Here is a 72,089-nt window from a genome sequence, read left to right on the forward strand (position 1 = left end):
CCGGTCCCTCGGAGTCGGTCACATAGAACATGCAGTTGATGTTTCTGCTTTTGTGTGTTCCTTTTATATAGGTTGTTCCGAGTTGTCTGATCTCGCTCCCCCCATACGCTGTCAGCGTGATGTTGTTTGCTTTTAAACATCCTCTTTTCGGGTATCTATCTTCGCCCAAGTTTTCGGGGAAGATCCTCTGGTATAGCCTCAGTGGAAGGATGTTGCTCTGAGCTCCTGTGTCCAACTTTACTTTTAGATTGACGGTTGTGGGCTGTCCTTCGATCCTCTTTTTAATCTGGATGATAGTGTGCCATTCTTTCTTTGGGGTGCTTTCCGCTCTGAATGTTTCGTGTAAGAGAACCTTTATGCTTTCAATGTTCAGAGCTTTTTCGTACCCGCAGTCTTCATCATCTTGCTCACCCATGGTATAGATTTTGTTTTTCTTTTGTTGGTTCTGCTGTCCACCTCTGCTTTTGGTGTGTAGCCCCTCTCATTTAGCTCTGCACATCTTTTGCCAGTGGTTTGCTTTACCACACGTGTTGCAGCTTGTTCCATACGCTGGGCATTTTCTTCTGTCTATGTAGTCGTGTTGTCTTCCGCATTTTCTACACGTATTCGTCCCACTGTCATATACTTGTTTTTGTGTGCTGTGCTTTTTGCGCACTGCATCTACTCTGTGATCCGGTTCGGGAGTTGTCCGCACGTCAGCCATATGAGTATTCAGTGTTTTCATCTGTTGTTTTGTGGCTTTGTGAGCCCTCGCTGTATCTATGGCTTCTGATATTCTGAGCTTTTCTTTTCCTATTAGTTCTTTTTGCACTTCTGTATGTGCTGATCCCCATATTAGTTGGTCTACCAGCCTTTCTTCTAGTTCCGTAAACTTGCATTTGCTGGCTTCGTTTTTTAATCTCGTCAGGAAATTGTCAGCCGTTTCACCAGGTTCCTGTCTTAAGCTTTGGAATTTATACCTGTGTATGCGGTGGTTTGATATAGGCTCGAGATGGTTACTGAACTTTTCATAAATCTCCGTAGGGTTCGTTTTATCCTCTTCGGATAAACTCCAGCTGTTATAGAGATCTAAGCCTTTTTCTCCCGCCCACAGTAGAATGTAGCTGACTTTTTCCTCATCGGAGGAGCCTTTCAGGAAACTTTTAAATGTAAGCTCGCATTTTTGCTTAAATTTCCAGAAAGCTTCCACAATATCGTCGGCTTCCCAGTTCATGATGGGGAGCATATTCGCGGTCAGTGCATTGGACGTCGCCATTTTAGCTGCCCGTACGATTCGCAGTTAATACGCTGCAGAGTTTAATTTTAAATTCCTTTCTTCAATCTGATATCGTTTTTATTTGCATAAGTTTTACTCACTTATACCACTGCCACCATGTTATGTCTTCTAGTGCTCATAGTGCTTTGTAAAAACACCTCTGGACTCGGTAGTTTGCAATTATAAACTACCATTTTATTTGAGTTGTAATGCTGCCTGCCGCATGGTGCGGGGTGATATTTCCGAGTGCCCTGTGCGGCGCCTGCGCACTACTTTCCCAGCATCGTAGTGCTGCTACACTTGAATTGAGTGTTAGTACACTTGTATAATGTAGTCCCAACATAACTATGTAACTATGTAACACTACCGCTCCCCCCTTCACATCCCTTTCTTTTATCTTTCAGGGGCCTTCACGCATACACTAAGTGTCACAGAACATCCATGAGGATGATTCTTCAGAGGACCTCATTCCTTCTGAGGGGGCACAGTCACAAGACATAGGCCTAGAAATTCAGTTAGGCCTCGCCAGCAGGCTAACGCCCAAAAGTTAGTGCTGCGAGCGGAGCCCATTGCGACCGCCAGAAATTCACTTTTAGCGCCCCAATTCGGAACCGGGCGCTGTTCCAGGGTGTGCCCGCCTCCGCTTGGGGCGCTGAAAGTGAATTTCAGCGCTCCAGCTGCCGCTGCGCCACCCGATGCGGTGCGGCAGGCTGGGGTACTGCAGGCCTCCTCCTTCTCTTAAGGAGGAGCTGCCGGCAGCCGTGAGATCGCCGCTGGATTCTGGCAGCAAATGAGCCCAGCACCACGGAGAAGTGCCGGACTCACGGGAATCAGCCACCAATGCCGCGGGGGGATGGTGGAGGAGGCCGGGGAGGGAGGTGCGGGCAGGCAGCCGCCGAAAAAGTGGCCGGCCGCACCTCCACCTTAAAGCGCCCCAGTAGCGCAGCAGTACGGCCCCGTTTCACGAACGTTGTTTGTGGCCGCTGCAGAAGAGGCGGCCGCAACTAAATATGGGGTTTGGGCCGGAAGCGGGGCGGTACCGGGGCACTGCACACACCGATGACGTCATCGGTGTCGGCGCAGCGCTACCGGCTACCGCCGCCATTACCGCAGCACTGAATATCAGCGCAACCTCTTACACTGGCGCAGAAACCCTTTTTAGGCGCCAACTGGGCGCAAAGCTTGCAGCGCCCAACTGAATTTCTAGGCCATAGTGCCTGTAATAATTTGCAATAATTTACAGTTCTGAAGATTAATTTTTTTGATTAAAGAACCCCTGGACATTGTGCTTTTAAATTTCCAGGGATAAAAATGGCTGTCACCACATGGCCGAAGACAAAGGACAATGCTTTGTTTACAAAGCAATTGAATGCTATTAGCATTTGTTTGTATATCGAGTGGATACATCTAAACTGCAGAAGAGGCTTTTGGATCTTGAATGGGAACCGTTTAAGAACTGAATGGGCTTAAATCACCTCGCATTCTGGACAATAGAGCAGTTGTATTTCACTTTTGTTTCAGCCCAGGGAGCTCTGGAAGACACATTAACCCAGTCCAACCACTCTGAGTTAGCCAATCACAGCTTTCTCTTGTGTATTGGGCCCTTTGGGCGGGAATTTTGCACACAGCCCTGGCAGGGCAGAACAGCAGGACCTGACCATGTATATAAGATAGCTGCTGAGAAGCTATCACTCTTTTTACTTCATTGGACCACAGGTGAGCAGGGTGTTCTGACTCCTCAACAAGGCAACCTAGCAGGAGTTTGGGGTGGTGATTTAAGGGAATTGCTAAGATTGTTTAAAATAACATTGGAGTCATTTTATCCCTCGTTTTCGCCGTCTGCAATCCCCTGTTATATAGTTTTACTGTAATTACTGTGTTCGTGTGGTATAGTTTATTCTTTTGATTGTAGTTTATTTAGGTAATAATACTTGATTTTTCTTTCATCCAAACCACTTGCCTGTTTTAATATCATTAATTATAAGTTCCTCCACTCAGAACTGAAGGAGGGGTAACGATTCGAAACCGCTGTTTGTAAATTGGTTTAGAGTGCAGCAGCAAAAGGCTGCTGACCAGGTGAATTACCGTAAACCAGGTAAAAGGTTGGAATTGGTCAGAGCTCAGAGGCAAAGGCTGCTGGCCAGGTAAATTACCATACACCAGTTAAAAAGATGCCCCCCTTACAGTGCCATGCACCAGCACAGATACTCTTACTTCAGTGGGTCCACTTAGACAGATAGTTGGGCTTTTACCTGGTAATTCACACCTCACAAGTGAGCACGAGCAAACACTGATGGTCCAGACAGCTAGGGAGAGTCCATGTCAGGGAGTGCAATCCTCTCCAAGCTCTGCTCAGCTGGACACAGGTACTGAAGCCTATCATTGAGAAGGAGAATGCTGGAGGTGCATCAGCCAATTCACCAGGTACTGACAGATGTGCCGTGCACACTCTAACGCGGAGAGGATGGAGGAGTCCAATTTGATGGCTAGTGGATTGGTGGCGCAGGGAATTTTTAAAAATTGTTCATGAGATGTGGGCGTCGCTGGCAAGGCCAGCATTTATTGCCCATCCCTAATTGCCCTTGAGAAGGTGGTGGTGAGCCGCCTTCTTGAACCGCTGCAGTCCGCGTGGTGAAGGTACTCCCACAGTGGTGTTAGGTAGGGAGTTCCAGGATTTTGACCTAGCGACTATGAAGGAACGGCGATATACTTCTAAGTCAGGATGGTGTGTGACTTGGAGGGGAAATTAGGTGGTGGTGTTGCCATGCTCTTGTCCTTCTAGGTGGAAGAGGTCGCAGGTTTGGGAGGGGCTGCAGAAGAAGCCTTGGTGAGTTGCTGCAGTGCATCTTGTTGATAGTACACACTGCAGCCACGGTACGCCGGTGGTGGAGGGGGTGAATGTTTAAGGTAATGGATGGGGTGCCAATCAAGCAGGCTGCTTTGTCCTGGATGGTGTCGAGCTTCTTGAGTGTTGTTGGCGCTGGCCCAGGAGAGGGATGATGGTGAAATTGTACATGGAAGTGGGAACTGCACTAAAGCGCTCCTACTTCTGAACTATTGCCCCCCTCAGCCAATATCCGCCAAGCTGCTTTGTCTCCTGATGGCCGAGTATGCCCCTGCACAGGGCCAGGTGGAGCAGTCTTTGGCAGAGCTCTCATGGTCTCCAAAGCCCATAGGCCAAAAGCATCAAAGCAGTCAGGGCAGGGATCTGAGCAGCCTGTTTCTACAAGGGATGCACCACGTTGAAGTGGTAGGAAGCACAAGTTCAAGAAATTGTAATTCACAAAGGGTATGTACATGAGTGTTTGACAACAGTTTATGTTGTCAAGTTTCCTTTTTTTATAATGCCACATGAAATTTATTGATTAGTATCACTTCCACATCTTGCCCATTATTGCACCCCGAGTGCCAACTCGCCCTTTCACTTGTTTTGTGATGAATGTCAATACATGACGGAACCCATTGGGCGGATGTGCAATTGGTGGATGAGCGGTTGAAGGACTGTTTAGTGCAAATGGAGAGGAGGTGGGGATGGTCATGGTGGTGGGAATGGACTGCGTGATTTCATTTGTTATGTTTCACACTCGGTGAACCATCAGGCTTAAAGCATCCCTGGCAGCAATGCAAGTAGCTGGTCTGGTGATGGGTGCTCCATTTTCATCCTTCTTTTCCTCCTCCTCTAAAGAGGAGTGATGAGCCCCTTCGTCCAACTCCACCAGCAATCCTCTCTGCTGCGCAATGGTGTGCAGGATGTAGCTACTATCATTCTGGACACCCTGGCTGGCAAATACTGAAAGGCGCCTCCAAACCTATCTAGGCACCTGAAGCGCATCTTCAACATTCCGATGGATTGCTCCATGACACACCTGGTGGTCATATGGCTCTTGTTGTAGCACTCCTGCGCCTCATTGGTGGGGTTCCTCACAGGTGCCATGAGCCAAGTTTGAGGTGGGTATCCCTTGTCTCCTATGAGCCAGCCCTCAAGTCTGCTTCCTGGAACAAAAGCTCTGGAGTGTTGGACTGCTGCAGTATGAAAGCATCATGACAGTCTCAGGGAATCCTAGGGCCCCTCTCTCCTGTGCACCTCCCTCCTGTGCACGTGCTGATCCCACCAAAGCACATCGTTGCTGCCGTGGATGGTGATGATCTTCCTCTTCTGGTGTGCTGTCAAGCACATCCAAGTTGCCTCTAATCCTGATCTTGTCAATTTGAATTCTTCAAAAAGGTTGAAAGAAGCTGTATCCACTCAAGCTCTCTGTCAAACATTTGCCAGAGGGAACAGAGACAGCAGCTGCAATAAGTGAGCTTCTATTCAGATGGGACAATGACAAGTTTAAATACCCACCTGACCTCCTACTCAAATTCACCTCCTTTTCCAAGCCCTGGAAAACCCACGCTGCTCAAGTAAAATTTGGAGCCAAGTTAAAAACAATTAAAAATACAAAAGCAAAATACTGCAGATGCTGGAAACCTGAAATAAAAACAGAAAATGCTGGAAATACTTAGCAGGTCAGGAAGCATCTGTGGAGAGAGAAACAGAGTTAACCTTTCAGGTCGATGACCCTTCGTCAGAACTGGAAAAAGTTGGAGATGGAACAGGTAAAAGGGAAGGTCTGTGATAGGGTGGAAGGCAGGAGAGATTAAGAAACTAAAGGGATGATGATGCAAGGGAAAAGGAGATGGTAATGGGACAAGTTAAGAAACAAAAGATGACTCTAGATGAAGTGTAAATGACAGCTGCCATGTGAGAGACAAAATAATGAAAAAAAGATGTGGCAGAGGTTATGGTCTGAAATTGTTGAACTCAATGTTGAGACTAGAAGGCTGTAAAGTGCCTAATCGAAAGATGAGGTGCTGTTCCTCGAGCCTAAGTTGAGCTTCATTGGAACAGTGTAAGAGGCTGAGGACAGAGAGGTCAGAGCGGGAGTGGAGCGGAGAATTAAAGTGGCAGGCGATCGGAAGCTTAAGGTCACCCTTACGATTGAATGGAGGTGTTCTGCAAAGCGTTCACCCAATCTGCGTTTGGTCTCCCCTATGTAGAGGAGACTGCATTGTGAGCCGCGAATACAGTATACTAATTTGCAAGAAGTACAAGTAAATCACTGTTTCACCTGGAAGGAGTGTTTGGGGCCCTGGACAGTGGGAAGGGAGGAGGTAAAAGGGCATGTGTTGCATCTCCTGCGCTTGCACGTAAAGGTGCCGGGCGAAGGGGAAGGGGTGTTGGGGGTGTTGAGGAGTGGAACAGGGTGTTGCGGAGGGAACAGTCCCTTCAGAATGCTGAAAGGGGAGGGGAGGGGAAGATGTGTTTGGTGGTGGGATCACGCTGGAGGTGGCGGGGAATGATCCGTTGAATGTGAAGGCTGGTGGGGTGAAAGGTGAGGACAAGGGGAATCCTTTTGTGGTTCCGGGAGGGAGGGGAAGGGGTGAGAGCAGAAGTGCGGGAAATAGAACAGACACAGTCAAGGGCCGTGTCAACCACAGTAGAGGAGAATCCTCGGTTGAGGAGAAAGGAAGACGTGTCGGAAACACTAGTATGGAAGGTGGCATCATCAGAGCAGATGCGGCGGAGACAGAGAAGCTGGGGGAATGGAATAGAGTCCTTACAGGAAGAGGGGTGGGAGGAAGTGTAGTCCAGGTAGCTGTGGGAGCCAGTGGGCTTATAGTGAATGTTTGTCGATAGCCTACCCCAGAGATGGAGACAGAAGTCGAGGAAGGGAAGGAAAGAATCGGAGACGGACCATGTGAGGGTGAGGGAAGGGTGGAAATTTGAAGCAAAGTGAATGAAATTTTCTAGTTCAGGGAGAGAGCAGGAAACGGCACCAATACAGTTATCAATGTAACAATTTAAAATACCTCATTAATGTCTCCCAAGGACATTGGCCCAGTAATTCCATCCCAAACGCGTGAGTACGGTCGGGGCACTCACGCGTCTGGCCGGAGGAAATGCCGGTTTTCAGCATGCACAGCGCATGCGGGGAAAACCGGCATTTCCTGTCCTCTGAACGAAGGGGTTCAGAGGCACAGCGCGTGCGACTGCACAGGCAGCGCGTGCGCAGTAAAATTCACCGGTTTCATTCATGCTTTCAGTGAGGTTAAGTCTTTACAACTTACACATGAAAAAAGCATGCGTACAGTTGCTCCAGAGGCTGCGGAGGAAGATATATTTTATCGTGGAGCTTCTGAAAGGCAATATTTTTGTTTGGGAAAGGGAGGAAAGTTATTTTAAGAAATGCTGAGGTAAGTTTTAAAGTTAAATTTTTTTTTTTTAAACTGGTTTTCAGTACTGTAGGTAAAAGGAGCAATTGTGGCTGTGTGAATTGAATTTGCTGTGTTTATTAAATGTGAAAATGACTGTTCTAAAATGAATAATGTAACATTTCCAACATTTTAAGAAAGAAGCTTTTCATCAATAATATATTCTTTTAAGTAATTATGTATGTATATCCGTATATATTCCTTTACGTATATGTATGTATGTATATATTCCTTTACTTATGTGTATGAATGTATGTATTTAATTATGATTTTCCAATAAGTTACTTTCTCTGAAAGTCAGAATTAAATACATACATTCATACACATAAGTAAAGGAATATATACAAACATACATATACGCAAAGGAATATATACAGACATACATACATAATTACTTAAAAGAATATATTACTGATGAAAAGTTTCTTTCTTAAAAATGTTGGAAATGTTACATTATTCATTTTAGAACAGTCATTTTCACATTTAATAAACACAGCAAATTCAATTCACACAGCCACAATTGCTCCTTCTACCTACAGTACTGAAAACCCGTTTAAAAAAAAAAATTAAACTTTAAAACTTACCTCAGCATTTCTTAAAATAACTTTCCTCCCTTTCCCAAACAAAAATATTGCCTTTCAGAAGCTCCACGATAAAATATATCTTCCTCCGCAGCCTCTGGAGCAACTGTACGCATGCTTTTTTCATGTGTAAGTTGTAAGGACTTAGCCTCACTGAAAGCATGAATGAAACCGGCGAATTTTACTGCGCACGCGCTGCCTGTGCAGTCGCACACGCTGTGCCTCTGAACCCCTTCGTTCAGAGGACAGGAAATGCCGGTTTTCCCCGCATGCGCTGTGCATGCTGAAAACCGGCATTTCCTCCAGCCAGACGCGTGAGTACCCCGACCGTACTCACGCGTTTGGAACAGAATTATTGGGCCATTGGAAAATCATCTCGGGCTGTGAAATTGATCAGGCGGGTATGATGTATTACCAAGATGATAACGCGTTTCTCCTGCCATAGGCCGGGGTGATTTTCTAGCCAGTCACTTCATTAAAATTACTTTAACGACTCTTTCCATTTCTTCCTTGCAAGGACGTCTGTGTAAGCAGGAGGCCTGTGAGCGAGAAAAATGCCCGGGAACTGCTAGTAGCCAACACCTTCACGAGCTAGTGGCGCCTTGTACCTCCCCCTCCCCCCGCAAGGCAAAGAAAGGAGCAGACACAATTTAAAGTGAAGCAGTGAACTTTTATTGCATCATAAAACAGTTTTCAGGGTCAGTTTTGATGTAGATAGTTTATAACTTTAAAATGTTAACTAGCTATTTCCTGCTTTTCAAACATTTGTAAACATGAATAGTTCAGAAAAAATGTGTTAACATGTTAAAGTGACTTTTTCTGTTTTCTTAGTGCAATAAACACATTCAAGGTGGAAACTAGCTATGTTCTAATTTTCAAATAGTTGTTGTAAAAATACTTTGGCTCCAATAAAAGTTGCTAATTTTTTTCAAACTGACTACAGGCTGCACTGTTTAAAGGAAAAGGTTACATATCCTTTCAGTCACAAATAAACATTTCAATGAAAACAGCAAACACAACATTTTGCATGTCAATAAAATGAAAAATTTAACAATTGCACGATTTGCCCCCTCGCATCTGCGACTGAGGGTCCAAGGAGGTGCATTGCGCAAGAGGTCATCGTCGTACGTATCCTCACACTGTTCCCTTTCGGGAACTGTATGAAGTGGTGGAAGAATTTCTGGCCACGTTAACGCTCCTTCCGTGACCATAACCATCTTCATACCAGCCGTTAGGGTGGTTAGTCCTATGGCACGACGGTTTTACGGGCTCCCACAACCCATCCGAGAGGGGGGGGCCACCCACACCCGCGGACGCAAGTATTCCGCTGGATGTCCACCCAGAATTTATAGTTGGAGCTCCGACTCCACTTGCCGGGACTGTCTGGAGCGGGGTTCGAAACCCTACTCCTTCTGGCCCAGCGGCGGGGATGCTTACCGCTACGCAAAAGGCCCACTCCGCGCAAAAGGTGACACCCATACGTTTCCTGCGCCTTTTCCCTCCCCGTGACTGGAGCCCTATGCTGCCACTTGAAAGACCAAGCTATCATCTGTCCTTTTTGTGGCGCGTTGGACTTCTCATTACCAATGATGAGCAGGCGCTGCGCCTCCACCTCGTTGAGGAGATTGCTGAGGTCATCATCAGTTCAATTGTGAGTTCTTTTAATGCCGTGAATTGTGCTCATTCCAGCCATTTGACGTTGCTAATCGGAGTGGGCCTTTGGCATAGCGGGAGCATCCCCACCGCTGGGCCAGACGGGGTAGGGTTTCGAACCCCACTCCAGACAGTCCCGGCAAGTGGAGTTGGAGCTCCGGCTCGAAATTCTGGGTTGACATCCAGTGGGATATTTGCGTCCGTGGGTGTGGGTGACCCCCCCCCCCCTCGTATAGGTTGTGGGAGCCCGTAAAACCCTCCCGCCATAGGACTAACCACCCTAATGGCTGGTTCAAAGATGGTTACGGTCACGGAATGAGCGTTAATCATGGCCATAAATCCTTCCACCACTTCATACAGTTCCCCAAAGGGAACAGTGTGAAGACACATACGACAACGACATTGCTAATTAAATAAATGGAATGAAAAAAATGCTTTCAGGGCTTTTAAAAGTCTTTAAATTGCTTTAATTCTGTTTAAAACTACTTCAGATTCTTCAAAATAATGTAAAAGTTTATAAAAGTTACCAAAAGCTTCATAAAAATACCAAAAACCTATTTGAAATGCTGCTCTGCATGTAAAAATGCTTTGCAGCTTGTGAGAAACATTGGGGGCGTGTCCTATTAAACTGAGACCTCAGGGGGCGTGTCTCACTTGCACTGCGCGCTCCAGGCTTCGCGCTGGCTGCACGCCTGGGCGGCGTGACGTCAGACGCTGCCCGGGAGTCATCATTTTAAAACAGGAATTCCAGGCGTCCCTGAAGCTCAACGGCCGGCGCATCGGGTAAGTGCACATTGGGGGCTTGCACGCGCGGCAAGCCCCCGATCCTAATTTCTGCCCCATTAATTACACCAATAAGTACCCGCCTGCATCCTATTAGGAAATCCCCATCTTCAGAGCGTAGGTTTCTCGCCGGCAATTAAATGTGCCTCCATTAAACACATAAGTGGGTGCGTTGGAGCCGGGTTGCGTACCCAGTCTGGAAAAAAATCAGCAAGTGTTACCCCCCCCACCCGCTCCCAACCCATCTGTTCTTGGGGATTGAAATTCCCCCCCGCAGCATCTGAACCCGGAAATGTAAGTTAGAGTAATTAATTCAATGCCAAATCAGGTATAGAAAGCAAAATAAGAGAGAAAGAAAGATGGGATTGAGAGAGATAAGAGACAGAAAGTAAAAAAAAAAATTAAAATTAAAAAAAATCTCCAACAATAATAAAAATCTGAAGAAATGAGACTCCATGCTTGTAAAAGTTAATTTTCAGTGCCGGAGAGGTTGTTTTGGCAGTAATTAAGACTTATCACGCCATTAAAAATGTACTTACACTGGAATGGACAAGCCCTAACTTTTTCTGGTGAATTTAATGGATATTTATCATGCAAGTACTGCAACTTCATGCCATTCCATGTATTTGAATGCAACATCTCTTGGTGAGACATGAGATAGCAAAGCTTGTGGAGGAACAGCACAACTGACAGTGACGTCCTGATTTCCACGTTTAACTGCGCATGTGCGGTCGCCGTAAGGTGCTGTCCGATTTACTCTTTAATAATGGTGAGCACTGATAGTCTTAGTGTTATTTTAACGCAAAATCCAGGCCAATATCTTTTGATTGGTTCCTGGAAAAAATGTAACTACTACTGTCTTTACCAGCAGAAGGTAGATAAATAAAGAAATGAGGGCCCTCACATACCACATGTAGATAATAAAATCTCTACTTATAATATGAGGGAGCAGCTCTTTACTTTTGATGCCCAGATGTCAGCCCTGATCCCCCATACACCCTTGCTGAGCAAGATTTTGGCCCTCACCTGCCCCAAATAAGATTTGAACCCTCTCCTGTTCCAGCTAGCTGGAATTCCCATCCCAGCCTAACCAAAAAGACCGGGAAATCCCATATCCTGGATGTGTACCTGCTGTATGATGTTGAGTGTCCATTTATAAAGGCACATAGCAGTGATGTCATAATACTGTATTATCACAAATCAGCAAGGTATGTGGAGCTAGGAAGCCTCATTTCCATTTCCATGAAATTAGCACCTGTACTCAGAATTAGCCTTTTGCTCCACCAAGCTGGGAAATTCAGATCTGTGCATTCACAGCACATTTTAAGCGCACAGCCTCTGATCACCATTCCCTCCACACATAGTGTGGTGTATGTAACCTGTTCCACCTTAAGAGAACTACCTTAAGAGATGTACTACTTTCTCTTGGCTGCTGTATACTGTAATACCGGTGGTGACCACACCGGTATATAAACGTTGTGTAGTGATTTGCTGGGCAGTTCAGCCCTGACCTCCAAATAGTAAAGACCTGTTAAAGTTATTCTTGTTGTCTGCGTCCAGTGATTTATAATAAACATAACTGGGACACACAGACTCAACAGTGGCGACGAGTCCGATCTTACCCTGCGGCAGTTTTACATCCAAGGCAGCTTCGTCCTCAGAACGGGCGTCAAGAAGAGGCATCCGCCCTCATCATCCTGCTGAGCACCACATCGCACGGGAGGCATCGAGAACCCGGGTTAAAAAGAAAAATTCTGACCACGAAGCCCTCCATCAGCGACAGGCAGTGATCATCCCTTCTACCACGGTGGTGGGTAAGCCGATCAGCGACACGAGCAGAAAGTCGGCCACGTTGGCTGTGGAGTAGGGGAGGGAAAACGGAGGAAAAAGGGCGGCGAACTCGACCGCAGCCGGTGAAAAGTGCCGGGCTGCAATCAGGGCCGAGAGGCGCAGCGACTGGGGCAGCGTTAAGGCAACGAGAACCGTGGAGAACTCAACCGCAGCCGGTGTAAAGGACCGGCCTGCAAGTGGGGCTGAGAGGCGCAGCAGCAGGGGAAGCGTGAATGCCCACGGGAACCGCGGGGGAGCAAAAAGCAGCGTCGGGGAATTGAGAACCGCTGGGGAGGCGAGAACGGCAGCAGCACAGCAATCGCCATTGCAGCCAGCGGGGGAAGAAGGCAAACGCGGGAAGCCGCCATTGTAGTCGGCGGGGGAAGAAGACGAGCGCGGGAAAAACCGCCAAGCGCGGGAAGCCGCCATTTTAGTAGGCGGGGGAAGAAGACAAGCGCGGGAAGCCGCCATTATGGGAAAAAGAAAATTTAAAGAAACTTGCAAGGATGCCTAAACATGGTAACATCAATGCTTTTGATAGCGATGTCGAAGATTGGGCCACGTATGTAGAACGCATGGAAGTTTATTGTAAAGCAAATGAGGTACCAGATGATAAGAAAGCACTAACCTTATTAAACTCAATGGGTGCGAAGACGTACGGGCTATTGAAGCACCTTGTATCACCAGATAAACCGGCGGATCAGACTTTCGCGAATATTGTTACTGTCCTGAAAAATCATTTAAACCCCACGCCGCTGCTGATAGCGGAACAATTTAAATTTTACAGAAGAACGCAGCTGAAAGAAGAAAGCAATGCTGAATTCTTAATTGAACTGCGTAAGCTATCAAAGTACTGTCAGTTTGGAACAGGACTAGCAGATGCGCTGAGAGATAAATTTGTGTGTGGATTGTTAAAAGAAGGAACACAAAAGCGACTGCTAGAAGAGAATGATCTTACGCTTGATAAAGCTGTCACTATTGCAGCATCGCACGAAGCCGCAGCGAGAGGCACTGTGGAAATGCAGCTAAGGTCATCGGAACTCAGCACCAATCAAATGGCCTTGGGTGCAGTAAAGTATTATCGTTGTGGAAAGACAACGCACGATCAGAACCAGTGCTGGTTCAAAAATCAGGAATGCAGAAAATGTGGCAGGCTTGGTCACATAGCTAAAGTATGCCGGTCAGGAAAGAAGACCAGCAACAAAAAGTCACCGCAGGAAAAGTGCAGAAAGGTACACAAGGTGACAGAGAACAGTTCGGATGAACAGAAGTCAGATTCAGACTCCAGCAGTAAGGAACTGGGTTGTCTAAGAGTACACAATGTGGGTAATGAAGCAGATCTCCAAACTATCTGGGTCACACTTCAGATAGCAGGAGTCCAAGTGAAGATGGAATTGGACACTGGATCGGCATTGACGGTCATGAATAAGCAAGATTACAAAAGGTTATTCCCACATATTCCCCTACGGGATACGGAGATTGTATTGAAAACATACACGGGGCAAAGAGTATACCCCATCGGAAAGATAAAGGTAAAGGTGGTCCACAAGGGCAAAGAAAGCCGAGGAATGGACTTATATGTGCTACCTGAAGGAGGTCCACCACTACTGGGACGGGAGTGGATCAGGAGAATAAATATGGACTGGCATTCCTTAAAAGCACTAACGGTAGATTCCGGTAAAAAAGATGTCAAACCTAAACGATTGTCCAGAATATTGGACGATGCTAAAGAGGTGTTCCAACAGGGACTGGGAACACTGAGAGGAATTACGGCAACCATCAAGGTTGAAGAACATGCAAACCCGAAATTTTTCAAAGCCAGACCGGTACCTTATGCGATACGACCTGCTGTGGAAGCTGAGCTGGAAGGGCTAGAACGTTCAGGAGTACTGTCTAAGGTGGACTGGAGTGAGTGGGCCACGCCCATTGTTCCCGTCATGACGCGTTCATCGAGCAACAAGCTGGGGGAACCGGGGAAGGTTCGCATCTGTGGAGATTTCAAGATCACTGTTAATCCGGTGATTCACACGGTGCAATATTCGCTTCCGCGGATTGAGGATATCTTCGCTTCGTTGTCTGGCGGGAAACACTTCACCAAGATAGACCTGGCGCAGGCGTACTTACAGATGGAAGTTGAGGAAGAGTCACGCCAGTATCTCACGATCAACACGCATAGAGGCTTGTATCGGTATAATAGACTGGTTTTTGGAGTGGCATCGGCTCCAGCAATTTGGCAGAGGGCCATGGAGCAGGTATTACAGGGAATTCCAGGCACACAATGTTACCTGGACGATATTATGATTACAGGAGATGATGATGAGGAACATCTTGCAAATTTGGAACTGGTGCTCACCAGATTGAAAGAATATGGACTTCGAGTTAATCGCCAGAAATGTGAGTTCTTTCAGAAGCGGATCTCGTACTGTGGTCATGTCATTGACCAGGAGGGGCATCATAAGTCTCCTGACAAGATCGAAGCTGTTGTGAAGGCTCCCGCTCCGGATAATGTATCCCAGTTGAGGTCGTTCCTAGGGTTGATTAACTATTAACATAAGTTTCTGCCAAATTTATCCACAGTGCTGCACCCGCTGAACGCTCTTTTGCAGAAGGGAGTACCATGGAAGTGGAGCGAGGATTGTAAGAGGGCCTTTCGCAAAAGCAAGGCATTGATCACCTCAGAGGAAGTGTTGGCTCACTTCAACCCAATGCTGCCTATTCGTTTGGCTTGTGATGCTTCTCCATATGGTATTGGGGCAGTACTCTCACACAAGTTGCCAAATGGCTTGGAGAGGCCAGTCGCGTTCACATCCAGATCATTGACCTCCGCTGAGCGCAACTATGCTCAGATAGATAGGGAGGCTCTCAGCCTTGTGTGGGGAGTAAAGAAGTTTAATCATTACCTGCAGGGCCAAAGTTTACGCTTCTGACAGACCACCAGCCATTGGTATCCATTTTTAACCCTAAGAAGAGTGTTTAGGTGATGACAGCACAGAGACTCCAGAGATGGTCCCTTTTCCTAGGGGCACATCAATATCAGATCGAATTCAAAGGCACAAAGCAGCATGGTAATGCTGATGGGCTGTCGCGCCTGCCACTACCTACAGAGGAGGAGGCACCGACGGTTGACCCTGTTGAGTTATTTCACTCGACCATCATCGAATGTTTACCAGTCACCAATGCAAGTATTGAAAGAGAAACCAGGAACGACCCGACACTGTCCCGGGTCTACGAAGTGACAGTGAAGGGATGGCCAGCACATGGTGATCCACTGTTACCGGCATTCTCAGCAAGACGAGAACAGCTGTCCGTCTGTCAAGGAACATTGATGTATGGAACAAGGGTGATTATTCCTCCTAAGTTAAGAGAGAGAGTTCTAAAGGAACTGCATGAAGGTCATCTGGGGGGAGTCAAGATGAAAAGCCTTGCTAGGGCTTATGTGTGGTGGCCGGGTATCGACCAACAGATAGAGGATCTGACGAAAAGCTGCTCAGGGTGCCAAAAAGTTCAAAATGCACCTCCGATTGCACCGCTGCATCCATGGGAATGGCCTTCAACCCCATGGCAACGTGTACATATTGACTTTGCTGGTCCATTCATGGACTCCATGTTTTTAATTGCGGTGGACGCACATTCTAAATGGCCAGAAGCGATTAAGATGACTACCGCTACCTCGGAAAAGACGATCGCGGTGCTAAGAATGATATTTGCAAGAAATGGATTGCCAGAACAAATATGTTCAGACAACGGACCGCAGTTCGTGTCAGAAGAATTCCAGAAATTCATGAAGAAGAATGGGGTGAAACATTATACCTCTGCCCCATATCATCCGGCTACAAACGGGTTGGCCGAGAGATTTGTACAAACGTTCAAAAAAGCAATAAAGGCCATGAGCGAAGATCAGATTCCACTACAACACAAGGTGGACAATTTCCTACTGGCATATCGAAACGCCACTCATGCAGTGACAAACCAAAGTCCTGCCGTGATGTTCTATAACAGGAGGTTGCGGTCCAGGTTGGACTTGTTAAAACCAAATGTGTGGAGGGAAGTCGAAAACAAACAGTTCCAGCATATAAATAACAAGACCACTCGGAGTTTCGAAATAGGACAACCAGTGTTAGCCCGGGACTATAAAAATGAGAAATGGCAATCTGGAACAATTCGGGCCAGACAAGGACCCCTGATGTACACGGTAGATATTGGTGAAAATGTAATACGACGTCATGCTGACCAATTGGTAGAATCGAGAACAAGGGTCGAACCCAGGGTTACGGCAGAGACAACCGTGGAAGAAGTTAGTGAACCTGAAGCATCTACCTCAGAAGTGAATGTACCTGATGATGATGTCCAATCCATAAGAGATCAACTAGATGAGTCACCCCAGCAACGAGAATCAGAGACCCCTGAAAGGCGTTATCCAACTCGGATCAGGAGGCCTCCTCAGAGACTGAATCTTTGAACTGTTTTGCATGAAGTTGTATATATATATATATATATATATTATTATGTTATGTTAAATGGGGATATACACTGTTAAGCTAAAAAGGGAGGATTGTGGTGTATGTAACCTGTTCCACCTTAAGAGAACTACCTTAAGAGATGTACTACTTTCTCTTGGCTGCTGTATACTGTAATACCGGTGGTGACCACACCGGTATATAAACATTGTGTAGTGATTTGCTGGGCAGTTCAGCCCTGACCTCCGAATAGTAAAGACCTGTTAAAGTTATTCTTGTTGTCTGTGCCCAGTGATTTATAATAAACATAACTGGGACACACAGACTCAACACATAGCTTTGCCACTGGCACACAAGAGTGGAAATGACCTCATAGATGTATGGTTAGATTGTTCTCAAGTACTATCGCAATAGCCATAACAGTACAGTTTTATTTCTGTACTTATAGCAAAATGGAGGCTACAAAGTAGAAGAAAATGAAAAGAGAGAATGCTGGAGAAGAGATAATAAAGTAAAACTTTGCCACCGCAGGGTGTGGGATAATTAAGGATGATGAGGAATAATGTGTTCTGTTCATAATTAGTAATTTGTATCATTCATCAAACAGTCATGGGCTAACAGACTAACACAACTGAATGCTAGATTGAAATTTGCAATTTGCTGTCTAGCTGTGCAATGCTGCTGGCATCAGTGATTGCATAGATATTACCAGTTTTGCTTATTGGTATAATGATTACAAAGTAGTTTTGTCTAGAAGTGATCTAGCCATTCTGAACAGATGAAAGGGTAGAAATTATTTTGGGCCTGTTTTCAGGCCTAGACTTGGCAAAGAATGGACAACGCACGCCAGAACAGAGAGGCTGGCTTAAAATTAAGCCTTCGGGCCTCATCTAAATATTCTTGGCAAGTTGTCAGCACTTGTCACACCTCCACAGTCAGCTTGCCCTTCAGGAGGATTGAATTTTGGATCACTTGCCTCGCTGGCAGTGACTACAGGTAAATCGGGGGTGGGTGCGGGGTAGGGCGAGATCGCGACGTTCAGCCCTGTAAAATTGTTGATTTTTGCGAGTCTTCCGCCTGGAAAATGGATGCAACGATGCCCAATTTCTACGCCAAACTATTTGCTGCAAAGATTCTCTGTACTATGGAGGAGCTTATCAGATTGCCAATGCAATATGTGATTTCTGATATGAAATAGTTATGCCTTGAAATTGTGCCATAATAATACTAAACATGTCCATATGGATTTCCTTCGTGATTTTAATTGGGTTAATATTTTAAAAATTAGAGAGGACTGAGGAAATCATACAGCACAATTTTAAGGTATTATTTCCTGCCAATGTTCTCTCCTCTCATGAAGACACTGCCTCCTTGCTGGAGTGTGGTTTTACAGGTGCCGGTTGTCCTCAGGTAACCATTCTGCACCTGTGAGCCTTGAATTTCAGCAACCTCTGACTGCAGTGGGAGTCTGATTCTGTCCTTACCCAACACCCAACACCCACACACACAAACTTCCAGCAGGGGTCTTTGGATAGAGATCAGGAGTAGGAAACCTGGCTGATTTGCCGTCCCTAATCCAATGTCACTAAAGCCCATCGTAGCATCTCTATCATTGTGCTGGCAAACAGCCAACTCAGTATAGACCAGGGATCAAATCTGAATTTTTCTTTACTTGCTTGGCTTAGCTACTCACAGGATAAACTCTCTCAACCATTGGGGAAACCCAAGACATCTTCTTACACAAAATATCTGCTATGTATGTTGTTGGATAATTCCTTCCTTATCCTTTAAATAGATTTCGAACAACTGGAGACTGTAATGGGCCTGCATTTGTAGTCGGAGGCTTCCTAATGGCAAAAAATCTATGAACGTACTTGATGGTCCTGGATCCAGGGAGACTCGCGATCCTGGGCTTCTATGCATAGACATGCGTAGAGACCCACGTATCCCAGGAGTCCAGGCGGTTCGCAATCACCCCGGGATCACATGGGCCGGCCCAACCAATGAAAGAAGGAGGATCCCCATTCATACTTATGGGATTCAGCATAAATGTGGATCACATAAAAAACACATTTACATAATAAATACATTAAAAAATTACATTTAAAATTAATTAAAATACAATTTAATTAAACATTAAACAAACATTTAATAAAATGTATTTATATATTCATTTCAACTCTTACGCTGGCATTCGCTGGGCAGTAGTTGGGCAAATAGCCCAACTCTCCGCCCGCAGACGCCCTTTTCCCGGGGATGCGGATGATCTGTCAAGAAGATTGACAGATCTCAAGTTCCGGGTTTTCGCGCATGTGCTTCATGTGCAAAAGCCCGGAACTTGCGGGGCTCTTACGGGTGCATACACACCACTAATATGTTTGATAATTCACTTAATTTCGTATTGACAAAACATTCATCTTAACTACCCTAAGCAAACAAAGAGTTGTACCTGCATCCAAAATCTTACTGTGTGTAGATTTAATGATAAATGGTGAAGATGGCTCCTCCAAACCTGGTCACAGCCCCAGGCAGCGTTCTCTCCTTCTTTCGAACTGCGTGATACATGGCATCTGTCTTATAACCTTTCGGTTTATGATTCTCTTCCTGCCAAATGCAAAACCTGCCTCATGTTTTACAATCACCCATTTGTTTCAAATGTGAAGGAATAGCCATGATTCAGAGAAATACACGATACCATGAACAGATTTCTAATATTATTAATAAAGTACACACTGGGTTTAAAAGACACAAGTCTCAGCAGACAAGGCTGTGAACAGAAATACAGGCTTCTGAGATAAAGGTCAGTTGATAACAAAGTTGTAAACAAGCTTTGAAATGGGAATTACTTAAATATACTAAACAATGAAAGATTGAAGCAAACCATTGGTGCTTCCAAAAGGTCTATGGTTTGCAACGAACACAATGAGAAGGCCCAGTTTAAAGTGTGAAGAGCCAACACGTAAAACAGAAATACAAACCTTAAAAGAGGCATGTGCCTTTGAAACATGATATCAAGTAAAGAAACACCTGCTAGACAAATAGTTTTATGTTAAACTTGGAAAACAGGAACCATAAGATTAAATATGCAACCAACTGAGATAGCTAGAAAACAAGTAAACACACAGTTAAAGTGGTTTTGATTTACATAATGGGCCAGAAATTCGTGAACGGGGCTTGCCGCGCGTGCAAGGTCCCGGTTTGCACTTACCCGACGCGCCTGCCGATCACCTCCAGGGACGCCTGGAATTCGTGTTTCAAAAAGAAGAATCCCGGGCAGCGTATGACGTCACGCCGCCCAGGAGTGCAGCCAGCGCGAAGCCTGTAGCGCGCTGTGCAACTGAGACACGCCCCTTGAGGTCTCAGTTTCACAGGACACGCCCCCAATGTTTCTGCCAAGCTGCTAAGCATTTTTACATGCAAAGCAGCAGTTTAAATAGGTTTTTGGAAGTTTTTTGAAGATTTTGGTAACTTTTATAAACTTTTAAAAATGTTTACATTATTTTGAAGAATCTGAAGTAGTTTTAAACAGAATTAAAGCAATTTAAAGACTTTTAAAAGCCCTGAAAGCATTTTTTTAATTCCATTTATTTATTTAGCAATGTCGTCGTCATATGTGTCTTCACACTGTTCCCTTTGGGGAACTGTATGAAGTGGTGGAAGGATTTATGGCCATGATTAACGCTCATTCCGTGACCGTAACCATCTTTGAGCCAGCCATTAGGGCGGTTAGTCCTATGGCGGGAGGGTTTTACGGGCTCCCACAAGCTATACAAGGAGGGGGGGCCACCCACACCCACGGACGCAAATATCCCACTGGATGTCAACCCAGAATTTAGAGCCGGAGCTCCGACTCCACTTGCCGGGACTGTCTGGAGCGGGGTTCGAAACCCTACCCTGATCTGGCCCAGCGGCGGGGATCCTACCGCTATGCCAAAGGCCCAATCCGATTAGCAACGTGAAATGGCTGGAATGAGCACAATTCATGGCATTAAAAGAACTCACAATTGAACTGATGATGACCTCAGCAATCTCCTCAAGGAGGTGGAGGCGCAGCGCCTGCTCATCATTGGTAATGAGAAGTCAAAGGCGCCGCAAAAAGGGCAGATGATAGCTTGGTCTTTCAAGTGGCAGCATAGGGCTCCAGTCATGGGGAGGGAAAAGGCGCAGGAAATGTATGGGTGTCACCTTTTGTGCGGAGTGGGCCTTTTGCGTAGCAGTAAGCATCCCCGCTGCTGGGCCAGAAGGAGTAGGGTTTCGAACCCCACTCCAGACAGTCCCGGCAAGTGGAGTCGGAGCTCCAACTATAAATTCTGGGTGGACATCCAGCGGGATACTTGCGTCCGCGGGTGTGGGTGGCACCCCCCCTCAGATGGGTTGTGGGAGCCCGTAAAACCCTCACGCCATAGGACTAACCACCCTAATGGCTGGTTCAAAGATGGTTACGGTCACGGAATGAGCGTTAATCACGGCCATAAATTCTTCCACCACTTCATACAGTTCCCGAAAGGGAACAGTGTGAGGATATGTACGACGATGACCTCTTGCGCAATGCACCTCCTTGGACACTCAGTCGCAGATGCGAGGGGGCAAATCGTGCAATTGTTAAATTTTTCATTTTATTGACATGTAAAATGTTGGCCCAGTAATTCCCTTCCAAATGCGCGAGTACGGTCGGGGTACTTACGCGTCTAGCCGGAGGAAATGCCGGTTTTCAGCATGCACAGCGCATGCGGGGAAAACCGGCATTTCCTGTCCTCTGAACAAAGGGGTTCAGAGGCAGAACGCGTGCGCAGTAAAATTCGCCGCTTTCATTTATGCTTTCAGTGAGGTCAAGTCCTTACAACTTACACATGAAAAAAGCACGGGTACAGTTGCTCCAGAGGCTGCGGAGGAAGATATTTCTTATCGTGGAGCTTCTGAAAGTATGTATGTCTGTATATATTCCTTTGCGTGTTATGTATATATTCCTTTACTTATGTGTATGAATGTATTATTTAATTATGACTTTCAGAGAAAGTAACTTATTGGAAAATCATAATTAAAAACATACATTCATACACATAAGTAAAGGAATATAAAACATACATACATATACGTAAAGGAATATATGCGGACATACATACATAATTACTTATTACTGATGAAAAGTTTCTTTCTTAAAAGTGCTGGAAATGTTACATTACTCATTTTAGAACACTCATTTTCACATTCCATTCACACAGCCACAATTGCTCCTTCTACCTACCGTTCTGAAAACCCGTTTAAAAAAAAAAATTTAAACTTTAAAACTTACTTAAAATTTCTTAAAATAACTTCCCTCCCTTTCCCAAACAAAAATATTGCCTTTCAGAAGCTCCACGATAAAATATATCTTCCTCCGCAGCCTTGGAACAACTTTACACCTGCTTTTTTCAAGTGTAACTTGTAAGGACTTACCCTCACTGAATCCATGAATGAAATCTACGAAGTTCACTGCGCAAGCGCTGCCTGTGCAGTCGCACGCGCTGTGCCTATGAACCCCTTCGTTCCGAGGACTGGAAATGCCGGCGTTCCCCGCATGCGCTGTGCATGCTGAACGCTGGCATTTCCAATGGCCAGATGCGTGAGTACCCCGACCGTACTCACGCATTTGGTCACGAATTTCTGGCCCATTGTAAATATAATACCAACAAGAAGGCTTTGAAAATATGACTTCAATAGAGGCAACAAGCAATTGCATTGTGTTTGTATTAAACTTGGATCACCATGGAAAATGTCTGATAAAAACCAATAAAACCAATATTAAGAATTGAATGAAAGCATTTTGTAAGAATGGCATCAAACAGAAATCATTGCTGTCATTGTTTTTATGATGGTTTTTGGAACACCTAAAGGTAAAGGAATAATTATGCCTGCAATCGTTGAATTGATAGTAAGATAGAAAGCATTCGAAAGAGGTATCAATAAAAACAATTAGCTGACATCAGCAGAGAACATCAAAGGAGAAACAACTGCCAAAAGGGTATAAAAATAAGACCTTTTAACAGAAAGTCAGAACTCACTGAACGGGCAAAGCGTTTCTCAACTCTTCAGAGGCATCTCTGTAAGTCTTTAACTATAAGTCTCGGGAATTCAAAGTGATTGATTTCGGTGGATGTTCTGGATCTAGAAATAAGTGAGAAATAAGAAATGTAAGCGAATTGTATTTTGAATTGTTAATGTTGCGACTGATTCAACAGATGTTAACTGAATGTCAGCTCTTAAATAAAACTATATATTTTTAGAATTGTCTCAAAGAATAATTCTGTATAGACTCGCGAACCCACATTTCTGTACATTCAGGAATTGCAGAATTCTGGGGGGGTATTCCGGACCCTCATAATATCTGGAAGGTTACAGTCTGGTTCAACTTATTAAAAGTACTATCTGGAGGACGGTAACATCTTTAGTCGTTCCTTTCCTTTAGGGAGAGATAGCCTGAACCTTTAGACCCATTTAAGCATCTTATGGAATTCAGCTATCTCCAGCTTAAGTTGAGGGTGAACGGCTGGGGAATACGCCTGATCTGGTATAGCCCAAAAGGGCTAGGACTGTAATTATCCCTTCACAAATTATTTGCCAAGTAAAGATAAGAGGCCTCATACCCTTTTCACGTCAGACTGTTACTTCCTATTTACTGCTCCCCTAAACCATCCTCTGATGTATGCACTCATGGCAGCCCCTGCTGTGATAAAAGCTGGTGTTTCAAAAGCATTTCTTATCAGCAGCTTTGAGAAGGGTTTTGAGAACATGACAGGGAAAAGACAAGGGCCCCAACATTAACTTGCTGACGCGCTGGGAGCGGGGGAGCTTCGATGTCACGTGGGAAAACCGGACGTATGTTAAGCGCATCTGTCAGTGACTTTTTAACCCTGCAACTTCATTATCATTTTACTTCCGGGTTTCCCGTCCAATCAGCGACAGCGGGTGTGATGATGACACACATGATGTGATCTCAACTGCAGTATTTAAAAGGGACAATACAAAATTGCAATTTGAAGGTGTTTGGAGTTCTGGGGAAGTAAGGAGGAAGGAGAAAAATGGAAAGGAGACGTGCAAAGGTTGCACCCCGGTTAAAAAAAAAATGATGCCTCCCTGAATGTGTTGCTGGGGGCGGTGAGGAATAGGAGGGACATACTATTCCCCCGCAATGGGAGGAGAAAACCTGCTTCATAAACCAAGAAAGAAAGACTTGCATTTATAGTCCCAAAGTGCTTTACAGCCAATTAAGTACTTTTTGAAGTGTAATCGCTGTTGTACTGTAGGAAACGTGGCAGCCAATTTGTACACAGCAAGCTCCCACAAAAAGCAATGTGATAATAACCAGATAATCTACTTTAGTGATGTTGATTGAGGGATAAATATTGGCCAGGACACCATGGATAACGCCCCTGCTCTTCTTCAGAATAGTGTTATGGGATCTTTTACGTCCATCTGAGAGCAGATGGGGCCTCTGTTTAATGTCACATTCGAAAGTCAGCACCTCCAACAGTGCAGCACTTCCTTAGTACTGCACTGGGATGTCAGCCTAGATTTTTGTGCTCAAGTGTCTAGAGTGGGACTTGAACTCACAACCTTCTGACTCAGAGTCGAGAGTGCTACCCAGAGGCACGGCTGACACTGAAGGCGTAGTTGGAGGTGGCAGAGGAGGTGAGCAGCAGGAGCATAGTGCAGTGCAGGAAGTGGTTTAATGACCCAAGCAGGTCAGGAAAGGTGAATGCAGTTGCACATTCACCTACATCCTACATCACCCCAATCCCCTCACTCCGCCTTCTCAAGTCTACCCTAGCATGTCACTCCTCACACCAACCTACCTTGCAGGTGCACCCATCCCACACTGCCTGTGCTTCCTCACATCCCCATCTATCAATTCATCACTGACATTCACCCTCATCCTTATGCAACTGAATGCCTCTCCAACATAGTCACCCTTACCAAATGCACTCCAACCATCGGTTGGCCACATGCCGTTACGCTCACTCATAGATCTGTCCTTTCCCTCCTTGCAGTAGAAGAAATCACAGAACACCAGGAAGAGGCACAGAACCAGCAATGGCCCTCCACAGATCTCACAACTCACAAATGCAGAGGAGGAGGCAATGGAGATCAGTAGAGTCTCGATATGCCTGGCTGTTGGAGATGGGGAGATGGGGGGCTCCCAGCTACCTGGTGATTGAATTAAATATCAGACAGCCACATGGCATACAACACTCACTCATGGTGACTTGATGGCAACAGCGAATGAAATGTGATCATGTTCATAATGATAACTTCTAACATTCTTACCTTGACAGTGCTCATTAATATATTTTATCTTCCACAGGGCCCTTGCTTGTGAAGCAGGAGTTGGTGGAGATTACCGATGATTCTTCAGAGGGTGCACCATCATAGGCCTCATGCAGACTATGCACAAGCTCAGATACTCACACTTCAGTGGGACCATTTAGGGATAGTTGGGTTTTCACCTGGTTCATACTTCACAAGTGAGCAAGAGCAGATGGTAGAGTCAGGGGCAGCTGTGGAGTCCGGGACAGCTGTGGAGTCCACATCAGAGGGCGCAGGCCTCTCCAAGCTCTGCTCAACTGGACACAGATGCTCTATCCTGGGGGTCATTGATGCAGCAGATAATCATTGACCAGCAGCAGAGAATGTGAGATGTACTGACAGGCATTCCAAGCACACTGTCCACGATTGCAGAGAGATTGGAGGAGTCCATCTCAAGCATGAGTGGGTTCTTGTCGCAGGCCATTGTGATGATGTCTTCTTCCATGGCTGGAGTGGCCAACTGCATGGAGCATCAAACACGGCAATCAAATGAGCCTTGAACAAGGGCTTGCATTCTCTGAATACTACTTTAAATGGGATGAATGATGCCCTAGCCTTGGCCTTGCAGAGCCGCACTGATCTGTATCCAGCACAGTGGTAGCAGTGAAATGCGGCTGGACCATGAGAGGGATGAAAGCATAATGGAGGACATGGTGTGGCGATAAGTGGCTTTTGCATGTGGTTGTTAGATGGGTGCACTGGTAGAATCTTAATGAACCTCGCAATAATCAGGGCATCCCTGGCATCCCGTGCAGCAACATGAGCCGCTGGTGGTGCATTGCCCTCATCACCTTCCTCCTCCTCGTCTTCCTCTGGGGAGGCTTAGAGCCTTAGTCCCCCTGCTAGTCCAAAACTCATTGCTGGGCAATGTTGTACAGAGTTCAGCACACCATGACCATTCTGGAGACCTTGGCTGTGGGTACTGAAGGGCACCTCCAGATCTGTCCAGGCACCTGAAGCGCATCCTTCAGCATTCCGATAGCTTGTTTGATGACACATCTGGTGGTCGTACGGCATTAATTGCAGCATTCTTGGGCCTCATTCTTTGGGTTTCTGAGAGGTGTCATCAGCCACATTTTCAGTGGGTATCCCTTGTCTCCCAGCAGCCAGCTGGTAACTCTGCTTCCAGGTGCGAAGAAATCAGGGACTGCTGCAGGACGAAAGCTGCCCAGGAATCTTGCACACACCTACACAAAGATTTTTTTGTGGTTGCACACCATCTGCACATAGATGGAGTGGAAACCCCTGGCTGATCTGTGGGTGCCCTAATTGCCACATGCGTGCAGTCGATAACACCCTGCACCTGTGGGAAGCCAACCAGAGCCGCAAACCTGAGTGCCCGCTCATTCTGACTGGCAGTATCGCAGTCAAGGTTGACATAATTGGCAACCCTGGCGAACAAGCCAGCAGTCACCTGTCTTATGCATTTGTGGGGAGCCAACTGGGAGATCCTGCTGGGAGATCCTGCAAATGTCTCTGGCAGAGCCCTGGAAGGAGACAGAAGCAATATTGTTGAGGGTGGTGGTGACTTTGGCAGCTGCTGGTAAAGCATGACCACCAGGTCCAGCTGGCAGCAGATCTTGTTCCAGCAGACTGCAAATGCTTGCTACCACCTGACATGTCACCCTGAGCCTCCTAACACACTGCTGTTCAGACATATCAAGGAAGCTTATCCTTTGCCTTTACACCCTGTGTGCCGGGTATGGCCTTGTGTGAGGTGCATCTCTCTGCTGATCCCTTCTCTCTTGTGGAGTTACAGGTCTGTGACCAGCAGATTGTTGCTTGTGCTGCTGCTGGTCATCTTGGTCCTCATCTGAGGCCCAACCTAAGGCAACATAAGTGGCACCCATCCTGATCTGGTAGATTAGACCTCCAAAGTGTAGAAAGTAACCTCAGCAAAAGTACAGGTACACTATCCCTTATCCGAAAGCCTTGGGACCAGCTGAGTTTCGGTTTTCGGAATTTTTCGGATTTCAGAAGGTATTATTATAAGACTGGGAAATTTGTATTTAATATAAATTTTAAAAGTTCAGGCTAACTCTTGCGACTGTTCCGTGTCTCATTCCCCTTCCTGCTTCTCTGGAAAGCCGGATATCAGCTGACTCCACTTAAGCTGGCCCGCAAATCAGGTCGGGGGTCGGGGGTCGGGGGTCAGGGTCGGGTCAGGTCAGGTGGGGGGGAGAAAAGAATATCGGATGGGCCGCGGTTCAGGTCGTGGGGGGTCAGGTCGGGTCGGGGGGGGGGAGAAAAGAATATCGGACGGGCCGTGGTTCGGGTCGGGGGTCGGGTCGGGGAGAAAAGAATATTGGACGGGCCGCGGTTCGGGTCGGGTCGGCGGGGGGAGAAAAGAATATCGGACGGGCCGCGGTTCAGGTCGTGGGGGGTCAGGTCGGGTCGGAGGGGGGAGAAAAGAATATCGGACGGGCCGCGGTTCGGGTCGGGGGTCGGGTCGGGTCGGGTGGGGGGGGTGGAGAAAAGAATATTGGACGGGCCGCGGTTCGGGTCGGATCGGGGGGGGGGGAGAAAAGAATATCGGACGGGCCGCTGCAGCTATCGGACGGGCCGCTGTATTGTTGGGTTCACTCTCCCGGTACCTCCTTCACACTGCCCGGCTCGGCCTGCAATCTCCTACCCAGGAGGGAACTCTGTGACCCTCTGCCCTGCTCAGCGTAAGTCGTGCGCCACTCTGGTCATGTCGTGCGCACGACTTACGCTGAACGAAAAAACTTTCGGTTTTTAGAGGTTTTTGGTTTTCAGAAGTTCAGATAAAGGATAGTCTACCTGTACTGTGAACAAACCCCTACCCACTAGAAGCAAGAAAGCAGCTGTGGGTACTGAGTATTTATTGGCATATTTCCCCGATATTGATTCAGCCCCTCAATTACCATTGTGTACTCACCTTGCTTTCACTGGCAAGGTCCAGGAAGCCCGGGAAACCTGGGGACCCGATATTAAGCACAATAATTTAGGTCAATATCGCTCTAATTGAGCGATTTACATATGTTGATTAGCAACCCGCCTCGCCTGAGGGGGTTGCATGCACGCAGCCGAATGCGCTCCAGTCAAATGTGGAAGTTGGCGGGTTAGAGCCAGCTTCATGACATTGCCCCTTTTAACCCACACCCGCACCCAAACCCACGCGTTCTACCAGCTTAAAATTACCCCCCCCCCCACCCCACTCCCCCCAGGTTTTATTGAGAACATGTTTTAAGCAAATCCTTTCCGTTTTACAGTTGTGTCTCTATTAAAAGCAAAGCAATGAAAAAACATATCAATATTCTTAAAAATGTGGCTAGAGTTAGAAGTTCCCATTACCATAATATCATGAAGTCAGAGTTGTGGATGTAGTTCATCCTTTGCAATGCGGAGTTTGTACCCAGTGTTTTCAATTAGCAGCATAACTTCAGTAAGTTCCACATAGGGCCTATTCACTGAAAGATCTGGGCATTGCTGAGTCAAGCACTGCCTTTATGGTGAAAATGTAAAGGGCTACATTGATGAGTAATTGATGAAAACTGCTATATTTTAAACAAAGTTGAATTTTCCTAAAATACTAAAACAATAGCCTTTCCAAGATAGTAATTTAAAAATAAACTTACATGTTCCTTAATAGCAACCACTAAAAAATGGAAAAATGGGCATGTTGTAACAAAATGTCAGTTTGTCTCAGTTATAGCATTCTACCCTCTGAGTCATAAGGTTGTAGGTTGAAGCCCATCTTCAGGATTTGGCTGGATATTCTTGTGCAGTACGGAGGAAATGTTACTGTCATCACTCAGAGTGCAATGCTTCTAATGAGATGTTAAATTGAGGTCCTGTCCATCTGCATTGGTGGATGTTCAAGAACCTATGGTGGTATTTAAAGAAGGGTGGAGAGTTTCTTTAGTGTCCCAGCCAATCTTTCTCCTTTTACAAGAGCCATCAAACAAACAGATTAACTGGTCATTCATCTCATTGCTGTTAATAGAATCTTTCTGTGCACTTGATCAAATCAAAACTTTAAAATAAATGATTAAATCCATTCTTGTCTTTTACAAGGTAAAATTATATTAATGAGGTACTTAGGTATGTTACACAGACATGTTGAATAAATTGTCCTTATTTTGTGCAAATTATAGCGTCTATTTCTAGATTTAAACCGAGTACCATTGAATACGTTTTCCAGTGGCCATGGCATGCCAACACTTTTGTGATGAGTATCTTCTGGCAATCTCTGGCTTTAGTTATTGCATGAGTTTGGCACCCATAGTACTTCCCTTTACATAAACAATGGGAATTTAAAAATGACATTATATGATTGAGATAGATTCACATCCTTTTCCCAAATCCTCCTTCTGTAGGGAGGAGATTAGGGAAAATATCCCCTATTTCCTATGAATAGTGAAACTGAAAAAATATTTATAAATAATGTATTTATGATTTGGCTACACACACACACAGTGCACAGAGGAAACCTTCACACTTGGGGGAACCTACAGCTAAACTGTGCATACCAGAAGGGAAGAATTTACTTGGAAAAACAGACAGTAACTGCAGCGCAAATACAGTTCTGTCACTGAGAAGGCAAGAGTTAAAGCACCATCACTGATGAAAATTTCCATAAAAGAATATTTTAAAATCAGTTAGAAAATAGATTCTTACTCACTAAGAATGTCCTTTATCTTGATCCTACAATATCATTAAAACTAAAACCAAAACCAAATACGCAACAGTGACCTTGAGATGTCCCGAGGATGTGAAAGATGCTATATAAATGCAAAATCTTGTTTTTCAAATGCTTATTATAAAATTCAATGCACACACAATTATGCACATTGATATATTCTGCAAAATTGCAAATGTTTTAGCCAGTAGTAAATACTTCTGCTCGAATTCCTAAATTACCCCATTGCAGCAGAATAAATGTTGATGCCAGTCATGTGCATTTGCGATGCTACGGTGCTAATTATCTTTGCTCCTACTGAGGAGAGGATGCAAAAGAATATTCATGGCCAAAGAGATCCAAGCATCAGGCAAACAGCAGGAATAACACCAGATCTCCATCACAATTAATTCACCAGATGGGGATTGTGAATTAAGGGTCAGTAACACTGCTGAAAATCCCATATTGATCAGTCTGTCTGAAGCACACCCCAATGATTCCTTCTTTCTGATATTATTTGGCGTTAAAGGAGAATCAAAACTTAATGATAGCATCTGACCCCAGTCACATGGAGCATTCTGTTAATATCAGTTGTAGTATATTAAAAAGTCAAATAATTTGCTGTATTTATATTGAGCAAAGATTCTGCTACAGAACTAATTTGGCAATATATTTTTAAAAATTCTCTTTGAATTTCTCCTGTAATTTGCACAGTAACGTATCATCTCCCATAATATGGGAAAACAATTCGACATCTTAATCTTTAAATCTAAATTCTACAGCTTAATCTCTAAATCTAAAAGATGTTCTGTAAAGAAATGAGACAGGCCAACATCTGGAGTGAGAATCTAACCAGCCCACCCTCCTCACCGCCCGCTTCAAAATGTTTATTAGTATTTTTGCAGCTTGTTATTTCCCTCACTAATAAATAATTATTAATGTTCAAACTAAGAAACTACTGAAAAATTGTCAGATTAGAAGGTTAAAGGGCATTTATGTCTATCACTTACATTCCTTGTAAAAATTCAAGAAGAAGACTGGAATGTAAGAATAAAGAGAGGTATACAATGAGTGCTGTGTCTGCGTTCTCTTGGTTACAGTAGTGCTAGTCGCTCCTGTGAGTGGCCCGAGCATCTTATGTTCAACAGTGAGTCCATTCTGCCAATACCTAACTATACAACAGTGTAACCTGGGGTGTAACAGTAGGAGCCCCCTGATACGCTTATCAATTACTTCATAAAAGGTGATGAGTCGAAGAAGAGATGATGAGTCGAAAGAAGAGATGAATAAGGCTTTTATTAGCTAAGAAGAGACCATGCTTCTTCGTGAGTGACTGAACAAGTCTGAACGAAACCCACACAGTGGTGGGTGGAGTCAGCTGAGGCATGCCTCCATACACAGCGCCACCCAGAGGTGGCAATATACAATACAGTGGTTTACCACATTCACCCCTTGTTTAATGTGAAGTCCGGCGGGGTGAAGGGTACTACAAGTTAAGTCTATCAGGAGGCCTTGTCTGACGTCCTGATCGTCGTGGTGGCGGCGGTGGTGTTGCAGCATCCGACGTCGGGTCTGGTGTCTGGGTGGTTGGCGAAGATTCCTGGGGCTTTGGCATGCCGTCTGCAGGGGTTGGGTTGGGAGGGGTGGTGGGGGATAACAGTGGTAAGGGGGATAACGGTGGTAAGGGGGATAACGGTGGTAATTCAGGGGTACCCGAGGGTGCGAGATCTCGTATGGAGACCGTGTCCTCCCGCCCGTCTGGGTATGTCACCCAGGCATACTGGGGGTTGGCGTGTAGGAGGTGCACCCGCTCGACCAGGGGGTCCGTTTTATGCGTCCTCACGTGCCTCCGCAGTAGGACGGGCCCAGGAGAAGTCAACCATGCCGGTAGCGAGGTTCCCGATGTAGACTTCCGGGGGAAAACGAACATTTTCTCATGAGGGGTCGCATTAGTGGCAGTACAAAGCAGTGACCGAATGGAGTGAAGCGCTGCAGGGAGGACCTCCTGCCAGCGGGAGGTCGGAAGGCCCTTAGATTTTAGTGCTAAGAGGACTGCCTTCCAAACCGTCGCGTTCTCCCTTTCCACCTGGCCGTTCCCCCGGGGGTTGTAACTGGTGGTCCTGCTCGTGGCGATACCTCTTGTTAGCAGGTACTGCCGAAGTTCGTCGCTCATGAACGATGAGCCCCTGTCGCTATGTATATAGCTGGGGAACCCGAACAGAGCGAAGATGTCATTCAGACACTTGATGACCGTGGTACTGGTCATGTCTGGGCAAGGGATGGCAAAGGGGAAACGGGAGTACTCATCAACTATGTTGAGGAAGTACACATTGCGGTCAGCGGAGGGGAGGGGCCCTTTAAAATCGACGCTCAGGCGTTCGAAGGGGCGGGTGGCCTTGATCAGGCTTGCTCTGTCCGGCCTATAGAAGTGCGGTTTGCACTCGGCGCAGATTTGGCAGCTCTTGGTCATGGTCCTGACCTCCTCGATGGAGTAGGGCAGGTTACGGGATTTGATAAAATGGAAAAACCTGGTGACCCCCGGGTGGCAGAGGTCATTGTGGAGGGACTGCAGCCTATCACTCTGCGCGTTGGCGCATGTACCACGTGATAGGGCATCTGGGGGCTCATTGAGTTTCCCTGGCCGATACAAGATATCATAATTGTAGGTGGAGAGTTCGATTCTCCACCTCAAGATCTTGTCGTTCTTGATTTTACCCCTCTGCTTATTATTAAACATAAAAGCTACTGAACGCTGGTCAGTGAGCAGGGTAAATCGTTTCCCGGCCAGGTAATGCCTCCAGTGACGCACCGCTTCTACAATAGCCTGGGCCTCCTTTTCGACGGAGGAGTGTCTCGTCTCGGGGCCCTGGAGGGTCCTTGAGAAAAAGGCCACGGGTCTGCCCGCCTGGTTAAGGGTCGCGGCTAGGGCGAAGTCGGAGGCATCGCTCTCCACTTGGAAGGGGATGGACTCATCCACCGCGTGCATTGCGGCCTTCGCGATATCGTTCTTGATAAGAGTGAAGGCTGCACACGCCTCTGGTGTCAGGGGGAAGGAGGTGGCTTTGATGAGGGGCCTGGCTTTGTCTGCATAGAGGGGCACCCACTGGGCGTAGTAGGAGAAAAACCCCAGGCATCTCTTCAGTGCTTTTTGGCAGTGGGGAAGGGGTAGCTCCATTAGGGGGCGCATTCTGTCGGGGTCGGGCCCGATGACTCCGTTCTCCACCACGCAGCCGAGGATGGCCAGGCGCTTGGTGTGAAACATACATTTTTCCTTATTGTACGTTAGGTTCAGCCGTTGGGCCGTACGGAGGAAATTTGCTAGATTAACGTCGTGGTCCTGCTGGTCGTGGCCGCAGATGGTGACGTTATCCAAATAGGGGAAGGTTGCCCGCAGCGCGTTCTGGTCAACCATTCGGTCCATCTCCCTTTGGAAGACCGAAACCCCGTTGGTGACGCCGAAGGGGACCCTAAGGAAGTGGTAGAGGCGGCCGTTTGCCTCGAAGGCAGTATACTGGCGGTCCTCATGGCGGATGGGCAGCTGGTGGTACGCTGACTTAAGGTCGATGGTGGAGAATACTTTGTATTGCGCAATCTGATTGACCATATCAGATATGCGAGGGAGGGGGTACGCGTCCAGCTGGGTGTACCGGTTTATGGTTTGGCTGTAGTCGATTACCATGCGGCGTTTTGCAGTGGTTTTAACGACTACAACCTGGGCTCGCCAGGGGCTAGTGCTACCTTCGATAATGCCCTCCTTCAATAGCCGCTCCACCTCAGAGCTGATAAAAGCTCTGTCCCCGGCACTGTACCGCCTGCTTTTGGTAGCGATGGGTTTACAGTCGCGGGTGAGGTTAGCGAACAGGGGAGGGGGGGGACTTTTAATGTGGAAAGGCTGCAGGTGGTTTGCAGCGGGCGATTTAAAAGTTGTTGGTTGCAGACTGTGAGTGGGGGGAGGGGTCCACCGTATGCTAGTGTGACACTCTTAAGGTGGCACTGAAAATCCAACCCTAGCAGGACGGCAGCGCAAAGACAGGGCAGGACTAGCAGTTTAAATTTTTGATATTCAGTGCCCCCTACTGACAGGGTCACCACACAGTAGCCGCTGATGTCCATTGACTGGGACTTGGACGCCATAGAAATGCGGTGGTGCGTTGGCAGAATCGTGAGGGAGTGGCTACGTACCGTGTCGGGGTGGACGAAACTCTCTGTGCTCCCGCTGTCGATCAGGCAACTGGTGGCGCGGCCGTTTACCGCGATATCCATCATGGAGCTGGATAGATGGTGAGGGTGGCCTTGATCCAGCGTCACGGAGGCCAGTATGTGGCTTAGTGAGTCACTATAGTCATCCGCCGAGACGGTGGTCGGTTCCGGTGACGAAATGGCGGTTGAGTGCGTTGGATACGATGGCGGCGGATGCCATGCGGCCGGGGGTACACAAAATGGCGGATAAGATGGCTGCTCCCACGGCCCACACGCTGCGCTGCTGGCTGGCTTCCCCTTGCAGGCGTTAGCGTAATGGCCTTTCTTCCCGCAGCCCGAGCAGGTAGCTGTCTTAGCTGGGCAGTGCGCTCTGGGATGTTTTAACTGGCCACAGAAATAGCATTTATGGGCCTGGTTACTGGGCATCGAAGCAGTTCTTACCGGAGGCTGCTGTCTCGGTTGGGTCGCTGCAGCGGTTGGTGCCGGGGGCGGCGGTCCCGTGTCCCACGGTTTCGATTGCCATGTCTCGGCGCCGTTACGGGGGTATGCCTCGAGGTTTCGGTGGGCCTCCTCTAACGAGAGCGCAAGGGCAATGGCCGTCTTCAGGTCGGGTTCCTTGCTTTCTAGCAGTCTCTGCCGGGTGTGGTCTGACTGGAGGCCCCTGACGAAGGCATCACAGGCGAGTCCCTGCGCGTGCTCCACAGCCGTTACCGCTTTACAATCGCAGTCTCTGCAGAGTGCCAGTAGCGCCCGTGCAAATGCCCCTACCGATTCTCCCGGTTGCTGCCTGCGGGATCCCAAGAGGTGTCGGGCGTAAATTGTGTTCACTGGGCGCGTATATTGCCCTTTTAGTAGCTCGAGGGCCGCCACGTACGTATTAGAGTCCCGGATTAGCATATATACTTGATGGCTCACCTGGGCGGTCAAAATTTTCAGTTTGTGATCCTCCTCTGTAACCTGTGAGATTGCGAGGAAGGATTCAAAGCAGCTCAGCCAGTGTTCAAACTTGGCTGATGCACCCACATCTTGAGGGTCGAGGTCCAGGCGTGGTGGTCTGAGGGCTCTCAGCAATGTCTGCTGTATCCGTTGCTGTTGTTGCTCCTCAGGTGTCGCCATTTAACTTTTAGCTAATAAAATTGATACGCTTATCAATTACTTCATAAAAGGTGATGAGTCGAAGAAGAGATGATGAGTCGAAAGAAGAGATGAATAAGGCTTTTATTAGCTAAGAAGAGACCATGCTTCTTCGTGAGTGACTGAACAAGTCTGAACGAAACCCACACAGTGGTGGGTGGAGTCAGCTGAGGCATGCCTCCATACACAGCGCCACCCAGAGGTGGCAATATACAATACAGTGGTTTACCACACCCCCTTGTCATCTTAACTGGCCATTTTGTCTTTCACACATGCTCTAGCTTGTGTTTTTTCCCAAACTTTTTGAAGATGGACTTAAACATTTAGTGAGACTGGACCAAATATGAATCATTAAGCTGCTTTATGTTACAAAGAGCAAGTGAATGTATAGAGTAATAGATGCAATCAAATCTCACCTTACCGCAAAAATCTCCTCAAACATAATAAAAATAATAAAATTGCCAAATTATCCCCATTTGTGAGCTGGTTTAATTTTTTTCCGGTCAGCATAATGATCCTGACTGGCTTTGGGCTTCGGATGAGCAAGCTTCCCCTCACTATGCCCGGGTTCATCCCCAGACTTAACTGGCTGAGTGAGTGCCCATGAGTTTCTTTGTCCTCGGTGCTCTCAGCCAGTGGCTGGGCTGTCCCTCTGACTTCTCCATTCAGTGATGTGCTAGTAGGCCCATCAATATAACCAGCTACCTCTCTTACCCCTTTGGAGTGTAGCTTTAAAGAAAACATCTTCTGCTATTTCCAAAATTAATGAGGGCCATTCTGGCTTAATGAGTTTGGGTTGGATCAATTGACTGTCCACTTGAAGTAAACAGTGGGCTGCTACATTTCACAGACTGGCTCATCTAGATTTAATCCACAACTTCAACACCTGCAGCCTGTGGCTCTTATATCAAATGTGAACATAAGAACATAAGAAATAGGAGCAGGAGTAGGCCATTCGGCCCTTTGAGTCTGCTCCGCCATTCAATGAGATCATGGCTGATCTTCTGCCTCAATTCCATTCACCGGCCTTATCGTCATATCCCTTGATGCCCTTACTAGTCAGAAGTCTATCGCCTTCTGTTTTGAATATACCCAATGACTGAGTCTCCACAGCCTTCTGCGGTAGAGAATTCCAAAGATTCACCACCCTCTGTGTGAAGAAATTTATTCTCATCTCAGTCCTGAATGGCCTACCCTTTATCGTGAGGCTGTGGCCCCTGGTTCTAGACTCCCCAGCCAAGGGAAACATTCTCCCAGCATCCACTCTATCAAGTCCTGTAATAATTTTGTATGCTTCAATGAGATCTCCTCTCATTCTTCTGAATTCAAGAGAATACAGGCCTAGTTTACTCAATCTCTTCTCATACGACAGTCCCGCCATCCCAGGAATCAATCTCGTGAACCTTCGTTGCACTCCCTCTATGGCAAGTATATCCTTCCTTAGGTAAGGAGACCAAAATTGTACACAGTACTCCAGGTGTGGCCTCACCAAGGCCCAATATAATTGGAGTAAGACTTCTTTACTCGTGTACTCAAATCCTCTTGTAATGAAGGCCAGCATACCATTTGCCTTCCTAATGGCTTGTTGCACCTGCACATTCGCTTTCAGTGACTCATGTACAAGGACACCCAGGTCCCTTTGAGCATGTGCATTCCCCAATCTTTCACCATTTAGGAAATACGCTGCCTTTCTGTTTTTTCTACCAAAGTGGATAACTTCACACTTATCCACATTATAATCTATCTGCCATGTTCTCGTCTACTCACTGAGCCTGTCGAGATCCCCTTGAAGCCTCTTCACAACCTCTTCACAACTGACACTGCCACCTAGCTTTGTGTCATCAGCAAATTTGGAAATATTACATTTAGTCCCCTCATCCAAATCATTGAAATAGATTGTGAATAGCTAGGGCCCAAGCACCGATCCTTGCGGTACCCCACTAGTCACAGCCTGCCATCCAAAAAAGACCCATTTATCCCTACTCTTTGTTTTCTGTCTGTTAACTAATTCTCAATCCATGCTAGTATATTACCCCCAATTCCTTGTGCCCTAATTTTGTTCACCAACCTCTTGTGTGGGACCTTATCGAAGGCCTTCTAAAAATACAAATACACCACATCTGCTGGTTCCCCTTTGTCTGCTCCACTAATTACATCCTCAAAGAACTCCAATAGGTTTGTCAAACAGGACTTCCCTTTCATAAACCCATGTTGACTCCACCCAATCTTACTATTAGTTTCTAAGTGCCCAGTTATTGCATCCTTTATAATAGATTCCAGCATTTTCCCAACTACTGATGTGAGGCTAACAGGTCTACATCCTAAACTCTTTCTGTGAAGAAAAAACTAGATCAATAATCCTGAAATGTGACCTAGGAACATAAGTAGGCCATTCGGCCCATTGAGCATGTTCCACCATTCAAGTAGCTCATGGCTGATCTGTATCTTAACTCCATTTACCAGCCTTAGTTCCATAACCCTTAATACTCTTGCCTAACAAAAAATCTATCAATCTGATTTTTTGAAATTTTCAATTGACCGATCCTCAACAGCTTTTTGGGGGAAGAGAGCTCTAAATTTTTACTAGAATTTTTGTGATGAAGTGCTTTCTGACATCACCCGTGAATGACCTAGCTCTAATTTTAAGGTTATGCCCTGTTGTTCTGGACTCTCAGCAGAGGAAATCAGTTCTGTCTATTTACCCTATCAAAACCCTATCATCTCAAACACCTTAATTAGATCACCTCTCTCTCTTCTATACTCAAGGGAATACAAGCCTAGTCTATGCTATGCAACTAGTCCTCATAATTTAACCCTTTTAGCCCCAGTATCCATCTGATGAATCTACGCTGAAACCCATCCAAGGCCAATAGATCCTTCCTGAAATGCGGTGCCCAGAACTGAACACAATACTCCAGATGGGATCTAACCAGAGCTCTGTACAACTGTAACATAACTTCCACCCCTTTGTATTCCAGCCCTCGAGATAAATGTCAACATTCCATTAGCCTTTTTTTAAGTATTCTTTGTACCTTTCCACTAGCTTTTAGTGATTTCTGTACTTGCACCCTTAAATCCCTCTGCTTATCCACAGTTCCTAGCTTCTCACCATTTAGAAAATACTCTGATCTACCTTTTTTAGGTACAAAATGGACGACCTCACACTTTCCCATATTGACCTCCTCTACCACAATTTTGTCCACTCACTTAATCTACCAATGTCCCCTTGCAACTTTCAGCTCCCATGTACATTATTTACTGTGCCACCTAACTTAGTGTCATCAGCAAACTTAGATATACCGCTCTCTATTCCTTCAGCCAACTCATTTATAAATTATAGTTAAAAGCTGTGGCCCTAGTATAGATCCGTGCGGGTCACCACTAGTCACATCCTGCCAATTTGAGTAACCAAATTCCAATCCAAGCCAATAGGTTGACTCCAATTCCATGCGCTCTCATTTTTGTTAACAATTTCTTATGTGGAACCTTGTTGAATGCCCTCTGGAATACCATATAAATAATATACAAGGACATTCCCTTATCTACCACATTGGTTACCTATTCAAAAAAATCAACCTGGTTCACCTTACCCTTTACAAATCCATGCTAGCTCTCTCGGATCAGCTCATATTTGTCTAAATGCTCAGTCATTTCGACCCTAATAACAGACTCTAGTAACTTCCCCACAGTTGACGTTAGACCAATAGACCTTTAATTTCCTAGATTATCTCTCTTCCCCTTCTTAAAGAGTGGAGTGATATTGTCAATTTTCCAATCCAAGGGGACAATTTCTGAATTGAGTGACATGGATACTGGTGCTCATATGACTCTAGAAGCTAATTTTAATTAAGAGAGCAGCTGTGACAGATTGAAATTGCCACCAATAATCCAGTCACCACATAATTAATGTGAACAACAAATTAGCTTCTCTTCTGTACCATGTTGCTGTCTGTGCACAAACATGCAAAGAAAGACCCTGGCTTCCATAAAAGCTCTGCTCAGTTTTATATAATCCCTTTCAAAACTGTTTTACGACAGTAATAACAAGTTAACATTTAATCAATTAAATGTATCGATGATATGGATGATATATACAACTCTTGAAAATAAGTCATATCATTAGTAAAAAGCACCAGATACAGTAGAAGATTTTATCAAATTGTAAAAGTGGTACCAACAAGGAGGAAGTGGCACCATTTTGTAGGTTGTCAATTTGTATATGTAGGGTTCACAAAATCCCCACATTCCCCAAAACTAATGGATAAAGGGACCCTGTATGGACAAGGGGCGAAATGACTGAGCATTTAGACAAATATGAGCTGATCCAAGAGAGCTTGCATGGATTTGTAAAGGGTAAGGTGAACCAGGTTGATTTTTTTGAAGAGGTAACCAACGTGGTAGATAAGGGAATGTCCTTGTATATTATTTATATGGTATTCCAGAGGGCATTCAACAAGGTTCCACATAAGAAATTGCTTCTGAGACCTTGTGATCAAAACCAACAGGATTTTAAAAGCAAGGCCCTGCAAAAAGGCAGGCCCTGAAACGAAACCTAACATGCATGGATCTGTGAAAGACTTTGTAAAACCAGACAGCTAGGTAAACACAGAATATGCATTCTTCACCTTGGAACAGATCAAGTTAGGATGGGCCTAATCGTAAGGCCATCAACTTCTCGCATAAATAATCGGTAACAGCTCACAGGTAGCTGCCAAGCCAGAAAAGACAATTAAGTTTCATAAATAACAAACAGCCAGGATATAGAAGCCATTAAACAAGGAGACAACCATCCCAGAAGTCATTAAAGTAAATGGATGTAATCATTTTAGACGAGCCCGCCAAAAGTCAGACAAAGAATGGACCTGATTTGGCGCGCAGATAAGGGGTGAAGAACTGGGTATAATTGTAGGCCCACCGGTAATGCTCTGTCTCTTGTCACTTGCCTCTTGCTCCTGCCTCCTGAATCTCGCTCTCGCTTTGTGCCTCGTGTCAGGCCCTCTTCTCCCTCCCTGCGCCGCTTGACACCAAGGACGCCCATTACTACACCGGGGGACAAATGCGGGAGGAGAACGAGACCCGAATCGAAAACGCACAGGACATACGGGGCCACGAACAGACGAGATGAGATGAGGAAAATGGTAAAACCAGTAAAGGCAGAGAAGAGCAGCGGAAAGACACGTTGGGGGACAAACGGCCTAGTTATAAGCTGGCATTTGATGAATAAGTTGGCATTTGAAGCATGGATAGTGAAATCAAGACAAACGGCCTAGTTATAAGCTGGCGTTTGATGCTTGGACAGTAAAGCCCAATTAAGAATAAACTGCCGTTCGAAGCTTGGGTAGGAAAATGATAGTAACGGTAAAAACCGCCAACTGAGATCCAACCGCAGTAATACCGTCGGCGACCACCCGAAGAAGAAGAAGAAGGCCCATCGCGAAGAAGTACCCAACGAAGACGTTAACGGAGGAAAAGGAGGGTGCTTCGCACAAACAACTCCATCGCTGCGCCCTGTGACCACGTGACAAAGACAAACCCCAAAGGACAACAAGAGTAAGCCTCAAAACCCACAACCAGTTAAATAAACAGGTTTCGAATTGGTGAGCATGAATTCCTGGCCCCTCGTAGCTTAATCTAGTTAGGTATTGGTGGTGGGATAAGGTTAAGGGGATTTTTAATGTATTTGTTTCCCTCGATGTGCCGTGTGTTTCCTACAGTGCCAGGTCACCGAAGCCAAGGGTAATGAGTTGAGGTTGCGGGAAAAGAACACCCGCCTAGCGAGACAAGTAAGAGAGCAGGAGGAGAAAGTAAAAGAAGTAAAGGCAGCTTACAAGTTAGTGAGCGAACAGGGGTTTGAAGATGCAGATCATAGCCCCTGCAAGGAACAGATAGAGAACCTGAGCCTGGCCCTGAAGAAGGCAAAGGGCATGGTGTGCCTCATAAGCCCAAAGGCAGGCCAGGCGGATTTTATAGGGAACGAGGGGAGAACGGTTCAGATATCACTGGTAGTGCCAAGGGACGACCGGTGGAGGAGCAGGATGTCCTACGACCACCACCCGTAACGCCAGGTTTTAGCGAGGTCTGGCGGCAAGGGGGGATGGAGTCAGGGGTAGAAGCGGAGGTGGAACAACCCCCGCAAGAGAGGCTGGAGCCGGGACCGATGTGCCCAGCCCGGAATCGGAGGTTCGGCCCACCTGTTAATGGCAACGACGAGGGACCCCTCCAAAACCAGTTTGTATTACCCTATAGCACCTGACAGCTTAGGGCTATGGTGAGCCATATCCCAAAGCTCTCCGAAAAAGGGGACCCCTCGATCCACTTCAGGGAAGTCGAGCAGGCAGCCAGCGTCAATGACTGCGATGATGCTGAGATGGCCAAAATGCTGCTATTCTCTTTGGAGAGTAGGCTCCTCCAATCCCTCTCTGACAATTGTAAGAAGGGGCAGAGCGGGTATGAGGAGCTCAGGGATGAAGTTCTGGAGGCCATGGGGATGAATGAGGGAAGTCCTTTCTCCCATGTGGAGAAGACAGTGCAGCTCGTAGGGGAAACCCCGCAGATTTTTGCAGACAGGTTATAGCCGGTGTATAGGAGTGCCTGTCCTGGGGCACCTAACCGGGCATTCCTGAACCAGGGTCAGCTGGCCCACCGGCTCCGTTGCCTGGTGGCAAACAGCTTGCCACAGGTCCGGGCCAAGGCGGAAGTCTGGTTCAACCCCAAAAATCCCCTGACCACCGAACTTACGGTGATCCGACAGTTGACCCTAGCCTATAAGAACGGTAGGGGAACCGATGCACACCCACCCAAGGGGAAGGTGCATGAGGTAAAATCCAGACAGGGTAGGAAGGAGTGGCATCAGGAAGGGAATAACCCTTCCAGCATGAAGCTTATTTGTTACAGGTGTGAGAAGGATGGACACTGGAGGAAGGAGTGCAAAAACCCTTGGAAAGATAACAAGGGAACGAATTCCACAGCCCCAGCCCGCGGTCGAGTCATTTCTGGACACCATGAGGTTCCTATTGGCTGGCCAGGGGAGAGTAGCAGCTGCTACCGGTGCTCTGACCCCATCAGCCCCATCCAACCCACAGCCCTGACTAGAACCAGCGCAGCCTGTCGACCTGTGTCCCCTTGAAAACGATGAGGGGTGCAGGCCTTGTGTTAAGATGCGGGTGAAGACGGTGCAGGGGAGGTATTCAGTGGACACTGGAGCTTCCAGCACGGTGGTCCATTCGGAAGACCCGACCAATTCACCCAGGACTAACAAGGTCCCATTTAGCCTAATGGGATTCACAGGGAATGAGCAGGCTGAGGAAAGGTCCAAACCTTTGGCCATAGATTTAGGATCCCTCTATACCACGTGGGAGGGTAACCAAAAGACCAACAAGGTGGCCATGCAGAGGGCTAGGGAAGGAGAGTCTTGGGACTCCTATCGGACAGGTTTGGTAGCCGCAATCCGGGACAAGGGAGGCACACAGGGGATAGCTTTGGCCCCGGACTTAAAGCAGGTCCAAGCCCCTTAAGATCCCATCCTTAAGGCCGTCCCGGTGAGGAGAGAGAATGGGGAGTCCATAGAAGGCCCGTTCGGTGCAGTGGACGAGACTTTAAAACAGGCTGCCAGTTATATTAATCAGTGTAAACTGTTTAAACCCGAGAAGAGAGAACAGCCAGTTGGGGCAAGGTCTGAGGATAGAAATCCTCAGCCTGCAGCGGGAGCAAGTTCACAGACTGCACAGGCAGGCGCTGTGGCTTCTTTAAGGGGAGGGGCCATACCGCCCACCGCTTGGGACACTCCCCCACTCTTCTGGGATATAGATGAGGAGGGACCCGAGGGTGAAGACCCCGCCCCTAATCCAGATTTGGGACCTGAGGGCGAGGACCCCCAGCCTGCAGCACCAGGCTGCGAAGAGTTACCTGCCCCTAGCCCAGGTTTAGGAGAGGTAAAGCCTAAGGATGAAGATCCCCAGCCAGCGGCAGTGGAAAGCCCACAGACCGCACCGGAGGGGGCAGCGGTTCGGGTTAAAGGCCCACCAGCCAAGAAAACCTCACCCGCCAAAGTCTCTAGAAGGTCCCCACGGACGCCCCAGCCGAGGAAACCGTGGTCACCGGCTCCTCATTTAAAGAGGGCAGTCTCTCGAGTGAGGGATCGGTCCAAGGACAGAGGTCCCCAGCCGGCAGTCACAGGCTGCGAGGGACCGAAAGTACAGGACAGTGCGGCCACGCCGAAGGGAGCAGTGTGCCGCAGCCCGAACAGGGATTAGCCTGGCCGCCCAGACACGGGCGGCGGATGTACATAGTTTTGCGTAAGTGATATTGTTAAGTTTGGGTGTTAGTTTAAGTTTAAATAAGGTGATGGGTAGTTTCTAATGAGTAATAATATTTTTAAGAATATTTGTATTGAGTCGAGGTCGCGAGACTCGATTATGCTTCACCCAAGCCAGAGAATCTCCTCGGGACCTGGCTATATGCTCTTGTGTCTCTTTGCAGGAAAGGATTTCAGGATGAACGGGGGCGTACTCCTACTCGCCCTGATAGGAATGAGCGTTGGAAAGCGAGGTGACGTGGAGGATTCCCACATCTATGGGTGCTCGGGAGAAAAGGCACCAGTGGTGACTGCTGGGAGCAGCGAACAAGGCGCGGAGGAGCCCGCCATTTATTCCCATGAGGGAAGGTGGCCAGGGTGGCTGGGATCCAACTCCACCTGTTACTCCAGCCAGACCGGCCTCCCCTGCCCCAGCGTACAGGTTGTGGCCTCACGGGTCAGGGTCACTGAGGGGAAATGCGTGTGCCTGACTTGTAGAGGACAGATTCCCCTGGGAAGGTGGTGTTGGCTCAGAAAGCTGAGCACAGACATGGGGGACCATACAGCTGACTGGGAATGAATGGGGAACGACATCCACCGGACGGTCACCAGGACACAAGGAGGGACCAGCGTATGTTGTGATAAGTGGTGGGAGTCGGTATAGGGAATCTATGTCTGTATGTGGGGGTCGCAAAGGGCCTGCCCCACAGGCATATCCATCATCTTCTCCACATCATGGCAGCATAAGGGGAAGGGGGTGGAATGGGATTCCCACCTACACACTTGCATAGTCCCACGTTACCCAGCCCCAGTCAAAGCCACTGAGCTAGTGGCACGCGCCTGGAAGCCCCTGCCCACGACTCAGGCAGCAAGGACACACAGAGAGGGGTGCCCTGCCACCACCAAGGGACCAGGGAATGGGCTGGTACTAGTGCCGCCGGAACAGGTACTGTACCAAGGGGTGCACTACGCGGTAGCTTCCATGATTTTAAACCTCACCGAGGTATACTTACCTGAGTGGTGCCCCAAAGAGACAGAGCAGCTATACCAGGCCCTGTTAAAAGACATGTTTAGGAAGTTTTACGAGTTTGATTTTGCTAATGTAGACAAAACTGAACTGTACACCACACACCGCGAGTACTTTGGTAATACGGGGAGACAAAGAAGGGGAGCATGGAATGATGTTTTTACAGCGTTTAACTCTGTCATCAACAGTCTGGATGACATAGAGTTGCAGACCAAGATAAACGGTATAAAAACACAGTTAAGGAAGATATTGATGGATGAGAATAAGGTAGTAGGCTCGGAGTTACATGAGGACCAGGCCATGATGGTCCATTTAAAAGAGGTTATAGCCGAGCTGGAGAAGCACGCAAAGACTGTAAATGCCCTCATAAGAGAGGACACAAATGCTTCAGGCCAGGCTGCACAGAACGAGGCGCGCGTACTCTATGGGGCATGGTTACTGGGCGAGGGCCGCAGTAACCTGGAGGATTTAAAACAGGGTTTAGTCCCCTCCTGGATCACCAACAAACACCTCGCAGCCCTCCATCCATTTGTGAATGCATTCAGCCTGTGTCAACTCCGGCTAGCTTCTGAGGCCTACCCAGTCCCAGTAGATTGTGGATGGTCCAACCACACCATCATGGGTATAGTGGTAAGGGTGCCGGTAATGGGTAAGACAGCCCGACCCGCACCGGTATACAGGGTTGAGAACATTGGAGTCATTCAAGGGGGTGCACACATCCGTTTCACAGCGGTCCCACCTTACGTCATAAAGTGGGAGCACGCTATGACAGGTACTGACCTCTCGGGGTGCCGGAGCCGGGGAGCACACATAATACTGTGTCCCCAGCACTTGAATGCCTATTCAAAACCACAGTGCGGGTTTAAAGCTGCTGGCGCGAAACCTATAAATTGTACCATGGAGGTAATGGCACAAGACCATGCTCCCCCACAGGTAGCATATATAGAGGGTGGGATATATTGTGCCACCACAGGTGCACCCCACTACCAGCATGGACAGCATAGCTGGTGTCCGGTAAGTGACAGCAGTTTCTGCTTTAAACCCGAGGCAGAACTTCAAGTGGCCCAGGAATGAATTGTCCCCATTCCTGAACCCTCCACAGTTCACCTCACTGTAAAAGAGAATTTTACCAACCTGCAAAAGTATGTGGCGCATTTCGGCTATGAAATCCCCCCCCTCTCCCAGTGCATCTTGCCAAAATACTCAAAGCAGTAATAGTCTCACAGAAACATTTCTACACGTTAGAACAGAAGATGGTAGAGATAGGGGCTAAGATATTGGACATTGTAGTTCCACCCTGGTGGGACATTTTTGAAAATATAGAAGTGCCTTCGTGAATTAGACTGGCTTCCCACATCCTCGTGGTTAGCCAGCTGGGAATAATATTTTACCTTGTGTGCACTCAGTGCAAGGGAAAATGTCAAATACTAGAATTCTGAAACCAAAGGACCTGGAAGGAACATTATGTGAAGGTGGAGAGAGATACACCTGTTTGAATTTTTTTGTATTTCTGAATAAAGATTGTTTTTTTTTTGTTTTGTTGTTTTTAATAAAGATTTTTGACGTGTTGTTTTAATAAAGATGTATGTGTACCAAGTGGTGCAGGGGTGTTGCACCCCTCCATGCTTGGATATCTGTAAACGACTGTAATTATTCTATGTATGCTTATGTACACTACATTTTTACAGAATGGGAAATGCAGGTGTCATGGGATCATGGATAGGTAATTACAGGGGAAGATTGACTATGGAGGATCATAAATTTTGCTCACCTTGAAAGGATGATACTTAAAGCGAGTTTAGTATCAACAGGGGGGAGTGTAGGGCTCTCAAAATTTCCACATTCCCCAAAAGTTATGGATAAAGGGACCCTGTATGGACAACTTATTAAAAAGGGTACCCAAAATGGCTTCTGAGACCTCGTGACCAAAACCGACAGGATTTTAAAAGCAAGGCCCTGCAAAAAGGAAGGCCCTGAAACGAAACCTAACATGCATGGATCTGTGAAAGACTTTGTAAAGCCAGACAGCTAGGTAAACACAGAATATGCATTCTTCACCTTGGAACAGATCAAGTCAGGATGGGTCTAATCTTAAGGCCATCAACTTCTCACATAAATAATCGGTAACAGCTCACAGGTAGCTGCCAAGCCAGGAAAGATGATTAAGTTTCATAAATAACAAACAGCCAGGATATCGAAGCCATTATACAAGGAGACAACTGCCCCAGAAGTCGTTAAAGTAAATGGCTGTAATCATTTTAGACGAGCCCGCCAAAGGTTAGACAAAGAACTGACCTGATTTGGCATGCAGATAAGGGGTGAAGAACTGGGTATAATTGTAGGCCCACCGGTAGTGTTCTGTCTCTTGTCGCTTGCCTCTTGCTCCTGTCTCCTGCCTCTCACTCTCACTTCGTGCCTCATGGCGGGCCCTCTTCTCCCTCTCCGCGTCGCTCAACACCAAGGACGCCCATTACTACACCGGGGGCCAAACGCGGGAGGAGAACGAGACCCGAATCGAAAACGCACAGGACATACGGGGCCACGAACAGACGAGACGAGATGAGGAAAATGGTAAAATCGGTAAAGGCAGAGAAGGGCAGTGGAAAGACGCATTGGGGGACAAACGGCCTAGTTATAAGCTGGCGTTTGATGAATAAGTTGGCATTTGAAGCATGGATAATGAAATCAAGACAAATGGCCTAGTTATAAGCTGGCGTTTGATGCTTGGGCAGTAAAGCCCAATTAAGAATAAACTGGCGTTCGAAGCTTGGGTAGGAAAATCATAGTAACAGTAAAAACCGCCAACCAAGCCCCAACCGCAGTAATACCGTCGGCCGAAGAAGAAGAAGACCCATCGCGACAAAGTACCCAATGAAGACGTTAACGGAGGAAAAGGAGGGTGCTTCGCACAAACAACTCCATCGCTACGCCCTGCGACCACGTGACAACGACAAACCCCAAAGGACAACAAGAGTAAACCTCAAAACCCACAACCAGTTAAATCAACAGGTTTCGAATTGGTGAGCATGAATTCCTGGCCCCTCGTAGCTTAATCTAGTTAGGTATTGGTGGTGGGATAAGGATAAGGAGATTTTTAATGTATTTGTTTCCCTCGATGTGCTGTGTGTTCCCCATTCCCATATAAGTGTAATTTTATATGCCTATAACTATATCAGTAATTTTCAGTAGGATTGTGTTTTATTGTGCCTTTAATAAAAGTTGTGGTTTTCTTGCACCAAACCACTTGTCTACTCGATTTTCTGTATCGCAGCCTGCACCTAAGTCCGGTGTCTAGAACCCAGGGGTGTGGGAGCAATTCGAACCACTCAGAGACAGTCAGAGGTGAAGCTGACTGGGCACACACCACCCCCTACAATATGAGATTGAAATTCAAATCTGAGACATGGTCAATAGATACCTGATTATTAATTTACTTTCTGCAGGCTTCAGAATTTCTAAGTTCAAAGTTTCAAAGTTGGTGTTGATAATTCACCTAATGATAATGACAGTGTTAATAGGAGGAATTTTCCAATTGCCAGGAAAGGAGCAGGGGAGCAACTAAAATGGAGCAACACTATTTCCTGCTCCATTCCTGCCCATCTTCAATGTTAATACTGTTGGTTTTGGCAGTGGATGAGGCTTCCACCGGACTCAGGTGGGAACCTTGCTAATACATGCAAATTGTGTTCCCATGACGTACATGGGACCCCGACCACATTTTAACTCTCTCCTGAGTGGGTGCCTATCATAGCCGCCTGGCCAGATGAAGCTGTTGGGAAGCCAGGAAGGCCACAACGAAATTTCAGTCATGGGACCCTCAGAACATCCCCGCCTTTCCGTGATTATCGTGCTGCTGGCAGCCTCATCTTTGTGCTGGCAGGTGGTTTCCGGGCTGCCCAATATTTGTCACCCGCTCACCGGCCAGCTGTCAAAATCTGCCGGGCCTCCAACTCAAATTCTCACTGGCTTCGAGTTAAAATCAGCCCTAATAGTGCAAAACTCTCTAAAGTCTGCTAATGTAAATATATTCCCACCAATAATTATGATTGCAGAACAATTGTTTGCTCATTTATTCACAATAATGTCAAAAAGAATAAAGAATTCACAGACCTGCAGCCTGGTTAGTCAATGAAAAGCTAACTTCGGATGTCTAACAGATGGCCCATCCTCAACTGATAATTCTCTACCCGCTTCCAAAATGAAAATTACCCCCATGAAGTTGAACTGAGCTGTTAATCTGCTCAGGCTACTTAAATACTAGATACAGCTTCCGGTGCAGGCGGTGGGGGGGGGGGGGGGTGTGGGGGTGCAGGGGGGGTCTCTACAATATAATTTGAATGTCTTGTTGTTAATTGCTTGAATTTCCATCCTTTTCCAATTGTCTCAGTTGTATTTCTCGATTACTTGATAAAAGTGAACAGTATTTCGCTAGTAATGAAATAGGCAAAACGTTCAGAAATACCAGAAAACTTTTAATAATGCATTAATTTTTAAATAGTAAAATAAGAAAGTACTTTAAGGAAATGGTATTTTAATGAACCCAATTATTTTTGAGCCTCACTCAGCAGCAAACTATACTTGCAGAACAATTATGGAGGCAATTTTTTTTTATTGCAGTGCACTGAAGTACATCATTGTACTTCAATGGGTTTGAATTAATTGAACTTGGAGTGGCAGGTGAAGCATAAGATAGAAAAAAAGCACACTTTTTCACCTTGTTTCATTCCCTTCAGTAAACTTTCAGAAGGTTAGTTGTTCCTATTGTTTCGAAGGATGGCCAAGTATATTCACCATTACCCAACAAAATGTGTAAATAAATATTTCCCAGTCCTCTGCCAATGCCACTTGTGTGCAGGCTGGTAGCAGACATGGGACAGTGGCATGGGTTGATTTATCATTCAATTTTCTTATCCTTCTTTTGGGAAAAATGCCTGGTCTTCACTTAGCACCTATCCTGTTGACTTGCTATTGGGAACTCACCATGTGGAGAATTATAGAGGAGAAGCCATACCCTACAACAGTATGGCATGGAGTATCATTGCAATAATGCCCCTCACTACCAGGCCACTTTAAAGTCATCCTTATATACCAGATTAACCACTGGTGAAAATGAACTTTTCCTAAATGTTGTACCTCTTCAGACAAGTATATGTGTTTGTGTGTATCATTCTTTCCTTTTCCCCACACAAACGGCCTGCACTTTCAGGGCACTGTCACTGTAAACAAAACACAGTGCCACTCCTGGACTCCTCCCTCAGTGTCATTTCTGGTCTCCACCTCTATCAGCCCCACTCTTGAGCTCTCTGCTCCGCCCCTCCCCCTCCATGCTACGGCACTGTTCTTGATTTAATACTTCCTGTTGCTGCTGCAAGGGATTGAATGTCATTCCACCATATGAATGGTACTCTCATGAGATCAGGAAATCCATCCATGTAAATGGCCCAGAGCAGGAATTCTGGATGATTGTGGGGCAATGCAGAAGCAGTGCCCTCAGGTTCACTGCTCCTGTGTGGCACCAGGGCGGGGGGTCTGGAAAATCTGCCCCACCTCTACTAATTCCCCATGATCTACTTCAACTTCATCCGTAGGCATTTCAACTGCCCACACCTAGTTTGGTCTCGTCTAAACAATTGGTATTACTTCTGAATCTAAGTTGCAAATGTAAATTAGGAACGATAGAAGTCCCAGCACTCCACTCAACACTTTGCCCCCATCCTGGCATTACTTTGCTAATAAGCCCATGTTCCTTCCTTCTCATTATACAGTATTTTATCCATTTTTTTGTCTTGAATCCCCACTGCATTAAGCTTAAGTAGACATAGTTCATGCAGAAGACTTTTTGGAAGTCAATACACATCATAGGGCTTTCTGTGGTTCACTTGGAATGGCACTTCCATTTAAACTGCACAGTGCTCTGGGCCAAAAAGTCAAGGAAGTCATGCAATTGTTTGTCACCATTACTGATATTTATCTGATGATTTGGGATGGATAAATATATTACATATAACTGACGTTAACTTCTACTGCACATTTTATATTTGAATATTTGCCATGTGTAGTTCTGTTTTTCAGGTACCTTTACCTAACCGGGTAGAATGTTCTGAAGTCAGAGGTATAAACATTCACCATAAGTATGCTTAATGCATATTTAATTAATGAATTGATCTTTATTAAATAAAGGAATTGATCTGGGTTCTGCTCACTTTTCTTCCATGTTATTTATATCCTGGTGGGCATTTTTTTAGGAACATTGGAACATAGGAGAGGAGTGGACCATCAGCTGCTCGAGCCTGGGTCTACCATTCTATTGGATCTGATCTGTATCTAAACTCCATTTACCCACATTTGCTTCCTATCCCTTGATACGCTTACCTAGCAAAAATATAGATCACAGTCCTGAAAATGTTAATTCACCCAGTATCCACAGCTTTTTGGTGGAGAGAGTTCTAGATTTCCACACTCATTGCGTGGAAAAAGTGCTTCCTGATTTTACTTTTAAATGGCCCAGCTCTAATTTTAAGATTATGCCCTCTTGTTCTGGATTACCCACCAGAGGAAATTCTTTCTCTGTATTTACCTTATAGAATGCTTTATCATTTTAAATAACTTTGTTAGATCACCCCTTAATGTTCTAAACTCAAAATATACCCAGCACCAAAGGTGAAAATAAAGGTCGGAGATTTTCAGGCCCAGTCAAGCAGCGGCAGCAGCGGGAGCGGCGGACCTGCGCGGGAGCAGCGGCTGTGGGTGAAAATAAAGGTCGGTGATTTTCAGGCCCAGTCGAGCAGCAGCAGCAGCGGGAGCGGCGGACCTGCAGGGGAGCAGCAGGAGCGGCAGCAGAATTTGAGAGCGATGTTGAGGCAGTGGCAGTGATTTAAAGCGAGGCGGCGGAGCAGGTAGGCCCCACAGCAGCGGCGGCAGCGGACCTGTGAGGAGCGGCGAGGCGGCGGCGGTGATTTGAAGTGAGGCGGCAGAGCAGGTAGGCCCCAAAGCAGCGGCAGCGGCGGACCTGTGAGGAGCGGCGAGGCGGCGGCGGTGATTTAAAGCGAGGCGGTGGAGCAGGTAGGCCCCACAGCGGCAGCGAACCTGTGAGGAGCGCTGAGGTGGCAGCGGTGATTTAATGCGAGGCGGCAGAGCAGGTAGGCTTACCAATCTCAGAGCTCCGAGAGAGGGAGAGAGAAGTAAAAAGTAATCAAAGTGTGACGTCACCAGAAAGCAGGTAAGTGATTGGTTGGTGAGTATTTCTCTCTATCTCCTTTTTTCCAAACATAAATTTTGTGGTTTATAGCTTATAGGGTGTCTGTGGTGTAACGGGGACTGCTGGTAAACAAGGGCCCTTGAGTATATCAATTAATTGTAGAGTAATTGGTGGGATTGATTTAATTTAATTTAATTTGAATTAGGACAGCTCGGTGCCATAGTATGCTCCTCCTGCACTATGTGGGAAATCAGGGACACTTCCTGTGTCCATGACGACCAAGGGAGAACCAGTGGATGTGCTGTATTTGGACTTTCAGAAGGCTTTCGATAAGGTCCCGCATAAGAGATTAGCGTGCAAAATTAAGGCACATGGGATTGGGGGCAAGGTATTGACTTGGATAGAGAACTGGTTGGCGGACAGAAAGCAAAGAGTTGGAATAAACGGGTTGTTTTCCAAGTGGCAGGCAGTGACTAGTGGGGTACCGCAAGGATCGGTCCTAGGACCCCAGCTGTTCACAATATATATTAATGATCTGGACGAGGGAATTGGATGTAATATCTCCAAATTTGCAGATGACACAATGCTGGGTGGGAGGGTATGCTGTGAGGAGGATGTCGTGAAACTCCAGTACGATTTGGACAGGTTGGGTGATTGGGCAGAAACATGGCAAATGCACTATAATGTGGATAAATGTGAGGTTATCCACTTTGGTGGCAAAAACAGGAAGGCAGATTATTATTTGAATGGCAATAGATTGGGAGAAGGGGAAGTGCAAAGAGACCTGGGTGTTCTTGTGCACCAGTCGCTGAAGGTAAGCATGCAGGTGCAGCAGGCGGTTAAGAAGGCAAATGGTATGTTGGCCTTCGTAGCAAGAGGGTTCGAGTACAAGAACAAGGATGTCTTGCTGCATTTGTACAGGGCCTTGGTGAGACCACACCTTGAGTATTGTATGCAGTTTTGGTCGCCTTACCTGAGGAAGGACGTTCTTGCCATGGAAGGAGTGCAGCGAAGATTCACCAGGCTGATACCTGGGATGGCAGGAATGATGTATGAGGAGAGATTGTGTCGATTGGGCTTATACTCACTGGAGTTTAGAAGATTGAGAGAGGATCTCATCGAAACCTATAAAATTCTGTCAGGCCTGGACAGACTAGATGCAGGAAGGATGTTTCTGATGGCCGGGGAGTCCAGAACCAGGGGTCATAGTCTAAGGATAAGGGGTAAGCCATTTAGGACTGAAATGAGGAATTTCTTCACCTAGAGAGTGGTGAACCTGTGGAATTCTCTGCCACAGAGGGCGGTGGAGGCCAGTTCATTAAGTATATTCAGGAAAGAGTTAGATATATTTCTTAAGGCTAAAGGGATCAAGGGATATGGGGAGAAGGCAGGGACAGGGTACTGAGTTTGGATGATCAGCCATGATCTCATTGAATGGCGGAGCAGGCTCAAAGGGTCGAATGGCCTACTCCTGCTCCTATCTTCTATGTTTCTATGTTTCTATGTGTGCGGGAAGTATATCCAGCTGCAGCTACTGGCAGACCGCATTGTGGCGCTGGAGCTGTGAATGGATACATACTGGAGCATTCGCGATGCTGAGGCCGTCATGGATAACACGTTTAGGGAGTTGGTCACACCGCAGGTAAAGGCTGCACAGGCAGGAAGGGAATGGATGACCGCCAGGCAGAGTAGTAGGCACAGGCAGGTAGTGCAGGGGTCCCTTGTGGACATCCCCCTCTCAGACAGATGTACCGCTTTGGTTATTGTTGGGGAGGATGGCATACTGGGGGAAAGCAGCAGCAGCCAACTTCCTGGCACCATGGGTGGTTCTGCTGCACAGGATGGGAGAAAAAAGAGGGGTAGAGCTATAGTAATAGGGGATTCTATTGTAAGGGGAATAGATAGGCATTTCTGCGGCCACAAACATGATTCCAGGATGGTATGTTGCCTCCCTGGTGCAAAGGTCAAGGAAGTCTCAGAGCGGCTGCAGAACATTTTGGAAGGGGAGGGTGAACAGCCAGTTGTCGTGGCGCATATAGGTACCAACAATAGGTAAAAAACGGGATGAGGTCCTAAAAGCTGAATATAGTGTTCGGAGGTAAATTAAAAAATAGGACCTCAAAGGTAGTAATCTCAGGATTGATATGAGTGCCACGTGCTAGTCAGAGTAGAAATAGAAAGATATTTCAGATGAATACGTGGCTAGAGGAATGGTGCAAGGGGGAGGGATTCAAATTCCTGGGACATTGGAACCAGTTCTGGGGGAGGTGGGACCAGTACAAACCGGACGGTTTGCACCTGGGCAGGACCGGGACTGATGTCCTAGGGGGAGTGTTTGCTAGTGCTCTGGGGGAGGGTTTAAACTAAAATGGCAGGGGGCTGGGAACCTGAGCAGGGAGACAGAGGAAAGGGAAACAAGGATAGAAGCAAAAGACAGGAAGAAGAAAAACAAAGGTGGCAGTCAGAGAAATCAAGGGTTTAAATCAAACATGGCCACAGTAAATAATAATTCTAAAAGGTGCAAGAGTGTTTAAAAAACAAGCCTGAAGGCCTAGGGGGCAAAATTCAGTTGTTAGCACCACCCATTCGCACCTTAAGGGGGCGCTAAGTGGGGCGCAAACCAACTAGCACCCAGGCGCAGCGATACCTGCGCCTTTCGCGAAATTGAGCGAACATTTTGCGGCAGCGCTAAACGATACCGCCCAATCTCCTGCACATGCAGATCTTGACATCATTCGCGAGTGCAATGCCCTTGGGGCATCCCGGACTGGAAATTCAGTGGCGCCCCCCTTCTTTCCGCTTGGCGCTACCATAGACAGATTGACTGGAACGCTTCCCAGTCGCTGTGGGGCTGGGGGTGGGGCGCTATTTAAAGGGGGCCTCTTCCTGGCTTTTGTGTGGTAGCCATTTTTGCACCACTCGTTCCGAGAGAGAGAGAGAGATTTGCAGAGACAAAGAGAGAAAGAGAGACTTCTGCATTGAGTTAACGCTGTCTGAGATAGTTTTGGCTTCTGACCATAACTTTGCAGGTACTTTACTTTTTGATCGTCATAACTTTGATTGCCCAGATACTATGGGGGCTGCAATGGATGGGGATGTCATCCTTCTCCATCACATTCAGAGAGCACAGAGACGCACAGTGAGAGTGGAAATCATGGCCAGATGGAGACTGTAGGATTCGCAAAATTGAACATTGTCCTATAAGGGTCTATTGGCAGAAAAGGCCTTAATTTTAAAGACTGTTTTAAAAGAAGCCCAGCAAAAGAGGCACACAAAATGGCCACCAGACCCCGTGACCAGATTTTGGGACATTTTAAAATGGTTCCTGCAGTCCACAGACAGCTTTTGTGGATTCAGCCCACAGTAAGTTCTGGAATGCAATTTTGGAGAATGTGAAACCAAACAGAACCCCATACATATGGATTGGATGCAGATCCAATCAGATCGGCCTGTAGATAAAGGCCATCAAAATGTTTACCCAGACAAAGGGAAACAGCCTCAAATTCAAAGGGGAACTTCAAGACCCATTAAAGACAATACAAGGTCATTCCAGACCAGAGATGGCAGTTACCGGCCATCCCGAAAGTACTTTAAACACAATGACTACCCCTCTGTGCTACAAGCCTGCCAAAAGTTAAACAAAGACTAACCTTGATATGGCGGGAGATAAGGGCCTCCATGAGAAGTATAACTGGAGACCTGGGGTAGCCATTAGGAGTTCGGAGAGAGAGCAGTGCGGAAGAGCAAGAAGAGCATTGTAGAGATCATTTTCGAGAGATCGTTCGGGGGTCCGAAGAAGGTGCAGTTCAGTTAGGAGTTCGGGTTCAGTACAGAGGCCGCTCAGACTCGGAAGAAGAAGATAATTCGGTAGACGATTGGGATCGGGGATGTTTTGAAGACTCAGAGTAGCCATTGGTGGTTCAGGTTGAGTCAGCGTCCAGACCCGTGGTAGCTATCGGGAGATCATCGACAAACCCCGGGCCATTGACGAGACGAAAAGCCGGCGACCCTCCAAGAGGAAACCTATCTGAAAATGGTCAAACAGTTGGTCTCTCTCCACGCTGACGTCCAGGCCTGCTAACATCCAGCCTGCCCATGTCCATTACCTCGAGGGAGAAAAGAGTGTGTCACAGCCCGCTGCATTCCGCTGACCATGTGGAGACAGGATGCCTGAGAGGACCAAAACACAGACTTCAAAACCTCTATTTTCTAACTGGGACTGGTGAGCATGTTTCTGGCCCCTCATAACCTAATCTAGCTAGGTTTAGCGGGTGGGCATTTTAGGGGATAATTAACAATGAGTTGTTGTCCCTCGATGTTCCGTGTGTTTCCCTATTTCATGGTGAACCGTGTAAAGTATAATATGCCTGTGGATATATTGGTTAGCACTGTATTATGATTTGCTTTTCCCTCCCGTGTACCTTATTTTGGCTTACATTCAATTTTTCCTTTATGCAATAAAATTTCACTTTGTTTCATTAAACTTGGTCTACAGAGTATTCTCTGCATTGTAGTTCCTGCCTCAAAGTCCAGTGTACAGAACCTAAGGGGTGAGTGGGTCGAACCACTCAGTAAATTACTGTGCAAAAGAGAGAGGTCTCACCAGAGAGAGAGACCTAGCAAAAACCCCTTACAGAGGAGGGCCAACAGGCGTCGGTACAGGAGACCTTACCCTCCCAGGGTTTTTCGCCAACAGTTCTCCTACATGAATATGTCTGAGGAGCAGTGTTTGCGAAGGCTGCATTTCAGCAAGGAGGTGGTCACTGAGCTCTGCCACCTGCTTCAGCCAGATCTGCAGCCTCAACTGAGGAGCAGGACGTCTCTGTCGGTGGCAGTGAAGAAAACAGTGGCTCTCAATTTTTATGCCACCGGCACCTTTCAATCCGTTACTGGGGACATTGCCAATATCTCCCAGTTCGTGGTGCATTGCTGCATCCGTCAGGTCACAAATGCCCTCTTTAAAAGGAGACGAGAGTACATCTCTTTCCCCATGACCCCGGACAAGCAGCAAGAATGCGCAACGGGCTTTGCAAGGATGGCGGGCTTCCCCATGGTGCAGAGCGCCATTGACTGCACCCATGTGGCTTTGCGGGCGCCGCAAGAGAATGCCAAGGATTTCCGCAACCGAAAGGGCTGCCATTCCTTAAACGTCCAGTTGGTCTGTGACCACAGACAGCTGATACTCGCTGTCAATGCCCACTTTCCAGGCAGCAGCCACGATGCCTTCATCCTGCGCCAGACTTCTCTGGCAGACCTTTTCGATGCACCGCTTCACCCAGGAGGTTGGTGTAAAGTCTGTGGGTTGTATAGCGAAGTAATACACAGACTACAAGAGTAACTTAAACAGGACTTTACTATTCGAAGGTCAGGGCGAATCTGCCCAATAAATTCTGCCACAGCACTTATATACCGGTATGGTCACCGTCGGTATTACAGTATACAGCAGCCAGGATAAAGTAGTGCCACACCTAAAATAGTTCTCTTAAAGGTGGACGGTTACATACAATAGTTCTCTTAAAGGTAGAACAGTTACATACACTACAATCCTCCCTTTTTAGCTTACAACATACTTATTCCCCATTAACATAACATCATAACATATCCAACTTCATGTTACAACAGTTCACAGAGGTAGTCTCTGCGGAAACAGTTCACAGATTCAGTCTCTGCGGGAAACAGTTCACAGATTCAGTCTCTGATCTTCTTGACTCGGTCCGGACCACGCCTCCGTGGTGTAGTTGGGTCACCTTGCTAGAGGGACTCATCCCATAGTCCTTCCCTAGACTTAACAGCTTTACTTCCATCACTTCTGAACCAGCATTGCTGACTTTTTAAAACAAACAAAAAACAGTTGGATTGCCTTGGGAAATTTTCCTACTTTCCAACTGATTTGGCTCCGTTCGGGGGACCACGTGTGTGATCGGGTAGAGGTAATAATGGTTCAGATGGTTATCATCTTCTGCTTCGTCTTTTCCTTTTTTGCTTCTTGGAGACTCTCGGGGCTCCATTGTCAGCTGCCAGCTGTAACGCCACCATCTCCCTATGTTCCTTAGACTTTAAGTGATTCATCCTGATTTCGGCACTTTGGGAGTTCTTGGCACAAGCTGGGCAGACCAGGTCCTCGTAATATTCAGTGTCACTCAACAGATCATCATGGTAATATTCGGTGTCGTCCTGAGCTAGGCCAGCGAGAGGGTCTTCTATTTCCTCCTTACCCAGCTGGACGTTAGCCGACTTTTGTTCCAAATCCCAACATCTGTCCTGAAGAGACTTCATCATGCGTTCAGATTCATCCCGCTTTTTCTGGGCTTCCTGCAAGTCTTTTACTAATGACCTCATTTGTGATTTCAATACTTCAACTTCATTCGGAGATTGATTGATCGGACTATTCAATCCCTCTACTGAAGTAGCTGTTTCAGTATTCTGTTGTTCTACATTGCCGTGCGTCAGCGTACTTTTGGCATCCAAGGGCTGTTCTGCTGCAGACTTCTCAGTCTGGGTTGCCACCTCAGCTCTTCCAATGACTTTTGAGAGCTCCCTTCCCTTTGAAGATTGAGGCTCGTATTCAAGTTTTTCCCATTTTAGAGTTTTATCCCTCAGCATATGAATGAGCTGGCTGACTGTTAACTCTTCTGCCATCATCCCTTTTCCATTAACTACAGGGCTGTTTATAACCTTGCCCTGGAGGAGTTGGCTGACTGCTAACTCTTCTGTCCTCATCCCTTTTCCATTAGCTGCAGGGCTGTTTAGAACCTTGTCCTGGGGCTCCTTTGCTGCTTCTACTTCGCCATCATCCGCAGCCCCCATCATTCAAATTTCCACAAATGAATCGTCCGGTGATGCTGCACCCAACTTCAGTAGGAGCTCGGAAGTCATGTCGACCAACTCAGCTTTTTCTGCCTGCAACCTGCTAACCAGCGCCTTCAGTTGCGGCACATCTTGTTCCACCGGATTGGAGCACGACCCTTCAGAAGCCGAATCAGCTTTGATTCGTTTGGCCTCCTCGTGCAGACAGTTTGTGTGCTCCTGCTCCCTTTTCTTCCCCAGCTGCTTCTGTTGTCTTTCCAGATTCTCCCATTCGGTATCATAGAACTTTTTCATTGCTTTCATCTCTTGCTCGAGACGGCAATTCAATTGTTCTAATTGCTGTCGTAATCTGAAATAAGTTTGCGTTCGAGCTCGATGTTCCTCAGTAATATATATGTCTGTAGCTTGAACAGACTCAGAATTCTCTGTCAAGCTATGTTGTTGTTGTTCAGAGGAATTCTGTTCTGAAACTTTGTTCTCCTCTGGAGCATAAGCCTTTATGCCCACATTCGTTCTACCAACCTTAGTCAGCAAGTTCATTTTAGACTTGTCTTTCATGCTTGGGCTGGTCTTATCGTCATCCGTTTCAGAGTCTGAGCTGATTGTCTGCCCCGAGTCCTCACTCGTTATTGCTTTGAGGTAGTGCCATTCCATGTCTATTTTCTTGATCCACTCCCGTCCTAGAAGTGGTGGTCCTCCCTCAGGTAGTACGTATAAGTCCATTCCGGGGTGTTCTTTGCCCCTGTCTCTCACCTTGACTCTTATCTTTCCCATGGGGTATACTTTATGCCCCGTGTATGTCTGCAATACGAACTTGGTATCTCTCAAGGGTATATGTGAGAATAGCCGGTTGTAATCCCTTCGATTTATGACTGATAGGGCTGATCCAGTGTCCAATTCCATTCTCACTTGGACTCCGGCTATTTTTAGCATGACCCAGATAGTTTGTAGGTCAGCTTCCTTACTCACGTTATGAATTCTCAGACTACCCAGTTCCTGGCCGCTTGGGTCTGAATCCGAATTCTGTTCATCTGAACTCTTCTCAACCACCTTGTGTACTTTGTTGTACTTTTCCTGTGATGGCTTTTTTTTTTTGGTTGTTGGTCTTCTTCCCTGACCGGCATACTTTGGCTATGTGACCCAGTTTGCCACATTTCCGACAGTCCTAGTTTTTAAACCAGCATTGGTTCTGGTCGTGTGTTGTCTTCCCACAACGATAACATTTCGTTGCACCCGAAGTAATTTGATCCACACTGAGGACCGCTGCCTTCAGCTGCATTTCCGCAGTTCCTTTCGCTGCGGCTTCGTGTGATGCTGCAATAAGGACAGCCCTATCCAGTGTAAGGTCGTTCTCTTCGAGCAGTCGCTTTTGCGTTCCTTCCTTCGACAACCCGCACACGAACTTGTCTCGCAATGCCTCTGTCAGATTTCCTCCAAACTGGCAGTATTTCGCTAGCCTACGCAGTTCGACCAAGTATTCCGCGTTGCTTTCCTCTTTCCGTTGCGTTCTCGCATAAAATTTGAATCGTTCCACCAACATCAGCGGTGTGGGGTTCAAGTGATCCTTCAGAACAGCAACAATATTATCGAAGGTTTGATCCGCCGGCTTAACTGGTGCTAGAAGATGCTTCAATAGCCCGTATGTCTTCGCCCCCATCGAGTTTAGCAAGGTTATAGCTTTATCATCATCCTCTATTTTATTGGCCTCACAATATATCTCAATGCGTTCTACATACGTGGCCCAATCTTCTACCTCGGAATCGAAATCGTTGATGTTACCACGCTTAGGCATCTTCACCTCCCTGATAAACAACAACGAAATATTTCTTTAACTCTTTTTTTCGAAGATGGCGGTTTCCCCGCGCTTATCTTCTTTCCCCGCCCCTTTCAAAATGGCGGTTCCCGCTTCTGTCTTTTTCTCCGCCTACTGGCGGCTTCCCGCGGTTTCCCGCGCTTATCTTCTTTCCCCGCCCACTTTCAAGATGGCGGTTCCCGCTTTTCTTCCCCTGGCAGGAGGGGTAAGCTTTTCCCTCGGGCGACGGCCGCTGGCTTTCGGGGTTCGCAGCCTGCTCTTCGGCTTCAGCGCGTTCCCTTCTCTCGGCCGGGCAACCGGCTCTGGGTACAACCCGTTGACGGCGAACGGTCTCAGCCGCTGGCTGGATCTCGCTCAGTCTCCCTCGCTCGGGCTCTGTCTCTCCCGCTCGCGCGGCTCTTGCTCGCTCTCTCTCGGGCTCTGTCTCTCCCGTTCGCGCGGCTCTCGCTCGGGCTCTGTCTCTCCCGCTCGCGCGGCTCTCAATCGCGCCTCCCAGCCCTCTCACAGTCCGGTGCTTCCCTCCCCGGCTGCGGCTGAGTTCTCCGCGATTTATTTATTTTATCTCTTCCCGCGCCTTACGATCCCGGTCGCAGCGCTTCGTGGCCTCGGTCACTGTCCGATCTTTTTCACCCAATCGCTCCTCCCAGCCTCTCGCAGTCCGGTGCTTCCTCCCCGGCTGCGGCTGCGTTCTCCGCGGTTTATTTATTTTTATCTCTTCCCGCGCCTTACGATCCGGTCGCAGCGCTTCGTGGCCTCAGTCACTGGCTGGCCTTTTTCACCCCAATCGCGCCTCCCAGCTTCTCGCAGTCCGGTGCTTTCCTCCCCGGCTGTGGCTGAGTTCTCCGTGGCTTATTTATGTTTATATCTTCCCGCGCCTTACGATCCCGGTCACAGCGCCTCGTGGTCGCGGTATTTGTCCGGCCTTTTTCGCCGTCGCGGTCTAGTCGTCTCACGACGCTCCCCAGCCCGCTTGTACTGCGGCTTCTGCTCCACGCTGCCCCAGTCTCAGCGCCTCTGGGCCCGACTTCTGTCCGGCTCCTTTCCCCCTCGACCGTGGTCGAGTGCACCGCCCTTATCCTCCGTTTATTTGTTTCTATTTTCCCTTTACTCACAGTCACCGTGGCCGACTTGCTTCTCGTGTTGATCGGCTCACTCACCACCGTGGCAGAAGGGTCAATCCGTGCCTGTTGCTGATGGAAGACTTCGTGTTTGAATCTTCCTCCTTTCTTGGTCTGCAGACTCGAGTTTTCTCTCAGCAAAACGACGAGGGCGGGTGCCTCTTTTCGACGCTCGTTTACTTCTTCAGAAGTATTGTTGCCGCAGGGTAAGATCGAACTCGTCGCCACTGTAAAGTCTGTGGGTTGTATAGCGAAGTAATACACAGACTACAAGAGTAACTTAAACAGGACTTTACTATTCGAAGGTCCGGGCGAATCTGGCCAGTAAATTCTGCCACAGCACTTATATACCGGTGTGGTCACCGTCGGTATTACAGTATACAGCAGCCAGGATAAAGTAGTGCCACACCTAAAATAGTTCTCTTAAAGGTGGACGGTTACATACAATAGTTCTCTTAAAGGTAGAACAGTTACATACACTACAGTTGGCTTCTCGGGGACAAGGGATATTGTAGGAGTCTGTGCACTCCTAACAAAAACACTGTGAACTAAACTGGTAGTTAACAAACTTAGTTTAATGCACTGAAAGTATTACAAAACAAAAACGCAGGAGAAACTCCAAACAGGTCTGTACACTAGCTCACTCCACGAGGACTAACTGGAAACGCCCTCCAACCCTGACGTCATGACGTCATCACGTTTCCCGCCGTTGGGAACGTCACGTGACCCACGTGATGATGTCATCGCGTCAGATCGCGATTTTATCGATCCCGCGCTGTTTAAACAGGGCAAACATTAAAAGGTAACAATAATGATTAAAGACAACTGTACAAGTTACTGTGAGAGTCTCTTTGGTGGCTTTGCCACATACGCCCCCCCAGAATTGTCTTTAATGAGGAAAGTCAATCGCCGAGGAGGTCGGACAAGCCTGTTTGACCGACTCCTAAATTCCCAGAGAGGAAAACGCTGAGCAGGTGGTGAGGTGGCAGGTAGCACGGTGCGGTTAGGCGTAGCGGCGGCCGGCCCTGGCGCAGAGGCTGCACCAGTTCGACCGGCTGTTCGAGGTCCAGGTGTGCAGGTTTGAGGTGATCAACAGAGATGTGATCAGGCTTGCCCCCGACGTCGATCACAAAACTCTTGTCTCCGGTCTTTAGAACCTGGAACGGACCTGCATAAGGAGGTGCGAGCGGGGTACGATGGCCGTCTTGGTGCACAAAGACGAACTTGGCCTTTGACAGCTCCCCAGGGATGTGGGAAGAAGGCAAACCATGCTGCGAGGTCGGAACTGGGCGGAAACACTGAGCCGCATCCCAATGGGCCTCTCGCTAACTGGCTGCAGACCACGGCCGCGTAGGGGACGGCAGGAACTCGCCCGGAACTCGAAGTAGCTGACCGTTAACCATTTCCGTGGCCGACGACTGTAGATCCTCCTTCGGCGCCGTGCGCAGTCCCAGCATCACCCACGGCAGTTTATCGACCCATGCTGCATCCAGAAGGCTGGCCCTGAGCGACGCCTTCAATGAACGGTGGAACCGCTCGCACAAGCCGTTCATTTGTGGGTGATAAGCTGTAGTGCGGTGTAGTTTAGTGCCCAATACTGAGGCCACCTCATTCCATAGTTCCGACGAAAATTGCGGCCCGCGATCCGACGAAATATCCGCAGGGACACCAAACCGGGCTACCCATGATGAAATGAAGGCTCGCGCGGCATCCTCAGAGGTGGTGGACGTCAGGGGAACCGCCTCCGGCCACCTCGTGGTGCGATCCACCATTGTCAGAAGGTGCATAAAACCACGGGACGGTGGAAGTGGGCCCACTAGGTCAATGTGAATGTGGTCAAAACGCCGCTCCGGTACCTCGAAGGTGGCCAGAGGGGCCCTGACGTGCCGTTGCACCTTGGCCCGTTGACAAACCACACAAGTGTTCGCCCAGTCGCAGACGTCTTTGCGTATTCCTCTCCATACGAATTTGGAGACTAGCAGCTTCTGCGACGCCCGCACTCCAGGATGTGACAGCCCGTGTATGGCGTCGAAAACGCCTCGGCGCCAGGTGGACGGCACAATCGGACGGGGTGCACCCAACGAAACATCGCAGAGTAGAGTGGTACCTGCCGTATGGAATGGTACATCTCTTGGCTGGAGGCTGGCGGGGACAGAACGAAAGGCCTGAGTCTCCGGGTCGGCAGCCTAGTTGGCTGCCATTCTTGCGAAGTCAATGCCTAATTGAACGGCCTGGACGACGGCGCGGGAGAGGCAATCAGCGACGACGTTGTCCTTGCCGGCCACGTGCCTGACGTCGGTGGTGAACTTGGAGATGTAAGTCAGCTGCCGTTGTTGCCGAGCCGACCACGGTTCAGCTGTCTTGGCCATCGCAAACGTCAATGGTTTGTGGTCAACAAACGCAGTGAAGCGGTGCCTTCGAGGAGGAATCGGAAGTGGTGGATGGCCAAAAACAAAGCTAACAGCTCCCCGTCGAAAGTACTGTATTGACGTTCGTGCCGTTGCAGCTGGCGGCTAAAAAATGCCAGAGTCTGCCGTGCGCCGTCGACCCATTGCTCCTGGACGGCCCCCACAGCATAATCTGACGCGTCCGTCGTGAGGGCGATGATAGCTCCTGGCAGGGGATGTGCCAACATCGTCGCGTTCGCGAGCGAGGTCTTCGTATCCTTGAAGGCGCGACCCATTTCTTGCGACCAAACCACGGGCTCCTTTCCCATCTTGCCCCTGAGGGCCTCGTAGAGCAGCCACATGAGCTGTGCGGCCCTGGGGACGAACTGGTGGTAAAAATTAACAATCCCCAGGAACTCCTGTAAGGCTTTCACGGATTGCAGCTTTGGTAATGCCGTGATCGCCTCCACCTTAGCTTGAAGCGGCGTTGCCCCTGCGGAAGTTATGCGGTGGCCAAGAAAATCGAGCTGCGCCAAGCCGAAATGGCATTTGTCCGGGTTCACAATGAGGCCGTGCTGCTGAAGCCGTCGAAAAAGGACACGGAGATGCTTGAGGTGTTCATCCTTTGTGGTGCTAGCAATCAGAATGTCATCCAAGTAGACGAACAAAAAATTGAGGTACCACAGAACCGAGTCCACAAGGCGCTGGAACGCCTGCGCCGCATTTTTAAGCCCAAAGGGCATGCGGAGGAATTCAAAAAGTCCAAAAGGGGTGATGACAGCCGTCTTTTGGGTATCCTGGGGGTGCACTGGGACCTGATGGTACCCACAGACGAGGTCGACCTTTGAGAATATTGACTTCCCCGCCAAATGCACAGAGAAATCTTGTATGTGGGGGATGGGGTAACGGTCGGGCGTCGTTATCTCATTGAGGCGACGATAGTCGACACAGGGCCGCCATCCCCCACCGGGCTTTGGGACGATGTGGCGCGGTGGCGGGGACTACTGGACCGGCGAATAATCCCCAGCTTCTCCATCGCAGCAAACTCCGCCTTCACCGCCGCGAGCTTGCTGGGCTCCAAACGCCACGCCCTGGCATAGACGGGAGAGCCGGTTGTCGAAATATGATGCTCCACCCGATGCTTGGCGGTCGAAGCTGAAAAGGTGGGCTTTGTCAGCTCGGGGAAGTCCCTGAGAAGGCGGGAGAAGTCGTCGGGAGGTGGCCACGCGCAGGAGACCGAGTGTGGTGCAGCCGTGTTGCGCGCACCTGAAATACCACCGAGCGTGGCGGTGTGAACAAGGTGTCGATTTTTCACATCCACCAACAGGCCGTTGGTGCCTAAAAAGTTGGCGCCCAAAAGGGCCTGCGAAATTTGAGCGGTGACGAAATCCCAGGTAAAACGCTGGCCACCAAAACAGACTTGCACCCGTCATTTCCCGCAAGTGCGGATCATACCCCCGTTGGCAGCTTGGAGGGGGGGACCCCGTGTCACACAAAAAACGATGGCCCGAGATGGAGTTGGTTAAATATAGGAGATTCCCGGAGTTGCCGATCACCATCGTGGCCGCGGGGGGCGCACCGGACCCGGTGTTCTTGACTCGCTGCGGTCTGTTCGACGGTCTGGGCATGAAACCACACGGTGGTCGGCAGCAGCGGGCCTTCGGGCCGAAACGAGTGTGGTAGTAACAGTAACCGGCCATTGGAGGCGCCGGGGCCGGGGCCGGGCCCCTCAGGGCGGGGCGTTGTGCGATGGCACAATGTTGCTGCCGGACCGCATACATTTTATCTGCCTCTTCGGCGAGCTCGATGCAGTCCCTGGTGTCCGATCTGGCGAGGGCTGCCTGGACGTGTTCGGGCAGCTGCGTAAGGAACAGCTCGCGGAACAGGAAACATGGGGGCTCGGACCCCAAGAGCGTTAGCATGTGGCTCATTAGTTCCGAGGGTTTGGAGTCACCTAACCCTGGTAGTGTCAGTAAGCGGCGAGCGCGGTCCGCCTTGGTAAGGCCAAATACCTGCAGCAGCCGAGTCTTGATGGCTACATACTTGTCAGCATTCGGGGGGTTCTCCAGAAGGCTGATGATCCTCGACGCCATCGAGCTATCGAGGGCGGAGACCACGTACAAATATTGGGTCTGGTCCTGCACGATGTTGCGGAGTTCAAATTGCGCCTCGGCCTGCACAAACCAGGAGGCCGCCTGTTGTTCCCAGAATTGGGGGAGCTTCAAGGCCACAGCGTTGGCATCCATCAGTGGCCTGCGTTCCGTGTCCACCGCGAAAAATGAGCGCGAGGATTCGGGGTCACCAATGTAGGAGTCTGTGCACTCCTAACAAAAACACTGTGAACTAAACTAATAGTTAACAAACTTAGTTTAATGCACTGAAAGTATTACAAAACAAAAACGCAGGAGAAACTCCAAACAGGTCTGTACACTAGCTCACTCCACGAGGACTAACTGGAAACGCCCTCCAACCCTGACGTCATGATGTCATCACGTTTCCTGCCATTGGGAATGTCACGTGACCCACGTGATGACGTCATCGTGGCAGATGTTTAAACAGGGCAAATATTAAAAGGTAACAATAATGATTAAAGACAATTAAGATGGAGAATGAAGTAGTTGACTCAGAAACAAGGGTCCTCAATTTAAATAAAGGAAACTACGATGGTCTGAGGAGCGAGTTGGGTAGGATTGATTGGGGAATGGCACTCAAAGGGTTGACGGTGGATAGGCAATGGCAAACATTCAAAGGCCGAATGGATGAACTACAGAAGTTGTTCATCCAAGTTTGGCATAAAAATAAAACAAAAAAGGTGACTCAACCGTGGGTAACAAGGGAAATTAGGGATAGCATAAGATCCAAGGAGAGGACATACAAATTGGCCAGAAAAAGCAATAATCCTGAGGATTGGGAGCAGTTCAGGATTCAACAAAGGAGGACAAAGGGATTAATTAAGTAAGGGAAAATAGAATATGAGAGTAAGCTTGCAAGGAACATAAAAACTGACTGTAAAAGCTTTTATAGATATGTGAAGACAAAAAGATTGGTGAAGTCAAGCATAGGTCCCTTACAGTCAGAATCAGGGGAATTTATAATGGGGAACAAAGAAATGGCAGACCAACTTAATATATATTTTGGTTCTGTCTTCACAAAGGAGGACACAAATAACCTCCCAGAAATACCGGGGAACATAGGGTCTGATGAAAGGGTGGAACTGAAAGAAATCAGTATTTGTAGGGAAATGGTGTTAGGAAAATTGATGGGACTGAAGGCCGATAAATCCCCAGGGCCTAATAATCTACATCCCAGGGTACTTAAGGAAGTGGCCCTAGAAATAGTAGATGCATTGCTGGTCATCTTCCAGAACTCGATAGACTCTGGAACAGTACCCATGGATTGGAGGGTAACTAATGTTACCCCACTATTCAAAAAATGTGGCAGAGAAAAAGTGGGGAATTATAGACCGGTAAGTCTGACATCGGTAGTGGGGAAAATGCTAGAGTCCATTATAAAAGATGTAATAGCAGAGCACTTGGAAAGCAGTGACAGGATCAGACAAAGTCAACATGGATTTACAAAAGGTAAATCATGCTTGACTAATCTACTGGAATTTTTTGAGGATGTAACTGGTAAAATAGATAAGGGAGAACCAGTGGATGTGGTGTATTTGGACTTTCAGAAGGCTTTCGATAAGGTCCTGCATAAGAGATTAGCATGCAAAATTAAGGCACATGGGATTGGGGGCAAGGTATTGACTTGGATAGAGAACTGGTTGGCGGACAGAAAGCAAAGAGTTGGAATAAACGGGTTGTTTTCCAAGTGGCAGGCAGTGACTAGTGGGGTACCGCAAGGATCGGTCCTAGGACCCCAGCTGTTCACAATATATATTAATGACCTGGACGAGGGAATTGGATGTAATATCTCCAAATTTGCAGATGACACAAAGCTGGGTGGGAGGGTATGCTGCGAGGAGGATGTCATGAAACTCCAGTACGATTTGGACAGGTTAGGCGATTGGGCAGAAACATGGCAAATGCACTATAATGTGGATAAATGTGAGGTTATCCACTTTGGTGGCAAAAACAGGAAGGCACTTATTATTTGAATGGCAATAGATTGGGAGAAGGGGAAGTGCAAAGAGACCTGGGTGTTCTTGTGCACCAGTCGCTGAAGGTAAGCATGCAGGTGCAGCAGGCGGTTAAGAAGGCAAATGGTATGTTGGCCTTCGTAGCAAGAGGGTTCGAGTACAGGAACAAGGATGTCTTGCTACAGTTGTACAGGGCCTTGGTGAGACTACATCTTGAGTATTGTGTGCAGTTTTGGTCGCCTTATCTGAGGAAGGACGTTCTTGCCATGGAAGGAGTGCAGCGAAGATTCACCAGGCTGATACCTGTGATGGCAGGAATGATGTATGAGGAGAGATTGGATCGATTGGGCTTATACTTGCTGGAGTTTAGAAGAATGAGAGGGGATATCATTGAAACTATTAAAATTCTAACCGGACTAGACAGACTAAATGCAGGAAGGATGTTATCGATGACCGGGGAGTCCAGAACCAGGGGTCACAGTCTAAGGATAAGGGGTAAGCCATTTAGGACAGAGATGAGGAGGAATTTTATCACCCAGAGAGAGGTGAACCTGTGGAATTCTCTACCATGGAAGGCAGTGGAGGACAATTCATTAAATATATTCAAGAAGGTGTTAGATATATTTCTTAAGGCTAAAGGGATCAAGGGATATGGGGAGAAGGCAGGGACAGGGTGCTGAATTTGGATGATCAGCCATGATCTCATTGAATGGCGGAGCAGGCTCGAGGGGCCGAATGGCTTACTCCTGCTCCTATCTTCTATGTTTCTATATTTCTACAGTACAGAAAGTGACGCCGGCACAGGGGAAGCAGCTGAATTGGTGAGTACGGCCAGGTCAGTATTTATACTACTCTGTAGTTTGATAGTTAAAGTTAATAGTTTATAAAGTTTAAAAGGTCTTGATTTTGTGGTTTATATTTGCTAAGGTCTCTGTTGTGTAGCGGGGAGTGCTAGGAAACAAGGGCCCTTGAATATATCATTTAATTGTAGCGTAATTAGTGGTATTGATTTGATTTAATTTAATTTGAATTAATTAAAGGGTAAGTCATGGCAGGACAGCTCGGCCCTGTGGCATGCTCCTCCTGCACTATGTGGGAAATCAGGGACACTTCCTGTGTCCCTGATGACCTTGTGTGCGGGAAGTGTATCCAGCTGCAGCTACTGGCAGACCGCATTGCGGCACTGGAGCTGCAAATGGATACATACTGGAATATTTGTGATGCTGAGCACGTTGTGGATATCACATTTAATCAGTTGGTCACACCGCAGGTAAAGGCTGCACAGGCAGGAAGAGAATGGGTGACCTCCAGGCAGAGTAGGTGCAAGCAGGTAGTGCAGGGGTCCCCTGTGGCCATCCCCCTCTCAAACAGATATATACCGCTTTGGATATTGTTGAGGGAGATGGCTTATCGGGGGAAGGCAGCAGCAGCCAACTTCCTGGCACCGTGGGTGGTTCTGCTGCACAGGATGGGAGGAAAAAGAGTAGGAGAGCTATAGTAATAGAGGATTTTATTTTAAGAGGAATAGATAGGCGTTTCTGCGGCTGCAAACGAGACTCCAGGATGGTATGTTGTCTCCCTGGTGCAAGGGTCAAGGATGTCTCAGAGCGGCTGCAGGGCATTCTGTGGGGGGAGGGTGAACAGCCAGTTGTCGTGGTGCATATAGGTACCAATGATATAGGTAAAAACTGGGATGAGGTCCTAAAAGCTGAATATAGGGAGTGAGGAGGTAAATTATAAAATAGGATCTCAAAGGTAGTAATCTCAGGATTGCTACCAGTGCCACGTGCTAGTCAGAGTAGAAATAGAAGGCTATTTCAGATGAATATGTGGCTAGAGGAATGGTGCAAGGGGGAGGGATTCAAATTACTGGGACATTGGAACCGGTTCCAGGGGAGGTGGCACCAGTACAAACTGGACGGTTTGCACCTGGGCAGGACCGGGATCGATGTCCTTGGGGGAGTGTTTGCTGGTGCTGTTGGGGAAGGTTTAAACTAAAATGGCAGGGGGTTGGTAACCTGTACAGGGAGACAGAGGAAAGGGAAACAAGGATAGAAGCAAAAGACAGGAAGGAGAAAAGCAAAAGTGGCAGTCAGAGAAATCAAGGGTGTAAATCAAACATTGCCGCAGTAAACAATAATTCTAAAAGGTCTAACAGTGTTAAAAAAACAAGCCTAACGGCTTTGCGTCTTAATGCGAGGAGCATTCATAATAAGGTGGATGAATTAGCTGTGCCAATAGTGGTAAACAGATATGATATGATTGGGAATACGGAAACATGGCTCCAGGGTGACCAAGGTTGGGAACTCAACATCCAGGGGTATTCAATTTTCAGGAAAGACAGGCAAAAAGGAAAAGGTGGTGGGATAGCATTGCTGGTTGAAGAGGAGATTAACACAACAGTAAGGAAGGATATTAGCTCTGATGATGTGGAATCTGTATGTGTAGTGCTGAGAAATACCATGGGGCAGAAAACATTAGTGGGAGTTGTATACAGACACCCAAACAGTAATGCTAAGGTTGGGGATGGCATTAAACGGGAAATTAAAGATGCGTGCAATAAGGGCACAGCAGTTATCATGGGTGACTTTAATCTACATATAGATTGGGCTAACCAAATTAGTAACAATACGGTGGAGGAGGAATTCCTGGAGTGTATACGGGTTGGTTTCCTGGACCAATATGTCGAGGAACCAACTAGATATCAGGCCATCTTAGACTGGGTATTATGTAAGGAGAAAGGATTAATTAGCAATCTTGTTGTGCGAGGCACCTTGGGTCAGAGTGATCATAATATGATAGAATTCTTCATTAAGATGAAGAGTGATGTATTTGACTCAGAGACTAGGGTCCTGAATTTAAATAAAGGAAACTACAATGGAATGAGGCGCGATTTGGGTAGGATGGATTGGGGAACATTACTTAAAGGGTTGACGGTGGATAGGCAATGGCAAACATTTAAAGATCGCATGGATGAACTACAGAATTTGTTCATCCCTGCTTGGCATAAAAATAAAACAACAAAGGTGACTCAACCGTGGCTAACAAGGGAAATTAGGGATAGCATAAGAGCCAAGGAGAGGGCATATAAATTGGCCAGCAAAGGCATCAAACCTGAGGATTGGGAGCAGTTTAGGATTCAGCAAAGGAGGACAAAGGGATTAAGTAAAAGTGGGAAAATAGAGTATGAGAGTAAGCTTTCAGGGAACATAAAAACTGACTGCAAAAGCTTCCATAGATATGTGAAGAGAAAAAGATTGGTGAAGTCAAGCGTAGGTCCCTTGCAGTCAGAATCAGGGGAATTTATGATGGGGAACAAAGAAATGGCAGACCAAGTAAATACATACTTTGGTTCTGTCTTCACAAAGGAGGACACAAATAACCTCCCAGAGATGCCGGGGAACATAGGGTCCAATGAGAGGGAGGAACTGAATGAAATCAGTATTTGTATGGAAATGGTGTTAGGGAAATTGACGGGATTGAAGGCCGATAAATCCCCAGGGCCTGATAATCTACATCCTAAGGTAATAAAGGAAGTGGCGTTAGAAATAGTAGATGCATTGTTGGTCATCTTCCAAAATTCTATAGACTCTGGAACAGTTCCCATGGATTGGAGGGTAGCTAATGTAACCCCACTATTTAAAAAAGGTGGTTGAGAAAAAATGGGGAATTAATATACCGGTAAGCCTGACATCAGTAGTGGGGAAAATGCTAGAGTCCATTATAAAAGATGTAATAACAGAGCACTTGGAAAACAGTGACAGGATCAGACAAAGTCAACATGGGTTTACAAAAGGTAAATCGTGCTTGACTAATCTACTGGAACTTTTTGAGGATGTAACTGGTAGAATCGATAAGGGAGAACCAGTGGATGTGGTGTATTTGGACTTTCAGAAGGCATTCGATAAGGTCCCGCATAAGAGATTAGCATGTAAAGTTAAAGCACAAGGGATTGGAGGCAAGGTACTTGTAATGATCAGTAACCTGTCATTCTGGAATGGTACACTAGGTGGTGCTGTATGTATATAAGAGTGGGCTACCCATGATGCACTAGGCTACCCACAAGGCAGCAGTCAAGATGGAGGCCTCTACAGATACTGTACCTAGTCCACATGTGCTCAATAAAGTGTCTAGCAAAAGCTAGCTGTTCTTAATAAAAATGACTAGTTATTAATGAACATAAGATGGTACCAGGATTGGTAAGATCTGCTGAATATTGTGCAACG

The sequence above is a fragment of the Somniosus microcephalus genome, chromosome 7 (genome assembly GCF_052327205.1).
Source record: "Somniosus microcephalus isolate GS21.2 chromosome 7, FLI_Smic_1.0, whole genome shotgun sequence".
NCBI lineage: Eukaryota > Metazoa > Chordata > Chondrichthyes > Squaliformes > Somniosidae > Somniosus > Somniosus microcephalus.